Genomic DNA, 70,644 nt, shown 5'->3' with positions numbered 1-70,644 from the left:
GGAATATAGACGTGACCATATGTATGTATGTATGTATGAAAATTCAACTCCGATAGGGCAGTCCCCGTCAGTTCCCGTCCGAATAGTTTTATTAGTAACGGGATCAATGCAATTGTGCAGGTGGTGGCGATCCTGGGCAAGGGCGACGTGTTCGGCGACTCGTTCTGGAAGGACAGCGCCGTGGGGCAGTCGGCCGCCAACGTGCGCGCGCTCACCTACTGCGACCTGCACACCATCAAGCGCGAGCGCCTGCTCGAGGTGCTCGACTTCTACCAGGCCTTCGCCAACAGCTTCGCGCGCAACCTCACGCTCACCTACAACCTGCGGCACCGGCTCATCTTCCGCAAGGTCAGTCCAATTATTGCGGTAGCAGGAATAGTGACGTACCAGTGAATAATATTGTTGCACGTAGTACACGAAGTAAGTACCTACTCAGCGAGGTAACCCCACTTCTCACAATTTACCTTAGAATATAAGCTGTTGATTAATCTTAATATACTAACATTCTCTGTCATATTGTTAACCGCTCTTTGTGGTTTAATTTACCATCATGCCTTAGTCATCACATTCAAGGGCCACATTTAGCTGTAAGAATTTAATAATAGTATAATTAACATTTAGAGCTTGTTTTAAAAACACGGCATTATCTATACTTATATTATAAGGCTGAAGAGTTTGTTTGTTTGAACGCGCTAATCTCAGGAACTACTGGTTCGAAATGAAAAATTATTTTTGCGTCGAAAAGACCATTTATCGAGAAAGACTTTAGGCTACATAACATCACGCTGCAACTACCAGTATAAGGAGCAAAGAAATAATGGAAAATGTGAAAAAACGGGGATTATTAAATTATTTATAATCCTTGAAGGCTTCAATGATGCCCAAAATAACTATTCCGCGCGGACGAAGTTGCGGGCACAGCTAGTGACATTATAAAACACAATCGTATGGTCTTAGGTTGATATTATTTAAAGTTGGTGACACCCTCAGGTGGCGGACGTGCGCCGCGAGCGCGAGCTCATGGAGCGGCGCAAGCGCGAGCCGCAGCTGGAGCAGGCGCAGGACCACCTCGTCAGGAAGATCTTCTCGCGGTTCCGGCGCGAGCGCAGTGTGGCGGCCGCGCCCGGGCCCGCGCCCGCGCGCACGGCGCCCGCCGCCGCGCCCGCGGCCGCGCCGCCCGCCGCCGACCCCGAGCGCGGCGACGCGGCCGGCACTGCGCCCGCGGGCGCGGCGGCGGCGCGCGGCAAGTGGGGGCGGCTGCTGGCCGGCGGCGGCTCGCTGGACGCGGGCGAGGCGCCCCGCGCGCCCTTCGCGCGGAGTCTCAGCGCCCGCGACCGCGCCCCCGCCGCCGCGCCGCCCGCCGCTGACGCCCCCGCTGCGGCTGTCACCACGGCCACCCCTACGCCTCATGTCTCTGCGCTCGCACTTAAGGTGGGATAGTGACTTTACTATTAGGTATATATGTAAACCGTGACATACAACATGAAATTTTACATACAGACCACAAGCAAAACGCTAATAAGATGATAACGATAAGGTATGAACTTACGTTTCACAGGCATCATTCGCTAAGACACGATCAGCCAGTGCTCTCACAGCGAGCGGACGACAGGACACCATCGAGGAGGAGCTCGAGGAACGCCGCGCGGCCGCCCCCGCCTGCTCCTTGCTGGCTCCCGCGCCCGCCTCCGCCTCCCCCGCGCCCGCCCCCGCCTCCGCCTCGCCCGCCTCTACGCACGAGGCGGCACTGGCGGAGTTGAGGCGCGACGTGCGCAATGAGGTGCAACGATTGCAACACAAGGTAGCGATGACTTTTTCTGATACTATTTTACATAGATGAGATAATATGAGATTGATTAGACTATCTTTATCGCGTCGTTCTAGGCTGAGCGCTCGTGTCGCTTATTTAGAGAATCTAATATTTAGCGAATAAGTAAAAATTACAGCTAGGTCGCGTGGAGGAGCTCCTAACGATGTTGGCGACACGACTCGGCGCTGACACCACGGAGGTGGGGGGAGTGGGGGCTGCAGGAGCAGTGGGTACGCCCAGCGAGGCCGAGCCCGAGCGACCGCGGCTCAATGTAGACGCCGCGCTCGCTAGAAAACGACGCTCTAAGGTACCTAAGTGGTGGTGATGTCAGTTGAAGTAAAAGTCATCGATATATGCGATTTCTTTCAGTTGAAAACTTTTCTTAATACCTCAACTTTTTTTTTGTATACCCAAAATCCTCAAGTTAGCATATCTCTTCAACTAATTGGGCCGGTTTGCGGCATCCCCAGTTGGATGTCCAACTGTTCCTATAGCATAAAGCACGTCTCCACTGTAATTCCAGGCGCGCAGTAAAGGCGCGGCGCCCCAGGTGCCGACGCCGACCACCCCGCCGGGGGAGAGCGGGGACGCAGCGGGTGCGGGGGGGAGTGCGGCGGCGGGGAGCGCGGGGGGCGCGGCGCTGCGGCGGCGGGAGTTCGTGTAGCGCACGGCGGCGGCGCCCGCGCCCCCCGATTAGCGCGCGCCGCCGGACACTACGTGAGTATAGATAATCAAGGGACGGAAAGCTTAAATCTTTCGGTCTTTTTAATTTATAAAATTTAATAATACACAAATGAATTAACGAATTGGGAGCATGCCTTTTCCCAATTTGATGAAGATACGTTCTTCTAGGTATACCCCTTCCAATATTCTCATAAGTCTAAATTGTTTGTTTCAGTTGTTCCCGCGTACAAACCTGACGTATCGTAGCACGCGCGTAGACCGCATCGCTTGTGACGCCGGGTAGACACGACTAGCTTTACGACAACGTGGCCTCTCGTGATGATCTCACGGACAGCTGGGACGTAGCGCTATGTAGATAGTACACTTGTTTAGCGACAGATGGCGCGCTGCAGAATTGCAGGTGCGGCGGCGACGCGAAGCACTTTGTACTGCACACTATTACTTGTCACAATGACTAAAAACGTACTTAAATCTCATATTCTAAGTCTACAAAAGTGAACGAAAAATTCCGCTTACTCAGATGTACCATCGGCACGAAACTCATTCATACCGTACACAAAAATGTGCTTTATTAAGATATGTATGGTCCACGTGAGGTTCGGGACATAGATTTATTGCAGATCGCATTATTTTCACGAATTCATTTCGTTCACACTATGTACAAGATACGGCTGAGATAAAGTAATTACATTACACTACACACATAATTTAAGACTAATTTCCTACTTTTGATACTGCGCATTCTATCATTAGCTTAAACCACACGCGCGCCGCCGCTCGCCGCCATGTTATGATATTACTAATGTAAGAGTGACTATTTGATATTTCACGTGCATATATAGAAGCAATAACTATTTTCGAGATTTATTTCACTATTTCGTGCGTTTTTCTCCGGCAGGACTACAGGGGTTGATCGGTAAAAATTACCGGCATATCTACTCAACCTACTTATAATAAGTCAATTAATTGCAATACTTGCGGGTCAACCAAGGATTTCTTTTAAGATTATAGCTATGTGATTAATTGGCAAAGTAAGTAGTCCTGAGTCAATTAATTTGTTTTTCTTCGAGACATGAATTCCAATACAGAACTGTGTCAAATATTTATAATAATACTATTATATTTATTTTGCATCGGATTAACGACATCCCGTATCTGAGAATCCCGTGAACAATTCTGACAAGTAGAATAAAGTTTGCATTAAGAAAGTAGACATGAAAGGAATGTAGGTAAAGTTAAGCAGTAGAGATATTCTGGATAACGCATCGCCTTACGTCGGATTGGCCGCGGGAGTCCCGGAGCCTGCCGGAGGCGCTTCGCCGACACGCAAACGACCAAGTATTTGATACGACGCAACGATTTGTAATACTCTAGTTCGTACGCTCGGAGCCGCCGTACGTACATATCCAGTGCATAGACCGGCGCGCCCGTCCGAAGCCTGTTGTTTACTTGTTTGTTGTTGACGTTTTGAAAGTTTATCCGAGGTTTCTCCGCGCAGCACGACGCTATCTCACTACTCTCGGAGTGCGCTCCCGCTAAGCAACGCTCCTCGAATTATCGATCATTATATTGTATCTTTTTATTGAAAATATATCGATATAAGTATTTGTAAGTTTTATTTCCTCTTCCCTACGTAAACATTCATTGGGCAAATTTAGTCTGATGATGCTAGGAAGCCGATCTCTGCCAACGTCACATCCTCCGAATTTACATGAAGTAATGTTGCCAGGAAGCAGATCTCTGCTGACTTCACATAATCCTATTTAACCTAAAGGACTCGGGTACAACTCAATAAGATTAATGCGATAGAGCGGGTTTATCGATCTATGGTTGGCCAGGTTACGTGTGACTTACGTGCAGAATTCGACACGTAAGTCACCAGCAGCGCCAATAATTGATAAAAAAAACATGTTGATTGTTTAATCCTAACTTTAATATATACAAAAAGGAAATACAGAGCTTCTCGTCCACCGGGGTCGGCTTGACAATAGTTCGTCCGCGGTATAAATACTAATAATGTTCAGCGAGGTTTCCTACAAATGCAACGGGCCGCCCCGGCGCGAGGTGCGGCGCCGCCCTCGCCTGCGCGCCGTGCCTGTGGGTTTGATTGCAACATCGTACGGCTACACAATAAGTTATTTCCATGAATACAACATTATTATGGATATTTTAATTAAGACACGCTTATTTGTTGTGTGTTTAATTTTGACTACGTGCGACTTGATCGCACCGTTAAATCGCACGATGGTAGTCAGTAAGGGCGACGCCTAACCTTGATACCTATCACTTGCTTCAAGTCTTTCTCTCTCGGTGCAACATCATATTTATATTTCATATCGGTGTGACAGGTAGCAAGGAACACAAAGTCCATAAAATATACCATGATCTCCAAGACAGCAGGATAGAACGATATCTATGACGTAGGTGTGAAAAAGACAGACCATAAAAGTATTAATTTGACATCTGTCACAGAAATCATGCTATATTTTACAGATCGTAGTGGCAGCGCGTCGCGGCAACATGTGCGGCGACACGTTGCCGCGACGCGTTGTGCAACTAGTCGTAATCATTCTGCTTCTACGCACGATCGACATCCATACACATTTGGACTGAACCTTCAATGTTTGTCTCGGTCTTTATGGAGGAGTATTTTTATAAATACAGAAAAGGAATATGACGAATGCAGGTGAATAATTGTCTACTCTTATGTTGCGTTGCAAAAAAATTCATTTAAAATAATACATAATCTGAAGCCGTGTGGTTTCCGGTAAATAGAACTACTATCTTTCCTTGGTGGTGTCGTAACAGGCGACTCAAGAAGCTCTAACAACTGGTGCATCATAATTCAAAGTCTTGTCTCTTGTATAAATAGCGAATATTAATAGATTTGCACGCACGCTTGTCGCTTTATTTTATTATAATTGAGTTTATTTATACAATATAAAATAACGTTTTTCCCTAAAATTAGATTTAGCTTAATATACATTTGATAACGATACCTTACTCATTAAATAACGCTCCAGTGATTACAACAGGCAGGCTTCAATTCTGCACAAAATATGTTCATCAACAGTATATCTATAGGGTCTCATTGAAATAGTTTTTAACATATCTAATTCTATTATTATTGGTATTAAATGTCAAAAACTATTTACACTGATACTATCGATACTTATACAATATTTTTTGCAATAGTGATACCCACATGATAACATGTGGACTCAACCGGCCGAGAGCAAACTCTCGATCGTGCATAGAGGCTTCACGCCGCTCATCGTGTACACCCTGACAGATCTAAACTAACATCAAATTCATTTTATTTTCTTTATATATGCATTTCATTAACGAAGACAGATTTACTAATTAACAACGTACGTGCACACTACTCGGTCTTCATTGTACAGTCTTGATGTTCGTACACGCCGCAGTAACGCTTGACCAGAAAGTAACCTCAGTCCAAGAGGGCGCTAGTGCTGCGTTTCGGATAGCAACACCCAGACGTTATGTCACGATCAGAAATGGTGAGGTGGTTTAAACTGTCTTGTTTTACAAAATATATATCACAGTCATAAAAGAAGCCTGAAAAAGACTACTTAGTAGCATTGGGTTATGCTCACCTTTTCGTATATAATTTTTGCCAGCTGAATATTTTAATTTACTTTTAAGGACCAATATGGCGAGGTCAGCTCTATTCCTGGTCAATATTTTGTGTACCGTAGTAATTACAACATTATTTCATTTATGATTTAAGTTTAAGAGTTCAAGATTATCAGTACTGCAGACCCTATGAATTTAATTAGTTTTAGTTTAGGTCTGTCAGGGAAGAAGTCTACGTCATTTCGAATGCGCAAATTCCGACGAGACATCGCCTTGTACAGCGCGAACATCGCCATGCGTACACTATGATGTCAGCATGTCAGTGCTGGCGACTGTACCTTACATAAGCCTTGGTTGGACATCGTTGGAGGCAACCAGTGTGTTAAACATTTTTGTTTGTGGATATTCAACACCTAATCTTATTTTGAAAATAAAGATTAAAGTTTATGTTCTTAAACGATTTTTCAGAATTAACACAATACTTGCCTATATAACAATATTTTGATGAAATTCAGATAAAAGTTTGGATTTCTTTTCACATTTAAAATTAAATGTAAACAAAACGAATGTTATTGCAGAAGCTAATTCTGTCGAGATTAATCTTTGTCACACAAAATGTACATTACAAAATTAAAAATAAAAAACTGATTACATCATACCATCAGTCTTATACGTGTTTTGTACTTGATTACTGTTGATCATTCTCAGATCGTATGCTAGTTTTTACTGCTTTGTAAAGGCGCAAAAAGGATTATGTAAATACCGATACACAGCATTGTAATACAAAATGACCTACATCAGTAATCAAGCACGGAAATACAAAATATCTCTGATTCATTCGCGAACGTTGACAAGGCATGTGTCTTACCTTTCTTTCTGTTTCAATGTTTTTGATTAACTTCAAAGTTAAAGAGAGAGGGAAAATATATACATTAAAAAACTCTTCCATTACTGTTACTGACATACTAACGGACATCACAACACAGCCCTAACCACCGGGTCTAGAGATTTGAAATTTGGCGTGTAGGTTTCTTCTGTGGTCTAAGAGTGCACTAAGAGGATATGCCGAAATTCCCGGGGGAACGAAAATTAACGGGATTCTTCGTTTTACGCGGGCGAATTTGCGGACGTACTGTAGTAAAACATGATTGTCAACGTTTGTGATTTATCCTGATTTTCTGAAGAAAGTAATAAAGAATCTAAAATGTGGGTAGATGTGAATTCAGCTATGTTACCTCTTGTCCAACGTATGTTCAAACGCCGCTAGTGAGCCAGCCGTCGGCGGGACATGTGCGGAGGTACAAACAATTGGAAGCCACACTTTTATATACAAGGATAGAAAGGAAGGATGATTTTAATTAGGAAAATTAAAAATATGATTTTTTTAAATTAAAAATCACCCAACACCCCATAAATGTTAACTTGAAGATTGCACAACATTTGTAGGCATAGTAACCTCTTCTCGGAGAGGACCTTAACTGGGTATAAGAGGATTTTATACGAAACCATGCCCGTCTGATCTACGCAACATTTGCAGGAGAATCTTACCCACGTATTAGTTCCATGCCGACACAATACGGTATTCGTGTTAGTAACGTTACTGAACATCGATCACTATTTTTTAACTATAACAATTGATGAGAGCAAAATGAAACAAACTAAGTCGGTAAATGTTGCACAAGAGCGTGGCTTCCATCAGCGTGTAGCTCCCACTAGCAGCTAGCAGCGGGCGCGTGTCGCGCTGGCGGCGCTAGTGTCGCGGGCGGCGCTAGTGTCGCGGGCGGCGCTAGTGGCGCTAGTGGCGCTAGTGGCGCCTGTCCAGCGCCGAGTGCTGCGACAGGTGCGAGAGCGCCGACTGCGCGGACGAGCAGATGTCCTGCACAGCGGTACCAACGTCAGCGGACACTTCCCCAAGCTTGCTCGAGATTCGAGTTATCAATGGGGAACCAGCAGAAGAAGTATGCAGAGAGCGTGACAAGTGAAAACATTTAATCTCTGTATACCGCTCCGGGAAAGTTTTTGTACATACATACGTATAATCACGTCTATATCCCTTGCGGGGTAAACAGAGCCAACTAATAGGCCACTTTTAGCTGTTTGGCTTTTTGATAGAATTGAGATTCAAATAGTGACAGGTTGCTTGCCCATCGCTTAAAAAAATAATCCCAAGTTTATAAACCAATCCCTTAGTCGCCTTTTTCAATATCCATGGGATAGAGATGGAGTGGTCCTATTATTTTTTGTTGCCGGGAACCCCACGGCAAGAGTATGTGTGTATTGTATAACATAGTATTTTTAATGGTTTGGCTGATGACACACTCTCCCTGAGGTCTCAAAAATCGATCATCGATTTAGATGAGCCGCTCTTTATATTCTTTTTGACAGAGATAAGGTCTCCTTTGAAGTTCAGTGTACAGAACACAATAGTAATGAGCAGTGTGCAATGAGCGAGCTGACCTGGTAGGAGAACTGCGCGAAGGTCTCCTCGCGGATGAGGCCGAGCTCGTTCTCGGGCGGCGTGAGCTCCACCGACTCGCCCGTGAACTCGGAGTCGAAGTAGCGCGTGTCCGTGTCCGAGTCCACCTGCGGCTTGAAGGGCGGCGGGATCTTCTTGGCCACGAGGTCGGCCCAGTCCACGGCGGCGAAGAAGGCGTGGCGCATGATCTCGTCCGCGTCGCCGGGCCCGCCGCCCAGGCGCGCGGCCGGCGGCTTGGTGAGCAGCCCGGCCAGCAGCGAGCGGCACGCGGCCGAGATGGAGCGCGGGAAGCGCACCTCCTCCGACAGGATGAGCGTGAACAGCACGTCGTGGTCGCGGTTGTAGAAGGGCAGGCGGCCGCACGCCATCTCGTACAGCACCACGCCCGTGCCCCACCAGTCCACGGCCGGCCCGTAGTCCGTGTCCTCCAGCACCTCGGGCGCCAGGTACTCGGGCGTGCCGCAGAACGTCTTCGTGGTGCGCCCGTACGTGATGTTCACCTGACAAACATGTCATTGTACTAGGCTCATTCAAAGCAATACCATTTAGTACATTTGTATAAAATATAACCCACCTTACAGAGCCCGAAGTCTGCGATCTTAATGTGTCCATCCTTGTCTAGCAGCAGATTCTCCAGCTTCAGATCCCGGTAGATGATGCCCTCCGAGTGGAGGTAGCCCAGCGCGGAGACGATCTCGGCGCCGTAGAAGCGCGTGCGCTCCTCGCTGAAGCTGCGCTCGCGCGACAGGTGGAAGAACAGCTCTCCGCCGTTGGCGTACTCCATCACGAAGAAGATGCGGTCCGCCGTCTGGAACGAGTAGCGCAGCGCCTGTGGGCAGACACACGCTTTGTATGTGCAACGCACAGTTTCTTTACGAACGCCAACCCTATGGCTGTTGCCTTTAAATCTTCAGCCTCTTACTCTGCTAATAATTATTCGCACACTACACGAAGTTTTTATGCACGCCACTTTCCTTCAAAAACTTAAACCTTTGAGAGCCTTGGTCCTGCAATGAAGTTCGTGCGGTAGTTACCGTGAGGAAGGGATGCTTGGTCTTCTTGAGCACGAGGTTCTCGGTGACGGTGTGCGCCACCTCGTCCTTCTGGATGATGAGGTGCTTCTTGAGGATCTTCATGGCGTACAGCTTGCCCGTGCCCTTCTCGCGCGACAGCACCACCTTGCCGAACGTGCCCTTGCCCAGCACCTTCAGGAACTCGAATTTCTCCAGCGTCTGGGAAATAAACAAGTTATATTTTCATTTTTTTTTCATATACTACAGCACAAGTGACGGTCACGTTCTCGTAAACATATGTTGAATACGAGTATAAAGGGAAGAATCCCAAGTTTACTTAAAAGCCTATGCCTTATTCGCCTTTTACGACATCCAAGAGGAAGAGATGGAGTGATCCTATTCTTTTTGTACCGGGAACCACACGGCGACTAAGGGATGAGCTTATCAACTTAGAATTCTTTATTAAGGCGATGGGCTATCAACTTCTCACTATTTGAATATCAAATCTACCTTGAACCAAACAATTTGCCGGCCCCACACGTGTCACTGAACATACATAACGTATTACTTTGACAAAATAGCGAGGGTATTGCCGTTAATACACATCCAAAAAGAAAAAAAGGAGCGTTATTAAGATGGTAAGTAAGAAAACGAATCGTATGAAACTAACACACTATGATGACCCCATGTAAAGAATGGGATAAGTTGGCGCGGAAGAAAAACGGCCGCACTCTCGACCTGACCTGCATCCATTTAAGTGAAGCACGTGAGCAATCGCCACGTGGCGCCCCGTCTGACTCACTACAGACAACTCCGTACCAAATATAATCTACTTAGGTCACGTGATAAGGCACTCGTTGCAACTAGCGCAGGCTCAACATCATCATAACAATAAATGATATAGTAAACCCCATTCACTGCAAATACAAATAAAAGAAAACTTAAAAAATACTGGAATTGATGATCTTTTAAATGCGCAATTAAAAAAACGATAGCAGTTAAAGTTCTAAGCTTAAGAAGTAATTCAATGTTATACATTCCGAAACAGACGTCAACGTTCAAGACACATCTCTTGTCGGCGGATGAGCAAGGCACGCATAGTTATTGTGCTCTTTACAAGTGACACAATTCGAGTATCGCTGACTGTGCATGGCGAGCCACGGGCGCGTGATTCCGTAGATAGTCATCACAAAACTTGTACAAAATAAAAGAATTGAATTGAGCATTACGTCGTAACTATTCGAAAGCAAATCAAATGGAATACACACTGTACTAGTTTGACTCTAAAAAACCATAGTAGAAATGGCGTACTGCGTCGCTTACTTTATATTTAGTGCACTTGGTGAACACAAGCATTGTCGAGCGTCCAGCAGCCACAAGCACAACCACCTCAGCAGAGACGTAGTATATCGGAAATAACAATTTTTTGCACAAGGATACTCGTGGAACTTGTTTCTAATTGGGATAGTCCGTTTGTTTACGATCTAACAAACAGGTGTTTGAAAAAGGATCCAGTCTTTTGATGCGGTCAACCTCGGCATTCGAAAGTCATCAAACTTTATATGTCTGTGATTTGAAAGTCTAATCAAACTATTCCTCAAATCAATGATAAATTTTTTGTAAATGTTATTAAACAAAATTATTTTTTATTAGAACGCACATTTGTCTACTGCATCTCAAGTTTTTTTTTAATACATTTTTATCAATTTGTTTTTCTGTGCATATATTATTATTTTTTATTTAATGCACCTATCATAGACTAAATTATTGTTACAGAAATTAAGTATGTTTTTAATAAATAAAGTAGGTACATATTTTCAGCACAAATTATAAATATCTAATTGCAATGCAGAATGCAGGTATTACAAAACCAAAATCTTAATTAAGACAATAAATGAAATTTGCCGACGGTATGTCACCGCCGGCCGACACAGCAGGGCTGCCGCGTATCAAATAGCACTGTCAGATTTAATTTTTGGAAATATACTATTGGTTATTTTTATACCAATAACAATTTACTAAATATTTTATTTAAAAACGTCAGTGCCATTACTTACGTATAATTTGCCAAAACTTATTTAAAAATAATATCACTTTTAAAGAGACAGCAAAAAGCATTTTCTGCCCTTTAAATAAAAGGCAGCCTTTAATCAAAAGGTAGAAAGAGTCTTTTTGAATGAAAGACTATCGATGCAGTGCCTTTTGAAGTTCTAGTCTGGTTACCTCTATCATTAATAACGCGAACGCCAGCAGGAGGTGAGAGACTATGACACATCTATTTTTTATTTTTACAGACTTTGATTTGATCAAGTCATTCGACTCAGGAAATTATAAAATCATGTTGTTTTAACACACTGTGTGAATTCGGTATGTAGGTTAATCTAGCCAGTAGGGGATGGAACTGTATTTTGTCATCTTTTTCAAATGCCCGGGGCAGTTGGCAGCCCTGCCGGCGGCTGGTTGGTCGGCCGCTTCGCAGAAACAGCGCCCTGACTCACTGCAACAGTTTTCCTGTTTACGCGGCGGTGCACTGCTGCTGTTTACACTGGACAGGGGTTCCATGGGACATGTGTTTGCCGGGCTCAATGACGTAATGCTTGAAGCGGAAACTAGCAATACAAAGACAAAGATTTTATTTGCTAAACATTAAGTTTGTTATAAATTTCTGCTTTGTGAATAAGAGGGCGCGTGATTGATTCTAAACGGAAACATTAGAAGTTGTATCCACTTTGAATAGAGCGTTGCGAATTCGAATTTTAAATGAAACTAAAAATACAGATTATTCGACACTCGAGGATCACAGATAAATAAATAAATATTTTCGGTATATAGCGTTAACATTTTTGAAAACTGGTAGGTATAGCATTAAATTCGATGATTCCAAATTTTAATAGTTATAAGGTGAAAGAAAGGGACATCACGCATGTACAGCACGTTCAAGTGATAATCATGCGATCCAACCATGACCTGGTCAGCTACTTCATTTACGAGAACTGACGTCAGGCGACAATCGCTCTGCTCGTTTGTTTGATGTTCCGTGGATCGTGTTCGTAGTACCTCGGTTGGTTCTCAAGACGATGGTAAGCAAATAATAATTCAAGACATACAATTCTCCTGGGATCCTTGAAGCTGGTGCCGAGCTGCGCGATGTCGGAGTCGTCGTGGTCGTGCGCGAGCGCCAGCACGCCGCCCGCGCTGCCCGCGCCCAGCTGCGTCGACACGAACCGGATCGCCGCCATCCACTCCTCCCTGCAATATTACAAATAACGTTACAAAGACAAATATCTTCACTAATGTATGCAAACGGGAATTAACGCGAACATCGTCCTGTGACCACGGTCGGGGCAACCTGGACGAAACGGCAGGCCGAAAACTAAAGATCTCATGAGATTTGCGAATAAACTGTATTCTGTTGTAATATTCCCGGGCGAAGCTGCTGGTAAAGTTCCATGTAAATCAGAAAGGTACATGATAACCGTGGTTATATTTGAACCTGTCTCATCCAGCGCATCAAGCTTTTTAATTCAGCTACTTAAATGTTCGACTACCGGAGCTCCATTACAAAGAAAAATATAACATAAAAACAAAATGCAATGGCGGACTTATCCCTTAAAAGAGATATCTTTCAGTGAACCAGAATCTGAAAGGATTATGTGCAGGTAGACTGTTAGTTTGTGGGGAGGCTTTGTGTGGAGATAGGAGGGCCGAAAAGTGCAACAATCGAAGCTAATCTGTAAATTAATTGTGTACCTATTATATTTCTCGCTTAACACAGAATGAAATGTGTACATACATATACATATGTATATATAATCACGTCTATATCCCTGCGGGGTAGACAGGGTCCACAGTCTTGAAAAGACTGAAAGGCCACACTCAGCTGTATGGCTAAATGATGGAATTGAGACTCAACTGACAAGACTGATGGAATTGTGAGTATTATATGTTAGTATGAAATTAGGATCAATAACAAATATTCTGCGGACAGGAAAAACAGGAATGTCCTAACACACCATGTTTCAAAATAAGTGATGACAAATTTATTTAGGTATTCTATAAATAGAATAGGCCTGCATGACTGTTACTAGAATAGGCATGACTGGAATTTCCTGTAAATCTTTAGCTTCAGAGTCCACCTATTACAAATACAACTACACACCGAGCATGTTAAATATACATTAATCACGTCTTTATCCCTTATGGGGTAGACAGAGCAAGTAGTCTCGAAGAGACTGAAAGACCACATTCAATTACATGGTTTGCAAATGATGAAGTACTTAATTAAAAAAATATAAAAAAAATACTTATACAATTGAGATTCAGAGATTTGAGACAGGTTGGTAGCATTGTCTATAAGAAGAATCTAAGTTAATGAACTCTTACAAATTAGGCGAGAAAAAAAGTAGGTGGCACACGCTTTATCACTTCATCACTTTCAAACAATCCTTGGAGCATGATAGCTCTTATTAACATTTAGTAAACATGATGAGGTCAAATGACAAGGGAGGAACACCTGCTGGCTCTCAGCGGGGTGCTATTGTCTACATCAGTTGGTCAGTCTGTACGCAACCACGTGAGGGATGTCTCTCTGATCACAAATGTTTATTTAAAATAACAGTAATGATAATGGCTGTGAACTTAGAAACATTGTTTTCGATACTTTGTATGAGACTTATTTTTAACTAGCTTCGCCCGCAACTTCGTCCGCGTGGAATAATTATTTTGGGTATCATTGAAGCCCACAAGGATAAATAATTTTCCCAGTTTTTTCCACATTTTCCATTATGACTTTGCTCTGTATAGTTGCAGAATGATGTTATATAGTCTAAAGCCTTCCTCGATAAATGGATTCAACGCAAAAATAATTTTTCAATTAGAACCAGTACTTCCTGAGAATAGCTTGTTCAAACAAACAAACTCTTCAGCTTTATATTAGTATTGATTGATTTAAGACATGATATTGATTATGACATTAGTTAATTGCTTGTTGTTAATTTTTTTCTTTATTTCTATTCATTTTTCTAGTTAAGTTGCAATCACATTTTGTTTTAGCTCAACAAAAAATTTAAATTTATTCATCATAAATTGGTGCAAAAAGTTATCATCTTTTGAGTGAACTACTTTTACAGGCAGGTAAAATCTGTCACTAATCTAGTTTTGTTTTGGAGGCACATGATGCCTTTATTCCTGAGAGATCTATATTTGTAAATTGACGTCCAGTGAAAATGCTGCAGTGTAGTTTGTTCTGCCACTTCTTCTACACATGCACTTTGGAAGTGGTAGTAGATATAATTATATTTAAGTTATGTGATGTCAATAAGTGATACCTTATATCCAATTTTGAAAATAAAACTTTTCTATTCTATTCTAACAATTTATTCATACATTTAAATGATTTTTTTTGTTTTCTCTCCTTAGGTAAACTGAAATAGAGAGAAGCAATGATCAAATAATGAAAAAGCATGTCTTCTCTTCTTCTCTGAGATTAACTGCAGACCAAGAAAAGAAGATACTTTAAGTGAAGATAGATTTAAGAAAAGTCATCAATAGCACACTGTGTTGGGTCAAATTAGTCACTTCATTGTTATGACATCACCAGGGGCCGCTACTCCAGTGGGCACAACAAGGGAATGTTGCCCTGTACCTGTACCAGGGAAATAGTATTTGTATGAAGTTGCTGCGGAGGCGTTCAATTTGTAAACAAAGTGTAAATTAATACAGTGGACCCCCAATAATCCGGCACCCCCTGTTATCCGACATGTCTTTGAATATGTATGACATATTTGACAATCTTCGCTAATGTAGATCATCAGGTTTGAACTGGTAACAAATTGTACATGCCATCACTATTGTGCTTGACGTGTAAATATTGTTTTACTTAGTTTAAACATAGAATCTTATCAATGGATGTAATTTGCAGGATTACAAGGTAGTCTTTTGTTATGAAAATCCACACTATAGGGGTTTTAGACAATGCTCTATAATCCAACAAATTGATAGTCCGACTTTTCCCTGCATAATGTTTGTAGGATTACCGGAGGTCCACTATAATGAGAAATTTAATACTTACTGTCCTTCACTTCCATAAAAAATTAACTTACTAAGTAAGTGAAGGACTGTAAGACAAAATTCTCATAAAATAACTTCTGTAATTTTTTGTTATATAGCCCATTTAAACTTTGGAAATAGTATATATTTACTACGAAATAGAACTTATATTAAGCCCAGGTGAGGTTACTGGCCAGTGTACCAACTACTATATCCACACAAAAACCTTTTCTATCCATAACTCTGTATTAATGTGAAGGGTTCACCAAACAAACATCCTTTTACTATGTTTCCAAAATAATATAATAGAAAATACTATTATACATTCAGGATTGTGTCATTGCGTACCACACTGGATGATATTATGTATGGTTCCTATAACTCATAATGTTTTAATGTCAAACACAACACTATTTGTCTAAAAGCTACTAAGGTTGAGGCGAGAGGAACAGCCATAGGTATTAAGAATGTCACCAGGGTGATAATTGGTAGGTACTCACCGCTCCTTCTCAGTGTCAACTGAGAAGATGCGCTCAATGACGGAAGTCCACTGCAGGCCGCGGATGGTGAATGTGAACGGGCGGGGTTTGTCCACGGACATAATCTGGCAGTCGCGCACCGTGAACTTGTTCAGGGGGTCGCGGTAGTTGCTGCGCTCCGGCTTTGTCTTGTAGCCCACCAGGTCGCCATTGTCGAACAGGATGAAGTAACGAGGCCGCCAGTTGCGAATGTGTTCGCCTCGCTTGTGCAACCAGCCCTCCTTCACGATGGGGCGATCCAGGGGCGCCGCCTCCGCCATCACCCTCGCCTCGCGGTCTCGCTGTTTGATAACAAACGACTCCTACCGCGGGCCAGACACCACGTTTTGGCTTGTTTGTCACAAAACGCGTTTCACTTATATAAGTTCGGTCACATTGACTGCAGTAAGGGCAATCATTTTCCCGGTTGAACACTATGCTTGATGCTATATTCCGAAAGTTTAATTCTCTGAAATACACAATTTGCAGACACAAGCGACGTAAGTATCTACCACCCGACGTAGCCTCGCGGTTTTAGTATATCAAATTGGAATGGCATGTCTGGGTGGCCAATGCATCGTATATCTCAATACTCTTACATAAATATCGCTTATGCAGAAATGAGAGATCCGACATTAAAATATGCTGTTCCTGTTCATTTTAATTTTGCAGCATTATAACCTATTTTGACAAATTAGTTCGCTATGTCTGCCACCAGAGTCTAAAATAGCGCTGTTTCTTTGAATAAATACGTTCCATTTTTCATATAGATATTCTCAAGTTCTCAATATATTAAAAAGTGTTGCATAAACAGTTGTCAGATAAAAATAAATTTAAGCAAAAAATATGTATACAATTAGCGTTTTCTATGCATAAATAATTTTTAATGTTTAAAATGATTGTTATTTTTTAGAGATTTCCTTGTTATCACAGTGGTAACACTATGGCGAGCGCCTTAGAGCGACGAGCTTACCTACATGAATTAGAATTTAAGTAATGTGATGTTTTCCTTTTTTTGGCATTTGCAATCTGCGCAGGAAGAGAAGCAGCTAAAAAGGAAGCAGAGATTCCTCAGCTATGTGCTAGCAGTTTTTACCTATCTGAATCACAATTTTATCAACTTGTTTAGATAATTAAGCCGGAATGTAAAATATAATACTGCATGTTGGTAAAAATGAAGAAAACTATAATAATCAATCTTAAAACATAAAAATACTTAATCCTAATTTATTAGGCCTCAAATCATTGTTGTGAAAAATTAATAAAAGAAGATCGTACTTTTTCGAGACGTACAAATATTACTTTTCTGTAAGCGGCCAGTGTAAATTAAACGATACATTTTTAAACACAACTAAGTAGGTATAATTATTTTTAGGTAGCTGAAGGTGGCTCGGGACTTAGCCGCGTTATACATACATACATAAAATCACGCCTTTTTCCCGGAGGAGTAGGCAGAAACTACATCTTTCCACTTGCCCCAATCTTTGCATACTTCCTTCGCTTCATCCCCATCACATAACACTTTTCATGCACGCTCGGCGGTTTCGGGTACTCTTGACCTGACCCTTTGCCAGGACGTCCCTAATTTGATCAAGATACGTTCGTCTAGGCCTTCCCACTCCGACCTTTCCCTCCACACTCTCCTTGTTGTTACCTATATCTGCTTAGTCAACCTGCTTTCGTTCATCCTCTCCACATGACCAAACCATCATAACATACCCTTTTCTATTCCTGTAACTACATCTTGTTTCACATCACAACATTCCCTTATCACGCAGTCCCTTATCCTGTCACTCAATTTCACACCGTTCATACTCCTAAACGCTCTTATTTCCACCGGATGTATTCTGCTTTCACCGCGTTTTGGTAATTGGTTATTTGTGGGCATATCTAAGCTTCATCAATTTCCCTTTGTCCCAGTTTCAGGTGGGTGACTATGTATTTCGTAACCATTTTTTTTTTAATAAAAATTTTATTAAAACCAACTTCAAAAAATACTAAAATGCTAAAAATACATATACTTGGATAACCACCAAAGGAAAGCGATTTATCACTTGCATAAATTACAGTTAAACATTCAGGAATCTTTAGCAAAGCCTTATTGCGTTCACTGACGTCACCCTTGCGTATTGACGTCATAACCTTTCTATACCGTTACTAACGCAGTCTACTAGATATACGTATTTTTAGTTGGTCATTCTTTATGTATTTTTAATACCCACAATAATAGTAGGTACATAGGTAAGTACTTGGTTATAATTGGACAAAATTTTAACATCTGTAAAGATAGGTATTTTACTAATACGAGTAAATTAAAGTTCTACCTATTCTAATGTAGACTACATTAGAGTAGGTAGAACTTTAATTTACTCGTAATCCGTCCATACTAATATTATAAAAAGAAAAGATTAGTATTGTTTCTTTGCAACCTTTTTGTAACGAACAAATTCAATAACTACTTACTGGACCACGTTCGACAAAATTTGTATCGAGAATAAACTTTCAAGAAATCCCGATATCATAAATGCGAAAGAAAGTTTGTTTGTTGCCTGTCGAATTTTTGCGTAGATGTACATAAAAGAGTATGCAGAAGGACATATGTAGGTATAACATTTTTCATCTCGGTAGAAACTATAGTTACTATGGGATTTGCAAAAAAACCTGTATTATTTTGTAGGTGTAATAAATAATAAGATTGTAGGTATTTTTTATTGGCATGTGTTACATGCACGTTTATTTAGATATTTTTTTCTGCCAAAAAACAGCAAAACTATTTGCTGCGAAATGCGGAAATTACAGTACCTACTGTCAATCGAATTAAGTGAATAGTGTGCACGTCAAGTGCTCGCACCAGATAACAAGGTTCCATTGCATTGCCAGGATCGATATGTCATTCGCTGTACCTACATTCTAATTTTGAGAAGATTGTACAAGCTTGACACTTGAACTTTGTTGTTAGTACCGGAGGCGGCTGCGCGGAGGCGGCGCGGATCGATGCGGCGCGGGCGGAGCGCGCAGCGCGGCGCGCGAGGACGGCAGTCCAGTCCGCGGGCGCGCCGACCGAGTCAGCTTGCCGCCGCGACGAGCCCCGTGTTGCGATGAAGGTAGACTGCCCCTTTGCCCTCCTAGGCGTAGCGCGGTAGTGTATGATTAGCAGTAAGTAGCGGCCCGAGCCCCGGCCGTGTCGTAGCTAGCCGCCGCTGTGACCGCGCGACCTCGCCCTCTCGCCTCATCTGATTGCACTCCGACTCGACCACGACTTGGATCATCTCATCACCAGCCATCCTCACCTCACATTTCGTCTCCCGCTGGCGTCGCTCATCGTTTTCCCACTTCTATCTAATGTTTACCGCCCTGTCACCTGACAAATCAATGCTCCGTTTATCAAATCAATACTATTATCTATCTCTTTATGTATGTGATCCTTAAAGATGTTACCTTCCTATCTTGTCTACTTTACAATAACACCAAAATCTTAACTACGGTTGAAATGAAAGATATTAGTGATTTGTTAGGTATATTTGAATGCAATGTTAAGTGATATGACAGAAATCTGTTATGGTAATGGTAAAAGAAACAGCTCCTGCAGCCTACGGTGTAAGTAGTACGTCACACATGTTGAAGTATCTCTGTTGTTGGTTTAGGTGGAAGTGATAGATATGAGTATGTGTCTAATAAACGTTATGGGAAAGGAAGAAACCTCAAATTTTTGAGAATTTTTTAAACGGAAGGAAGATATTACGTAACCGATGAATTCATTGGTACGTTTCCTTTATAATAAGGCCTAATAGTAATTTTATAAAACTTTTGAATATGTTTGTTTTATTGTTTCAGCAACACAATCATTCACTTATAAAGAAATATAATGCTAAAATTACCAAAAGGCCTTAAAAAGAAGAAAAAAGGGAAAAAGTCCAAACGTAAAGGAGAAGACGAGTTATTCACAGAAGAAGAGCTCGAGAAATATAGAAAAGAACATCAGCAACAGGCTGCTGAATCTGGAGAAGGTTCCAAGGAGAATGAGGAGTGGTCCAAATTTAAGGACTTGACGACCGGTGTCGACTCTATCCTAAAGAAAACACAGGGGGACTTAGATCGCATAAAATCAACATCATTTTTTCAACGAGTTGCACCTAAAAAAGAGGTCGAGAAGCCGAAACCACCTCCGCAGAGGCCAGTCGTCGAGGTAACCGAAGCAGACTTCCCGCACTTGGTGCAAGCAGCTGCGGCGGCTGCCGAGGCCGACGACCATAGTGAGTACGGTGTCACTGACGACGAATCTGAAGAGGATGAACAGGACGACATCTTTGATACCTCGTACGTAGAAGTTGTTGAACGTGGAGAAGTAAAACTTGCTTACGTACCAGACTCGCCAGAAGAGTTCCAAGACGATGATATCTTTGATACATCGCACGTTGATGCTTTGATAAAAGGACAGGAAGCGAAGAGCTCTAAAGGAAAAAAAGCATTAGACATTGGCGTTGCTGTAGAAGTTCTCACAGGGAGAATAGATAATGTTGCAGTCAGAACCACCAAAAGAAAAAGAGTGATTCCAGGAGATCTTTTATTAGAAAGCGTTGATAGCGATCTTCCAGCAGTATCAGAACCTACTGTTGCTGAACCTGCTGAAAAAAGTATTTTGGATACTGACGCGGATATTCCAATCACAACTCCTATTGATCTTAGTGTTTCACTTCATACGTCTTTAATACATCAAAAACGTGATAGTCATAATGATTTGCCTACACTTGATACGCAAAGTGATCAAAAAGTAAATGAAGAAGACGAACTTGACGAATTCGCGTTACTAGCTGCCGAGTCATTGGAAGTTAGTACTACTGTTATTAAGGTACAAGAAAACGAAATAAAACTAGAACCAGTATTGCAAGAGTCGTGGTCGGCATTTGAAGCAGATAAAAACGAAGCTGTATTTGCGGAGTGTATTGTAGAAGATCAAATTGATGTAATCGACCCCTATGTAGATGGTGATGATCCATTCGATACAAGTTTTGCGGATGCTGTAGTTCCTTCTTCAAAATTTGATGTTGGAAAAAAAGAAGCTGATATCTTAGAAGACGACGACGATTTTGATCCACGAGCAGAAGAAGTTCGAGCCATATTAAATAACAGGAGAAAATCCTCAGTACGCATACATTTAACAAATCCTTCTGGCTTAAGAGAATCTATAACATCTGACGATACGGTAGACCGCGAAGAGAATACACACTCGCGTGATTTGCTCGGTGGGAGCACTACAGATTTGACACAATTAGGAGATACAGTTTTAGACCCAGTTGATGTTAATAATGATGATATTGATCCTTTCGATACTACTATAGTTGATAAGATTGTTGCACCTGGAAAGGTTGAATTAAAACTTTTGGAACAAGAACTTATTGGATCAGCACCAGTTCCTATATATCGTATCGACAGTGATCCTGATTTCGACCCAAGGGCAGAGGAACCTAAAAAAGAGGAAAGACGGGCATCACGTCCTGAAAATTTAGTAGTGAACAAAAGTGTTGGTTTCAATATTGAGAGCGGGGATACTCTTGATATAGACAATAAAGGAAAAGTTGTTAAGCCCTTAACGCCATACTACACAAGAGAAATATCTATAACAGAAGATATCAACGAAGACACTGAAGTTGTTGATACAGTTCCAGTATCTTTAACTCGCACTCGATCTGACGAAGATTTGGCATTAAAAACACATTATCAAACTAAGAGAAGACATTCCGAATATCCACAATCAAGTCAAAGTAAAGTAAATCAAAAATCCAGTGATCTTCTTTATAGTGGACAGGAAGAAATATCAGCTAAGGTTTTGACTCCATCTGATCCTCAGCCATCAGATGAAATAGACGTAGATCCATTTGATACGACGTTTGCTAGTAATATTGCTCCAAGTAAAACCGAGTTAAAACTATTAGCTAAAGAATTTTCTTGTGAAAATACTGAAGATATTGACGCACAAGATCCTCACGTACTACTAGAAACATCAGACGACATTTTTCAGATAAAAGCTCTTACCCCAGAACCAACAGTATCCGTAAAAGTACCTGAGGATAATTTTGATCCCTTTGATACATCATTTGCTGGTGATCTCAATCCAGGAAGAACTGAAATCAAGTTATTGGAATCCGAATTCCTTAATTAACTTATTTCTTACTAGTACTGTACATAATAAATAGCCATGGCGTACAATCCATTCTTAAGTATGAACGAGCCAGCTGCACCAGTCAGCGCAGATGTTCTCAATCCATTTATGATCACTGACTCGGAACCATCAGCATTTACAGGCGATAATCCATTCGCAACCAGCAATCCATTTTCAGATTTCGGAGGAAGCTATGAGCCTCCGGCAGGGGACACCTTACCTGTTGATATATTTGGGAGTGGAGAACCCTCTTGCGCTAAACAATTCGATGATTTTTCAGTAAACTCGGCAAGCACTTTTGATATATTCGGAGCTCCACCGAATGAAGAGCGTTTAATAAAACCAACGGAATTAGAATTAACAAACACAACTGCCGATCCGACATTTTCAGATGACTTAGGTGGTCCTCAAATGCCACCACGACCTTTGCCTCCCGAAACACAAAATTTGATTCTCACAGTCACAGGTCAGATGGAGTTCACGAGCTCTCATTTGTTGGACCGAATCCCGCCGACACGAACACCGAGTCCCGTTTCGGTGCGAGACATACACTCTCCAAGTCCGACGCCGGAACCAGATATGGATTTAGACCCAGAGCCACCTGTGGATAGTTTCGATATCAACCGTAACAAACCCACACGGCCCCCTCCAGCGAGGCCTCCCCTCGCCGCGCGTCCTCCGCCCCCGCGGCCCGCGCCGCCGCCCGTGCCGCAGCCGCCGCAAGTTCCTCCACCTCCGCAAGTGCCACAGCAACAACCGAACGCGGTTACGGATGATATCAATTTGTTTGACGCACCTGTACCGGTAGTAGTAAAGCCAACAAAGGAGGCAATTTTGAGTTTATATTCGGCACCAAAAAAAGAAGAGAAGCCGATTGATTTCTTAAGTGACGATATCCTTGAATCAGTACCCGCCGAAAAAAATGAAGTTGTTACTGCTTTGCCAGATAGTTATCCACCGCCAATGACCACTGATGTCGTCAGTGAAAAAACTACTCCTTTGGCTCCTGCACCGGATCTAGTAGGAACATTATTTTCAACCTCTGTCAATGTATCTGGAGATAATGTTGCTCCCATGGACTGCTCCGAACCGACATCTGTCGCCACGCCAGCTGCTATGGAATCTTCTCCGCTCTCGGATGCGGTAAATGATGAGTTCCAAAACAGAAGGTTAAGTGGAGTTGAGAAAAATCCATTCGAAGATGCAGGCATAATGAATACGACGTCTTCATTTCCTACGGAGACCACAAATATTTTTGGGGTTGATTCTACGAATGCTTTTGCAACCAATACTAATGTACTCGATTCCACACAAAATAATGAAACAAATTTAGCGCAAGCTAGTGACATGGACTTCACCCAAACTGATGCATTTAGTGCACACCACAACGACGCATTTGCAACCAATGAATACTCCAAAACTGAAGATGCGTTCATGGGGACTCAAGAAACCCAACACGCCGACCCGGGATGGGGCGACACTTCCGAAGCTATGGTTCAGGATGCGTTCCCTGAATCTCAAGATGCTTTCGACGCATTCTCAGCAAAATTCGACTCCACAAGTGCCAATCACTTTAACACAGGTGGGTATTTACAATACTACTCAAGCACCAAAAAAGTTGCTTTTGTTAATTTAATGCACATTAAATTGAATGTACAGGAGCCTGGGGAGACGAAGCGGCGTCGGAGCAAACGCCCGCGGGGTTCGAGGCGGAGGCGTTCGACCCGTTCCTGAGCATGGGCGCGCCGCCGCCGCCCGCCGCCACGCCGCGCCTCGACCACCAGGGCTCGCAGGATTCTGCCGACGACACGTTCTCCGTTTTTATTAGGTACGTTACACAAATCTTGATGGCATTGTAAAGCTGGACATGAAAATGAAACCTTACCGAAGGCGACAAAAGCCAATGCACACGCAGGTAACGATCCTCATGAGTCGGAACGGATTGTTGAAAACGATAAGAACGAAATGGATTGAACTTCTTGACAAGACGATGTTACCGGCTGTACAGTCACACGAATTTTCCGCAAATTAAAATTTTTGACGATCATTACTCTTTATTTTACTGTAATTATTGTCATAATGCATATGATCACTCGTCAAAATGTCAATGTATCTGATGATTGCAGGCCTAAAGAAAACGAGGCGAGCGGAGAAGAGGCCGCAGTGCCGGTGCTGGCGCCGCCGCCGCGCCCGCAGGCGCTGCCCGAGTCTCCGCGCGCCACCTTCGGCGACGGCGGCTTCCAAGCGCCGCCCGCTGAAACCAGGCATCAGGGTAAACTGGATCATTGATCGGATCTTCGTGATGTTACAGATCGTAGGTTTGGTTAGATCCCTGCGAAGGTCAAAATGTAGGTCTAGCGAAGAGTCAGGCAAAGACAGAACGCTATAAAAATCTATAGAAAAAATATAGGGAACGGTATCTCACGTCGCACGCCTTAATATAGTTAGCATTCTTTGATTCACTGAGCCAAGTGGCACTTTTAGAGAATCGAATTTACGCTACGATACAGGCTCAAGAACGTCTGAAGGAGAATTATGATGGTGTTGGTAGAAAGCATCTTGTCAACATGAGGAAGTCTTAAATAGTAGCCGATGTTGAGTTTTCTTCAACAGCCACATCTTTCCCAATAGTGAAATTCGAGAAAGTTTATTATTTATTTATCTTTATTAGGGTAACAAACTTTATTGGTTGTTTATTAATATAATGTTATACTTGAATGCATTATGTTTAATTTTTTTTTAATATATTTATGTAATATTTCTCAAAAACAAAAGCGAATCATTTATATTGCTACAGGCATGGAAGACAGACGTCGCTCGGGTAGCGGCGGCGAGACTCCGCCCACCCCGCTGTTCGACGAGGATGTGTCGGTCCCGCTTGAAGACTTCCCGCGCACTGTGTACAAGGGCCCGGGCTGGGAGATGCAGCTGAGGCAGCCCATCAAGAAGAAGATTACTGGACAAAGGTAGGGACTAAAAAATAAAAAAAATAATATATAATAAGTAGGCTCAGTCACCTTTATTAATTTTGATATTAGGTGTTGTAAGTTGACAACAGAAATTTAAATAATTGACAAACATTTACACAAACATCACAACCTCTCTTTCTATAGGGTAGATGTAGCTTATTGTCTCCTTTACGAGTACAGGGTAGATGTAGGTAGCTAACAGTGATAAAAACGTTTAGCTCAAGGACATGGATTGAGCTTCCAACGCCACATATTTTAAAAAGAGAATTCAAAAGTATATAAGCTTTAATCCTATTCTCTTTGTGGACTTCTTCGATTTCCAAATAGGTAAAGTGGCGGTGGTGGTTTGCTCGACGAAAATGTATGGAGATATACTCGTATCTGAACGCCGGCAGGTTCTGGAAGAAGGTGTTCGTGCGCGTGGGCACGCAGGGCGACACGCCGGTGCTGCAGCTGCTGAACGCGGCCGGCGACAAGGAGCCGTTCCAGGAGCTGCCGCTGCAGGCCTGCTACTCCGTCTCCGACATCGCCGCGCAGCAGTTCGACCAGTTCGGCAAGATCTTCACTGTCAAGCTCCAGTATATTTTCTATAAGGAACGTCCAGGAGTCAGGTGATACGCCATTGTCTGTGTAATTTTTATGTCAGTACTGAGTGTTGGTTAACAATACTTTGTAAACTTTGGGAATACTTCTTTCCTTACTCCGTGATTGTTCTTCAAAGTTTCATATCATACGTTACGGATCATTTTCTCTAAAGTTTTCTTTACTCAATCATGAGTATCGGTGATGATGATAAAGATTCTAATTCCAACGATATTGCATTCCAGGCCGGGGCAGGTTCGCAAAGCGGAGCGCATCACCAACAAGTTATCACAGTTCGCGGCGTACGCCATCCAGGGCGACTACCAGGGCGTTAAGGAGTTCGGCAGCGACCTCAAAAAGCTGGGCTTGCCTGTAGAACATGCTCCGCAGGTACATCGCTACATTCACGGCGACTACCAGGGCGTCAAAGAGATCGGCAGTGACCATATTTACCTAGTGTTGATGCCAGGAATAAGTTGAATTTGACTGATAAGGTCGTCCTCAATCATAATGAATTGTATAATTCGATTGCAGGTGTCGCAGCTGTTCAAGCTGGGCTCGCTGAGCTACGAGGACGTGAAGCAGTTCTCGTGCTGCGTGGAGGAGGCGCTGTTCCGGCTGTCCGCGCACCGCGACCGCGCGCTCTACAAGATGGAGGAGGTAACTGACAAAACGAGAAGAAGAACAATGACAGCCAAAAACAATCAAATATTCTACATGTCTTTATAACAAATCACGCCTCTCTAGCAGGTATGGCGGCGACTACATTTTTCTTGCTTTGACTACTGCATACTTAAAAATAAGTATGAAGCAAAAGCTTCAATCTCATTATTTTTAGCGTGTCAAGTCTCGCGACCGATAAAGCCTTGTCAGAGGCATCATGTAGGTCGTTTAGGTGGTAGGTTGCTATAGAGTTGTGGTGGTGCATTCACATTGGACAATCCTTTTACTTATGACTTGAGCTGACCCATCGTGTGTGTGCCACAGGTGCAGATCACGGCGGTGGACGAGCTGTACGTGGAGCAGGACGCGGAGGGCTCCGTGCTCAAGCAGATCGCGCGCGTCAGGCTCTTCTTCCTGGGATTCCTCTGCGGTAACACAAGCGTTATGCCAATTATTTGACCGATTTATATCAATTATGATATATATAATAGTAATCTATCTGATAATAAAAGCAAGTTGTTAATCAAACGAAACGAAATATTTTGGAATACCGTTCCAAAATATTTCGTTCACTCGAATAAAATAACTATACAATTATTCAGTCATGAACTATCTAATATCTACTTACTCCGTTAAAGTCCTTCCGACTTCCACCCGACCTCCGCAATCTATACGGAAATACGTAGGAGCACCTACACTATATTAGATCATGGTACAAACTGCACTAGATGAATGAGCCTATTTCCTCAGACGAAGAGAGGAAAATTTACGGCACTATATCAAAGATATAAAGAAGGCTATTCAAGACAAACATGTTGTTCTCCGCTTCCAGGAATGCCCGACGTGGAAATAGGCGTGAACGACCTGCGTCGTCAGGGCAAGGAGGTGGTGGGCAGACACGACATCATCCCCGTCGTCACCGAGGAGTGGATCCGCGTCGAGAACCAGGAGTTCCACGACTGTGTGCAGCCCGACGAGTTCAACAACACGCAGATTATCAAGTGAGCTGACAGAGCCAACAGTTTGGAAAATACTAAAAAACACGTTAACCTTATTATGCTGGAATTGAGATTCAAATAGTGACCGTTTGGTTCCTTTTAGCCTTTACCTTGACTGACTTTTACAATTTGTTCACTTTCTTTCCTCGCTACCAAACCAGTATGGAAGCTTATACAAGATATATGTGCTCCTTTACCATTAGTCGCCTTTTATGATATCCGTGGAAATATCGTGTGGCAGTGTTTACTTTATACATTTACACGCGTGTAAAAGTGCTGCGCTAGTGTAATGTATGCAATAAAACAAGTACGATCGGGGAAAGAGGGCTTATTGAATGCAGTTGATATTCAATAACACGCGGTAGACTTAAGTATATATGAATAGTGTAGAAATAAGTTGTATTATTGGTGATGTGTGCAGATTCAAGCCGCCGGACGCGTGCTACATCGAGCTGATGCGGTTCCGCGTGCGCCCGCCCAAGAACCGCGAGCTGCCGCTGCAGCTGAAGGCCAGCTGGTGCGTCACCGGGAACAAGGTCGGCTACTCTCCATTACACCGCTTCACTTCACGTTTCTTCATCTGCTTGCAATTTTATAAATTATCCGGAACAAGGTCAGCTCTTTGCTCCCCGTTTCGTAAAATATCAGAATTTAATTTTGTAGTAATTCATTAATTTTTCCACACGTAACAGAATACAACGTAGTACATATAATAGGATAAAAATAAATAGTAGAATCACAACAAATGCATTGTAATAAATTTAAATAAAATGTCATTTGTACTCAGTTTTGTCATAAATATGTCAAGTGAAAAATTGGCGTCTAACCAACAATCGTTGCATTGAATTGGCGCCCAACGTGGTGCAGCCTATATGTTGGGTACGAACTTCAAAGAACGTGAGCAAGACCGCTGGTTAAACTAGTGGATTAATAAAGTAAATTACTAAGATATTTACCAAAATACAAATTCATTAATACTTGGACCAATATGATGCCAAGGTTTTTGAGCCTCTTCCTATCCATTCATATGGGGTACCAGCCGGAGTCTCCAACCTCAATCGCTAAAGGCGCTGGCCACCGTTTTGCTCAGAGCACCCTTAACCCTAGCATGCCATCGCTACGGATCATCATTTCTGCTGCGACGGCAGTGATGAATATAACTCTATGGTCCATGGTAAGGAGGACCTGCGTGCGGAAAAAGTAACTGGGGTAAAATGTAATAGTATCCCTTATAGAAAAATAAAATTCCCTGTGATTGTGACCGCCTGGTCCCGTGCAGGTGGAGCTGCGCGCGGACGTGCTGGTGCCGGGGTTCGCGTCGCGCAAGCTGGGGCAGGTGCCGTGCGAGGACGTCGCGATCAGGTTCCCCATTCCCGAGTGCTGGATCTATCTGTTCCGCGTCGAGAAGCACTTTCGATACGGCTCTGTTAAGTCTGCTCACAGGTCAGACATACACTTCACATTTTATTCGTAACAAGGTTTTGGAATTTATTATTCAATGGAAACAGAGTCAATTCAATTATCATTATTATGACTATTAAGACCAGAGTAAATCTGAAGCTTATTCCTCTGATAATTTCTGAACAAAAAAATTTTTTTTTTTTTCCGTTAACATATCAACAAAATGTCAGGACAATATCTTATCTGTAAAAAAATCTATTAAATCAACGAGTGGCATTAATGTTCAGAATGTTAGATTATGTCACAAACTCCGCATTTTTACAAACAGACGAACTGGTAAAGTGAAGGGCATCGAGCGCTTCCTGGGCGCCATCGACACGTTGCAGGAGTCGCTGATCGAGGTGACGTCCGGGCAGGCTAAGTACGAGCACCAGCACAGGGCCATCGTCTGGAGAATGCCCAGGTTGCCTAAAGAGGGACAGGGTGAGTTCTTGCTGCCATTATTGTAGAGCTAAAATAAATCAATTGATTTCCCTAGGGTCGATAATATCTGAGATTGTATTTTAAAATTGGAACCTTTTTTTAGATATTTGGTGCCCAACGTGGAATTTTCATCACGTTGGGCGCCAAATATATAATTTAGGTACGTAAATTTTAATAAATTAGGCATTGTATAAGGTATTGCTCCACGTTTGGCAATGTAATTCACAACGTGATTTAGCATTCATAAAAAGTATTACAGAACGGGCTCACATGTTTAAAAATCCATATAAAAAATTCTTTGAATTACGCGCGAAGCCGCGGTCGAATTCTACTGTTCAATAAACCGTAGGAATTAATATATAATGTTTTATGTACCAGGTGCCTACACGACTCACAACCTAGTCTGCCGCATGGCGCTGACGTCGTACGACCAAATCCCGGCGGAGCTGGCGAAGCACGCGTTCGTGGAGTTCACGATGCCGGCCACGGCCGTGTCGCACGTCACGGTGCGCTCCGTGTCGCTGCAGGAGCACGACGGCGACCCGCCCGAGAAGTACGTGCGGTATCTCGCACGCCACGAGTACATGTCAGTATTTTACTTATTATTGTCATTCTTCTATTCTATTCAATCTTCTTGAAATTTAAATTTATGATATTTTGTGGAACTAAATGTTTACTAATGTCTTAATATCAACTGAATCATATCGTGGTGTCCACAGCGTGGGCATCGAGCGGACGAGCGGGCAGTCGGCGCCCGCGTACGCGGTGGCGGCGCGCGCGGACGCTCCCCCCGCCGCCCCCGCCGCGCCCCCCGCGCCCGCGCGCGCCACGCCGCAGCCGCCCTCCTCCGACTCCGACTCAGACTAAACTATATCACATCTTCAACTGATGTTATTACCTCCTATATCAGAAGGGGATCACTTCGATGAATGAACATCATAGAAGATGCGATTAAGATTTTGCAGATAACGGTAAAAAAACATCACTAGTAGAGGATTATTGAGCAACTTATCATAAACTAACATCAAGAGACAATAACTGTAACTAGTTGCTCGATACTCATCTATATATGGGCTGAGATTAAATCAAAGTTAAATAAATTTGCTTTTCTGAAATTCAAGGACTAAGATATCGGGTGGCAACGTAGTATTTGACTAACGTGCGCCCGAATGAAACTGCGTTTGAGCGAAGTTAAAAGTCCAGATTGAAATACTTAGTCCAAAATCGAGAAATATAACGGTAGATGAGTGTAACAACGTAAGATAGTAAAGTTCGTGTAATATAATAAATACAATGTAAACTTATAAACATATAAATAATATTCTTTTACAGTTAAGCTAAATACTGTAAGCTTTCGGACGATGTCCCACCTCTGCTAACGGGTTCAGTTTAGGAGCACTGAGTTACACGCGCACCTTCACTCATTGTACTATGATATATAAATGTATAGAAAAATAATACCTCAATAATTTCTTGGTCCGTAGGTATTTAAAGTGGTAAGCGGTTACATATACTAGGATATATCTATTTTATTAATAAATGTAATATAATTCATGCGAAAAATATATCTTACAATTTAAGGTATTTATATTTATAGGAACATAATGTTGATTGAATCAGCTTGAAGACACAACGTCTACTTTAGTTCGCACAAAAGTATAACATTATTGGACCTGGTAGATATGAAACATAAACCAATATTTTAATATAAAAATTGCTAATGGCTAGCTTAATGTTATGAGCTTTATTACTTAATAACCTTCCAGAGATAATAATATGTGTTGTGTACGAATATAACCGTATATCAAAAATTCAAATTTACACTAGAATAGGATTGCTGTAATGCTATTAAGTTGCCGTTTCTAACTACCTACAGCCTTAAGGTTATGATTATAGCGTGAAAAATAGTAAAATAATTCTAAATAAATTAAATAAAACACATTATTGTTTCTGAATTAACAATAAAGAGCGCTCTCTTTATTGTTAATTCAGAAACAATAATGTTTGTCCGGGAGTAATGTGGCGGAAATTAAGCAAACTACTTACTTATACGTAATGAGTTGTGTACTTATGTCGATCGTCCGCTAGAGGGCGACAGTGCGCCGAGGTGGTGTGGGGGTCCACTCCATATTGCCAGAGATTGTGATAAAAGAATATCATGCGTATAGTCATCATATTATCGAATATAATCATTATTATCAAAGCAATAACGCGAACGAATGTAACCTGTGCGTAGAATAAGAAAGCTGTTTGTTTGATTCATTACATATTATTTATATCAAACAAACTCTATTTGGGTTTGGTGGGCCATTGTAGAAGTCGTCGAGTGATGTTAGCATGCAAGTGAATGACATTTCATAAATATTATCATTAGATTAAGTCACCGAGTTGTCCGAATCGTTTCTGAACAAAAGCGCGAGTAGGACCTAGTTCATCTAAGTAGTCATTGATATTGTTAATTTCTAGTCATTCCAAATGATGTATAATTAAATTGATGTATATCTACATAATCTGTTAAACTTAGGACACCTGTCCCTATTGTTAGAACGTGATGTATAAGATACTTTATATTATACTAACAATAAAAAATATGTATTTGACGTAGGTTTGATGAGTATACACGCAAACGTTATATTGATAAAACCAGAATAAATTATATTTATAGCTAGTGTTACAGTTTGTTTGTATACTAAGTAATGTTTAGCTCGTTCAGATGTGCGGCGCGCGGCGAGTGCGCCGCGTGCTGCGAGCGGACCCCATGTTTTGTTGTCAATAAATTACTACGACCGTCTGATATGGCATGTTTTATTTATCAATACCTACTCCCGTGCTGCTTGATTCAGAGACTGAATTACAACGCCATACCTCCACCTGTGGAAGACTAGACCGAAACCGCACTATCTAAATTAAAACTTCACTAATTAGGTATTTATAGACCTGAAATCATAACATCAGCTGTTGTGTAGTAAATAGGGACTTGGAAATATAAATAAATATATACGGATTAGATAATTTTATAAATAAACCTTAAATGGGATTTGAAACCAAACATCCAGGCCCCAGGTACTTACGACCAACTTCAGAAGTGTTGAAATAGGTAACTAAGTATATTGGATTTCCTTGAAATGTGTCCGAATAATTTTTGAAACCGATCATTATAGGTCTGTACTCAATTGATCATAGTAACTTGTAAAAAAACTCTAAAAATAACTGAATCGTAGACCAAATTACTCAGCTACTTAATGCAATAAATATTTTTTGTAAGTTACGATATCATTCATGTCAGGACGCAAAACAGAATGGTAGTAGCGCACGCACCCCCTGCATTCCGAGTCGGGCCGAGGAAGTACCTACATACATGTTCTATCCGATTTGTGGCAAAAGCGCAGTCGGGGCGTGCGCGAGTTCTGTCGTCGTCCACGCGCATGCGCCGAGGAGCAGCGCGCATGCGCCGTGCCGCGCATCGATGGGCTGACATCACGCGCGCGACGAGCCCGTCACCACCAGGTACGTGCGAACCCTCCTCAGCGTTTGAGCTGCCTCCACGGAGCTTCGCAGCCATGCTTAGCGTTACAACGTGACATATTTGCCACCAAATGTGCGGTCACCGTGGACAGCACTCGGCGGCCCCGCGCGCCGCTGTGCTCAGTGAACCTGGTGCCACCCGACGACAATGTCTCGTGCGCTCGTCTAGATATTGATACTGCCAACAGGTCGTGCCTCTCATCATAAGCACTTCTCAGTTTACCATTCTCATTATTTGTGTAGTTTCGAAAAGCTTCAAATTTGACAACAGTGCAATACAATTAAGTAATTTTTAATTAATTCATTAAAAATGTGACATATGAAGAACTGAAGTGTCCATAGAAAGTTTAATGATTATTTTGTCCTTTTGGAATTAACTTAATCTTCAAGTTAAATTAATCAGAATTGTATTGCAATGATTCCATTTGTATTGCTATTTAGAAAGCTGTCCTTTATTTTTTTTAAAGCGCTAGTAGAAAAGCTAAAAATATTCTACTTAACAAAAGATAGATTGTAACTCATGAGGTAAAATAGTCGGGTCATATGTCATCATAGTGCATTACAATATAGTCGCAGGTCGGAAATCCCGAAATCATCGATCGTGTGCCCTCTTGTGACAGTGACACGAATCGAGAGCGGGTGCAATTCCAGTGATTGGCGCGAACTCGCACGATTGTAATGACCGTGGCTGTGCACGCCTGGGAGCTGTGGGCAGTGCTCCTACTGCATTTTTGCTTATAACGTTTATCTATCATACAAACATGCGTTAATAAAAGAGACAATTTCAGTCTGAAGTTAATTCAAAGATTTATAAAATCGGTTAAAAAAAACTTATTTATGTTAATCCAAATTATATATGACGCTGAACCAAGCTGTTGAATGAATTTTATCAATGTAAACCATACCTACTCTCTCATACAAAATTCAAAAAGAAAAAAAATTACTTTGCCTTTTTTCTTTTATCTTTACTTAATTATATACATAGAGAGGAAGAAATTTTTATTGAAGAGTTTGTCTTTAAATTTGTTCTTACTTCCGTGTCAACAGTTCTTTTGCAACTTTGCGTAATTGTAAAAAAACAGTTTGTGGTGGGGGTTGCGGAGGCGGCGGCTGCGATGCGCCGGCACTAGCGGCGGATGGCGGCCAGCGGCGCGCCCGCGCGGACGCCGCGCCGCGGGCCCGCGCCCATCGCCTCCTTCGACCACGACAACTCTGACGAGGTGAGGCCGCCCGTATGTATCCACATCACTTCCTTCGCTTACTAGATGCTCTCCTTTTTTCTTCTATTTAATATTTTCTAAATCTTGCTTGTAAGTTGTTAGAAATAGAGGAAGAGCAGAGTTCCTACTGTATATTACTAGGCTAATTCTTTACCTTTGTTGGAGTAAGGGTTTGGGTCTCTTTAGTTGTAGAGAAACATTTGAGCCATAATCGAAAATTTCACTGCTAATGACATCAACTGCTGTCACGCGAAGCTTGAGAGCTCTTAATTTTTCATAATTTTACCTCAAGACGAATTGTTACCAATTTAATTTTATGCCCACAGTCAAGTCCAGAATCAAAGCAAGCAATTCGGCTGCCCGAAATTAGGGAGGACCCGTCGTGCTCGTCTGCCTCCATCGCCGCTGGGGATTCCCTGGCGCCTCCCGAACAGCGAGCACGGTCACACTCCACGCCGGCGGCGAGCGGCCTGCAGACGCCAGCCGCACCACGTATCGAGTTCTCCCGCGCCTCCAGCTCGAGCCATCAAGACTCGCGTGATAGTTCACCTGAGCTCGCGCTATTCGCTGGTACTACAAGTACGGGCGAAGACGCCCGCTCGCGATTGGAACTCGGATTTAGAGAAGACGGGGCTCTCGACCTTCGATCGTCAACGGAAGAGCTAGCTTTTCTGGAACCTGCACCAGGAGAACCTCGATCCGCGCCCCCACCTCCATCTGCCGAGCGCCGCCACTCACGCAAGGATAGCCAGGGCTCGGAGGCGGCTCTTCTGGCCGTCTCCGGCCGCACTAGTCGGCTTTCTAGTATCGGCTCACAGTGTTCTGCTCACTCAGCATTATCAGGGTTCAGTCACGCCAGCCACGTGTCTCGTCTATCCGTCGTGTCAGGAGTCTCTCGATCTCCATCGCCTCATAGGATGCTACTCGAGACCTCGTTTTGTGGACCAAAACCAATCGAAACCGATCCAGAAATATGTGCCGCAGCAGTCGAGGAGAGTTTGTTGGAAATGGCCAAGTTGAGTTCTGCAACAGTGACGACGCCAGTTATTCCTGTGACGGCGCCTGTCGACGCGCGCGACAGGCGAGAAGTTCGTACGGAAGTTACTGTGGAAAGAGCGAGTTCACGGACGCCCAGCATCAACGTACGTCAGCCCAGCCAGCCAGTAGTGCCCAGCGTCCCCACAGCACCAACAGTCACTGTAACCATTACTACTTCATCGTCACCGATTGCACAATCGATAACCACCGTAGCCAGTCCACCATTAGAAGTCATAGATGGAGATAAGCGTGAAAAGGAATCAAAAAATCGAGCGAAAGTGGAACGTCGCGCCAGATCGCGAGACAGACGCGAGTCTCGGGATCCCGAAGTTAAACGTAGCGCCAACCGCTCAAAAGACATAATTCGTATTAGATTAAAACCAGATTCAGAGTATGAGGACGATGACGATGAAGACGAGAGCGAACGAACACTCGTAGGAGGTGACCAACTTCGGAAACCCGCGTCACTAGCTCTGGGTAGCGCCGCGAGACCATCGGATGCGGCTAGAACCTCAATCACTAGTGCGAAAAGTGCTCCAAATGCGACGAGTCCAACACCTTCACGACATCGCGGGACACGTGACAGTCGCACACCGTCGCCAGCTGGCCCAGTCGTCTCCAGAAAATCCTCATTTTGCTCATTGTTTAAATCACGTGAAACTATCGCTTCACCAGATTCTCCTTCTGATGCTCTTCGCCGAAAGAAGAGTATAACTGATGGGCGGTCTCGTAGCAGAAGCCGCGATCGCTCAGCCACTCCTACTTCAGCTGCCAAGATTAGAGGGTCAGTCTTATCTCTATTCAAGACTCCACGAAAAAGTGCCACGTCACCGTCTCCGAGCTCTCGCGATGGTTCGCCGGTAGTGCAACCACAACGGCAGATCGTGCAGCCGGTTGTTGACAAACGACGAACTGATAGACTAAAATATTACGAGGATGCGAAAGATGGCATTATACATATTCCATTGCGCACGCCTCCTGACGAATTAGATGGAGCGGGCACGAGCGGCGTCGGCACGAGTGAAGTCAGCAACCACGCGGAGGTTGCAGGCGAAGTGACGCACCGAGAGGCGAGCCGGCCTTCGTCCGCGCCGGTCACATCCACGCGTCCTGCCGCCCCGGCGACCACCGCACGACCCTCCACTACGGCCAGCACTGCATGCCCGTCTTCGACAGCGGCCACTGCGCGCGTACCCTCAAAACCCGTTCAACGCACCGTTCTGCCCGATGGGAGTATCATCATTCCATTACACTCTCCCACTGAGAAAAAAACTGAACAATTTCCAGAAGTGGCAGTGGTAGAAAAGACGCTAGAGGACAAACACGAAACTAGTTGCGACAGTGTTCAATCAACATCGAAGAGTATTGTCAGTCCTAGCACTAGTTGGCAGGAATCGAAGCTTATGACGAGCGAAGTGAATACGGTCGCGCCAGTGGACACTGTTCCGGCGACGAAGGCTCAGTCCGAGCGGGCAAAGAGGAAGGAACGTATAATGTTTTCGACACACGTGGGCAGCCGAGACCAGGTGTTTAGCACGCAGTTCAGCATTACTAAAACCCCGAGCGTCACCAGCGAAATTTCAGAGTCGTTTCCAAGGTAAGAGTCTTCAATGGTGTATTGACACGCTCATGTATAAATTTTTTAATTCGATATTTAGTTTTCTTTACAATCTTTCAGGTGAAATAAGACTGTGTACGCAATCAAAAAAAAAATACATTATACCTGCCATCATCTTATCATTAATTTATTTATTTAATTTTGAAATATTTACCAGGCTATATGTATAAAACGAGTATTTTAATTTCGTTTAATGTTAACGGTTGTTTAGCTTTACCGAGCCGCAGGCCGATGAAGTCCGGACGCCGACTCTCCGCGATACCCACATAACATCGACGGAGCTCCCCACTCCGACTCCAGGGGAAGACATCAATGCAGGAAGCGTCGTCAGAGGGTCCAGTATACCCAGTTTGCTGGACGCGGCGAGGGACTCCTCAGAGTCCGAGCCCAGTTCCGAGACCGCTCCTCCGAGAAGCGGCAACGATGTTGAACAACGCGGACTTGTTGTGCAGGTGGACATATCATTTATTATATCTCAAGTTTCATGTTAGTATACATTTACCGTTCATAAGATTGGACAGTTTACAACTACGCAGATAGTTACGTGCTGCGTGCTCATACAGTATAACGTTTCATTTACCATTGTTCTGGCGTTAAGCTTGGTTGCTTGCTTGTCTCTCTGGAGAGGGTCTCTCACTGTCACAATAAACCAATGATGCCACAGGAGTCGTTCGAGGAGGAGCTGCCGTACGTGCCGACGACGCTGCCGCTGGAGCGCTCGCTGGCGCTGCCCATGGTGCCGGTGCGCGAGCGCGGCGGCGTGCTGGTGGCGCCGCTGCGCCGCCCGCGCGCCGCCGCGCCGCGCCACTCGCTCGCTGGACCCGGTAACTGTCACCTTTAACCAATTATTACTCTTAAACTCTTATCAGATATTTTGCCCTAACCATAGTTGAAGATAGAAATGTTCATGCCGACACGACCGACCGACATTCATCTCTGAAGTTCATGTCGTTGACAAAAATGGACTCTTATTTTCCTGTCGCCTCATATCCTAAATACGAAAGATCATGTCATCAAATTGTTCATAGGTCAAACGACTATATTTCTAATACCTATTTACCTCAATAAAGATTCTGATTACATTTGTTTGTTAATGCTTACTACCAGGCGTGCCCGGGCCGCCGCCGCTGCCGCAGCCGGGCGGGGCGGCGGGCGGCGCGGCGGGCGGGGCGGAGGGCGCGGGGAGCGCGGCCCGCAAGCTGCGCATCAAGCTGCCGCGCGCGCGCACCGCCTCCGCGCCCGCGCGCGCGCGCGCCGCCAGCGACGGTGAGCGTCACACAGTGCACTGCACGGCCCTTCACGTAAAAAGTGCTAACAGCCCCGAAAAGACCGAAAAGCACTCGAATAGATGGCTTATTGATAGACTTGAGGTTCAAATAACTCTTGACTTGACTGAAATATCTGAATGAAAATAACTCTTCCTAAAGCCCACATTTTCTCTTATCTTAAAAAGATTATCGAACATATTGTTCGATAATCTTAAATTCTTCAGAAATACATACCTAGGTAGTTTCATATTATTACGATGATTTCTCATGGATATAGGTAAGCATATATTTCCACTTTTTACAATATCTAATACCCTCTTCTCCCCTTACACTTCATGCGCACTCGACGATTATGAATAACCATAAAATGCCCTCTTCTAGAATGTAATACAATACATTCTAGAAGAAGGTGAAATGAACATTTAACTTCCAGGATACGAGGGTCGAGCGAAGTCGGAGTGGATCGACTTCGAAGAGGTCCCGGAGCGCCGCAAGCAGCCCACGCGGATCCAGACGCTGCCCGCGCCCGCCGTTGGTCAGTCCGTCTGCCGGGGCTCCGGACTGGGCGAATCAGGTTTTGCACGAAACGACGGCAACCTTTGCAGGGGAACCGAACCCATTTTGGATCATGATAAATAACCAAAATTTGCAGATTGTCTTACAATTTTTTCACTGCAGAAGCATCGGTTAGCAATCAAATTAATAAATACATACATACATATAGTCACGTCTATATCCCTTGCGGGGTAGACAGAGCCAATAGTCCCAAAAAGACTGAATGGCTACATTCAGCTGCTCTGCTTAATGATGGAATTGAGATCCAAATAGTGACAGGTTGCAAGCCCATCGCCTAAAAAAAAAGGATCGCAATTATATAAGCCTATCCCTTAGTCGCCTTTTACGACATCCATGGGAAAGAGATGGAGTGGTCCTATTCTTTTTCGTATTGGTGCCGGGAACCACACGGCAACGGCAATCAAATTAATATACATATAATGTTCGCGTTGCAGAGCCCGCGCCGGAGCCGCGCGCCGCCGTGAGCTACGTGGAGCCGGCGCAGTGCCGCTGCGAGTGCCACCACTCCGACCCGCCGCGCACGCTCAGGTACTCTACGCTCATTCTGACGTTTAAATTTAAGCATTAGAATAGAATACAATTATTTTCAAAATTGGATACAAGGTATCACTTATTGACGTCACATAACTTAAATCTAATTATAACTACTACCGCTTCCAAAGCGCATGTGTAGAAGAAGCGGCGGAACAAACTACACTGCAGCATTTTCATCGAACGTCAATATACTAGTGATAATGGACGAATGCACATTGTCTACATTAAAAAACATGAATGAATGTAGAACTAGTTATTTCAATACGAATATTTCGTCAAATAAATAAAGATAAAGGTAAAATAAAATAAGTATGTACACTTAATTACATTTGCTTCCTAAAAACACGTCAAGATCACGTATTCTTTATCTGACTTTAAGGAATAGACAGAAGATAGTAGTAACAGGACTAGAAAATCATAATCATATTAGCTGAATGATCAAATGATATGAAATAGTTGGAATAGAGTTTCTGAGTTCCAATGCCAAGTTAATTATTCTGTGGCGAAATTTATACGCCACAAGTCACAAAAATAAAAAATAAATTCACGCGACGCTATCATAAACAGCAAAAAACCTAAATCGCGCAAGCAAAGATTTCACGGTTTGGAGCTATATATACAACCTCCGACACAACATCGTCTGTCGCGCGGTTCCCCAGGCGTAACACCTAGCCTGGCGGAAGATCTTCCCTTTAGTGGTGGTCGAGCCTAATCGTCGCTCCCGCTATAATACTTCCACTGGCAAAAAAATACTTCCATACCTATAGGTTTCACCAATATAAAATATATCAGGATGAATATGTTTGCATTCAAAAAAATCTCAGCCCGCACCCAAGACTCACATGAAACCTAGTTACATGCCAAATTTCAAGTTTCAAGACGTAACGGTAAAGGATTAAGGGGGACACCGAACACTAACTGTTTGACGTACCTACTTAACAACAGACAGTTGTTATTGTTAAGTAGGTACCGTACGTCAAACAGTTAGCGTTCGATCCCCCACTGAATGCTTTACATCCCCTCCACAAAGCGCGTTGTTGCAGCTCGTCGTCGCCGGAGTGCGAGCCCTTCACGGCCGACCTCGGGCTGCGCGGCGACGGCGCGCGGCAGGTCAGTCACACCCACTAGCTTTGTTGCTCGCTACTCTACATTCCTTACATACATACATATGGTCACGTCTATATCACTTACGGGTTAGACAGAGCCAACAGACTTGAAAAGACTGAATGGCCACGTTCAGCTATTTTCAGATAGCTAGATTCAAATAGTGATAGGTTGCTAGCCCATCGCCTAAAAAAGTATCCCAAGTTTGTAAGCCTATTCCTTAGTCGCCTTCTACACATCCATGGGAAAAGCGATGGAGTGATCCTATTTTTTTTTGTATTGGTGCCGGGAACCACACGGCACAATTCCTTACATAATTTACATAAATTTCTATTAGGTACTCTAGACCAGTCATACCTAATTTTTATAGTTGAGGTCACTAGATAGAATTGTTCCACTCTGTAGGTCAAATTTTCTACTGCTGAAGGGGAAAGTCAATCTTGGACACTGCTGTGCCACTAACAGTTGCCATAGGTGTGCCATGATGCCGAGCTGCGGTTGTAACTGGCGTTTTGTTGCAGCTCCCGCGGCCGCACTGACCGCCGCCGCGGCGCCCGCGCCTCCTCTCTCTGAACAAATCTTACCTTTTATAAATCATATTCTCTACTATTGACTACGAGATGTTATCATTTTTGAGATGTAAATTTACCTGGTTCATTAGGATATATTTATAGCTCTCCTATTAGCCTCGTTGACCTTGCATTTTTGATGTTTATTGAATTGTTCGAGGTGTATATTGCGGTTTTTATGCGATTGTCGCGAATCGAGAGGAATTTCGAGTAATAGTGAGGTGTTTTGAGCGAGAACGCCGGCGGAGCCTTTACTCGCGCGATAACTACAGTGCAACATTTGCCTGGAGTTGCTGGAGCCTTATTGCACAATATCCAGCAATGGTGCTTATTCCGAACATAATTAATGGTAAGTAGCTACGACCAATGAGATTACAACGACATTATATCTCGATATTTAAAAACACGTTTTGTGCGTGGGATAGTTGATAGACGCAACGAATTATTCTTAAATGTTGGACGCCAAATGTTGCCAAGAGAATACTACCCACATTAAAAAAATATATATATATCACACACACTATGTTTATCGGAAACAGAAAATAAAGTCTTCTCATTTGCTGATAAAAAAATAATAATTCGGTTGTAAGTATAACGTGTTATAACCCTCTCGGGTGTGTCAGCTTCGCTCGCTCAAGTAAAATGTAGTTGTTTTATTATTTTCATCGAATATCATAACGAAGGTCCAAAAATGGCGGTAGTCTGACACCCCCAGGGGGCCGCCCCGTGGTGGTAGTCTCGTCACAGTGAATCTATGAAATGTAACAAAAAATAAAAGAAAGGAAGGCGAAGTCTATACACACAGAAGGCCGGGTCCGAGTAAAGGCTCGCCGCCGGCAAAAATTGTGCACTTACGTTTTATACCGCCGTCATCACGCTTCCCGGCACCGTTACTTTGTGTAAGTCCTGACGTGTAGAGTTCACCTTCTGTTGCTTATCATAATTATACTTATTGTAAAAACTTTTAACGTTTCTTGTTATCGTCTACAAATGATTTCGACGCGATGATTTTGTGATATGTGAATAAACATAAAGGCGTGTAAAGATATATTTATTGTTGTTGAAGCGGAATCCTTCGTAGTGTATAGTAACTAGGTAGACGCCTAGCGCCGTGTTCAAAATGTACCTTAAGCCACGTATGCGCAACAAAAGATGCATTTAAGACTTTTTGTGACTTTCAATCTCGATGTTTTCACTATATTTTATGTCTAATGTACTGTGTCGCAAGGGGATACTATGTGGTATTAATAATTTCCAAAAAACTAATAATGTCTCGATAATTTCATAAGTTTAGCATAAATTAACAAAATAATATTGGAATTCTTCAGAGTTGTGCAAAAGAATGTAAATATCCGAAATTAATAAATATAATCAGATACATATGTATGTACATTAAATTTCGTGTTAAATTTATGCGTAACGTTTTCTCTTTGGACCGAAGATACTCTTATTCCAGTGGCCTTCACTTGACACCGACTGATTCGTCCAAGGTTCCTACCCCAGTACCACGCAGTATCCCGCGGGAGACGAATGCCGCAGACCAGCGCGCGCTCGCTTAGCGAACTCTTAGTTAACTCGATCATGCAATAATATGTAAGGATGTATGTATAATGTTAATTCCATCAGTTTAGGCAAAAGTCTGAAAATTAAATATATATAATTTTTGCTTTCCAATGACTTGTTTGATTTCTTTCCTTAAATTCAATTCAGTAGAATCACAGCTATCTCGTTGGGATTTAGTGCTTAGTTTTTTAAAAACTAATATTTTTTTTGTTTTAAAGGCACTGAATTAAAAATAAAAGATAATAAATAAAAAACAATTTATTTATTACAAAGCTGGCATCGTACAAGATTGTTCACTGTGGGATGAAAATAAATGCGATTGAGAGTCAGACACTGTTTGCTTGCACTGCGACCCCGAGATCACTTGAAGATCTTGCCCTGGAAATAAACAAATTATTCATTCAAGTTGGCTACAGAGGAGAATGTATGACTCAATCTTTATTGTGTGGACTTTTTTCAATTAAAATTAAAAAAAGGTCTTACATATTGGTAATGCTGTAAAAATAGGTGCTCACTAAGCTAATAGTAAAAAAATTAAGCAGCATTTCATAACCTTCTATATGCCAAATTTCAGCAACTTTTCTGCCACCATTGCCATTTGCACATGATGAAGCAATCATATCATATGTAAAATATACGCAATGAAAATGAACGATGAATTGTACCACTTAAATCTATACTATATACATATATATGTATATAAGAAGTTTCGCAAAACGGATTCCTATTTAAATATGCTATAATGATTTCTATCAAATTGCTATAATCATTAATGGAAATATGGCCAACCTGACAAACAGACTCGAAACAAAATATTATGCAATTAAAATTGTACCATTTTCTTTTTATCACTTTCCATCCCAGACAGTTTGTTTTAATAAGAAAATCACCGAATAATGATAAAGTAATTTTTCCGTCTAAAGACAACAGAGTTGTCTAAACTATCGACAGTTTTTAACGAAAAAAGTCCATTATTGATGCAATAATTTATTTATCCCTAATTCATCAAAATGTTATTCAAAGATGATCATCATGTTCCCATGACATCAGTTATCTCAGAGGACGTCATCACCTGATTGAATTTGCGTCCTTTGCTGTCGGTGCCGGACCACGAGAAGTATTGCTGCACCAGTTTCTTGGTCTCCTCGTCAGCCGGGTCCAGCTTCTTCCACGAGTACGACTCGTAGTCGATCTGCAATATAATGTTGGCTAAATGTTAGCGATAGTGCAATAATGATGGTAATCTTGTTAGGATTATCGATGGTGTTAATAGTACAGGATATCTAACCTACCTACAATCGTCCTGGCGAAAGTTCAGGTCCAGAGTACCGTAGTATCATGCGAAAGAGATGGGTGAGAGGAAGAGAGATGGGAGCTGACCTGCCAGTCGGCGCTCAGCGGGAAGGCCAGCTGCTGGCCGCGCCCCCCGCCGGAGAGAGAGCACTGACCTGCCAGTCGGCGCTCAGCGGGAAGGCCAGCTGCTGGCCGCGCCCCCCGCCGGAGAGAGAGCACTGACCTGCCAGTCGGCGCTCAGCGGGAAGGCCAGCTGCTGGCCGCGCCCCCCGCCGGAGAGAGAGCACTGACCTGCCAGTCGGCGCTCAGCGGGAAGGCCAGCTGCTGGCCGCGCCAGGCCCACACGCCGGAGATGCTGGAGTCGCCGTCGTCCCCGAACAGGCACACGGACGCGAACGCCTGCTTGCGCATCTTGTCGAGGCGCTGGAACATGCCTGGAATTCATGCAACGACACCATTAACATACACCCATCTACATGTTCCCCCATATGAATCCACCCGCGCAATGTTATCAGCATTATAGACTGAAAAGATTGAGAATAGAATACTCGGGAATAAATAAGACTAAATCCTTTTTGGTGTATGAAAAGTAATATTATACTAAACACTGGAAATTTGAAAAATAAAAACAAACTGTGTGATTGTCATTTCATTTGATAGGTATGTCAAACGCGAAAACATTTTCGGTACGAAAATTTTTCAAAACTTGTCGAGATTTATTGGTGGGATGACAAAACAAAAAAGTAGCCAAATTAATTAGTAACAGTACCTGTGATGAGGTTACAGCTCATGAACACTTTAGACAGTTCCTCGGGGTACTTGTACTCCGCGAACCAGATGGAGTAGTGCTCCGGGTCGAACTTCTCCCAGAAGTACGGGATGGACTTGGCCTCGTCCTCGTTGGAGTAGCAGCGCTTGAAATCGTCCATGTTGAATGTGCTGCAAGTACAGTTTCCATGAGAACATGACTGGCAGTAGGAAATAAAGTTTATGTTTGACAGTCTCTTGTATGGAACAACTTAATTCATAATCATACACCATATAAAAGTAATTAAAAGTAGTTGATCATGCAATATAACTTATATATGTTTACTGAATGGATATTAGGAATTTACCAATTTTTTAATTGTTTATATCAATATATAAATTTTTTTTATAGCAAATGATCCTAAAGTTGTACAAATTGCAATATTAATCAATGCGACACCTCAGGACAGATTGGTCAGACAAACATAAAAATATGCACATTGATTGAGACATAAATCTCAATTTAAAAAGGTAAAACAAATATTTAAATGTGATCAGAAGCTTAAGCCATGGCACAAATAACTTACCCCTTGGGCATGGCGTCGAAGGGGTCCTTGGACTCCTTAGGTTTCTCCTCCTCCAGCAAGTCGTCCTGCGGCTCTACCTCCTTCTCTTTCTTGGGCTTGGGCTGTTGTTCCTTCTTCTCTGGCTTCTTATCCTTTTTGCCACCATCCTGAAATCACATTGTTCATTTTTAACATCGCGCGCCTTGGTACAAAAAGATGAAGTTTAATTGTGATTTAAAAGTATTAATGTACAGTGAAACCTGGTTAATTGGGATCTCAAGGGACCAAGACATATGTACCAATTATTGAGAGTTTCCAATAATCCAGTTTTCCAATTAAACAGGTTTAAAATTATAGTTGTCTCATTTACAGAGGCCCCTTTACAGAGGTAGAAATGTGCCTTTATTCTTTTATTAGACGTGGAAATGTTAATAAAAATGCGTATTTTTGGTGTTAAGAATTTAATGTAGTAGATATGATTGTACTACATATAAAAAAAAACAATATTGTAACGATTATGACTTAAAGTAATCGGTAATGGTTGTTTGTACTTGATTGCTAGTTGCTGAAACCTGTTTCTCGATATAATAAATTCGATCAAAAATATTAGAATCATCAACATTTGACATTTCGAAATACTTGTGTAAAGTTTCTAAAGCTTCCATTGCCTCACACTTTGAAATTTTCACTGGAGTCTCTTCACAGTCTTCTTCCTCTTCTTCTTCTTCTGTGTCCAAAGAAGAATACATAGCAACTATGTCATCATCATTGAGCTCCTCTGAAATGAGTACATTATTATCCATAGAAACGAAATCCTGAAAAGTCGCCTGTTGCTCATTCCTACATTCAGTAAATAATTTATCCCATTCTGGAAAAGTTTCACAGATCTCTGGCTCCTCTTGTAGGCTCTCAGGTTCAGATACATTCGTGACTTTGAATCCAGCTTTTTTGAAGCAATTACTAATTGTAGTTTTGCTAACAGAAAACCAAGCTTTTCTCGCAAATCTCATGGCCTGGAGGATGTTAATTTCTGGGCTTTTATCATCTTCTATAGATTTAAGAACATACTGAACAACTTCCTTCCTGTAGTAAACCTTAAAGTTGTTGATAATACCCTGATCCATGGGCTGTAATTTACTTGTGGTATTGCCGGGTAAGTACAATAATGTAACATAGTCTAATTTGGGCATATTGTTGTGAGCTGTGCAGTTGTCAACAAACATAATGATCTTTCGTTTTTGGGCCCTCATATCGGCGTTCACTTTTTTTAACCAATCTGCAAATAATTCAGAAGTCATCCAGGCCTTTTTATTGTTTTTATAATTAACAGGCAACATTTTAATACCCTTGAAGCATCTTGGGCTCTTAGATTTTCCAATTAAAAGAAGTGGCAGTTTTTCAGTCCCAGACATATTTGCACTTACAAGTACTGTGACCCGATCTTTACTCAATTTACCACCATGGCAAGGCTGACCTTTGAACGTAAATGTTTTATCCGGAAGACACTTGTAGAATAAGCCCGCTTCATCGGCGTTGAATACGTCATCGGGGGAATAATCGTGTAATAAAGCTGGAAGGTTTTTAATCCACTCATTACATTCGTTATTGTCCACAGAATTGCTCTCGCCACAAACATTTTTGAATGTGATATCGTTTCTTTTCTTAAATCCTTCCAACCACCCATTACTGCCAGAAAAATTATCAAAATGGAGCTTTTTTGCAAATTCTTCAGCTTTCTCTTTAATCATTGGTCCGCTTATTGGAATGTTATTATTCCGTACCTGCTTTATCCATGTACAGAGACACTTTTCAAGTTCAGGATACTCTGCGGCTCGTATTCGTTTGAGTTTTCCTTTTCCATCAATACACTGAGACCGAATTTTCTCGTTATTTTGAATAATTCTACACAGGGTTGACTTTGGTATGTTATTCTCCCTACACAGTTCATCACGCGACTTTCCACAATCATAATCTGATAGAAGTTTTAATTTTTCAGATACTGATAACGTTTTATATTTACGTTTAGACATTTTGTACACTTTTATTTCCTTGTTTTAAGATCAAAACCTGAGATAGTACTGATAAACAAAGCATGCGCGGAAGACGATGCGAAATGTTTGTAAACAAACATGTCAAAACGTGTTCAGACCTGATTAATTTGTCTCACTTATACAGATAATTGAGCTACACAATCTCAATTATAGAGGTAAACATCGAAAAAGTCTTAGAATCCAAATCTCATTTAACCAGTTTCAAAAAGTCCCATTAACAGAGGTAATTTAATGAAAAAGAACCGGGACCTCATTGCAACTCTTAATAATAGAGGTTTCTCACTTATCCAGGTCCCACTTAACCAGGTTTCACTGTATTTATTTCGTCTCTTACATGTTAGCATAAAGATGTTACAATATTTGTAGTTTGAACATGTACCCAGCTGGGCAGTGACAACAGTCTAATATAATGGAAATTTTAACAATGAGTATGATTAATTTTGATAGCAACAACCAAAGATGAGAAATTCAAGTTCACTTGAGCACATGATATTCTTCTTATATTTATTTATGACACGACAATATCGATTTATTGAAGTGGCAGAAACTGTTTTATTACAATAAACCTAGTGCTAATGTACAAAACACAGACAGATTGCAGGGAAAAAGGGTAAAAATAAATTCCTGTGAAGGCAAGAAGGTTCCTAAATGAAAAGCGTACACACCTTCTTCTGCAAGTCCTGGAACTTCTTGGGGTCGTAGGTGGGCGGGCCGGCCGCCAGCGCCAGCGCGCCCAGCACGGCGCGCGCCTGCGGCTGCCCCGCCAGCGTGCCGAACCAGCGCGACACGTTGCCCAGCGCCGCGCGCGCGCCCGGCTCCAGCACGTGCTGCGGGCTCACAATGTATTGTCTCGCCACACTACTCTTCACTAACCACTACTTTAAGATAACTTATTTTTGTTGTAATTAATGTACAATAGAGGGTATTCGATCTATGAATCTATTCTTTTGACTATAATTTTGAAGACAGAGTTCAATCGGTAGACTTCAGGAGCTATCACGATTAAAGAACTTTTGTTACAATCCAAAGATCACAGACAGATATTGATCATTATTATACTTTGTTGAGCTTATATTTCATCATATAAATATGACAATCAACTGGAAATCATCAATCAATTTAAATATTTATGTACCACTAAGAGACTAAATGACAATATCTACCTGGAAAGCGTGTATGAGCGTGGAGAAGACGATGATGTCGGCCAGCGTGACGCGCTCCGTGACCAGGAACGTGCGCGTGAGCAGGTGCGCGTCTAGCACGCGCAGCGCGGCGAGCAAGTCGTTCTTCGCCCGCTCTACGTTCTGAAATAAAAACGGATGTTTGTTAAGTTGTTGCATAAGAAGAAAGGAATGCACCATCCAAACTAATATTGCTATTGCAACAGTATGTTTCTAAGCTTTTGGCAGGTAAAACCACAGTTAAATCAGGTTTTGATTAAATTTTGCGTACTTATTTTTCATGATATTTTTAAGGGAATATTTAACAACTTTGTTCATAATTGTAAATAAAGTAAATTAAAATATCATAAGAACATTTTCGCATAGTTCTGTCAGTCAGTATATTGCTTTACTACTCAATCATGCAGCAGTGTATTTGATCTACAGTACAGTATTTGGTCTGGGTTATTTCGTTTTTAAAGTTCTGATATTGATAATATGATTCAATTAAAGACATTGGGTGGAAATTTGGTCAATATTATTTTAAATCAATCTTCTCATGTGGGTAACAGTCCAACTGAGTACAGTTCACTCGAACTGTTGAGAGGATAAGTATTATTATACAAATGAAAGGATAGCAGACCTGTTTGTTAAACTGCATGATGCCGAGGTAGGGGAACACCCAGGCGCACGAGGCGGGCAGCAGCTCGCTGTCGGCCCAGGACGCCCATTGCCAGATCTGAGCCTGTGTCTTCAGGTCATTGCCTCGCAGCGCCGCATTAGCAACTTCAAACATATCATTTGTTAATATATTTCAATTTATCATTTAATTACTATTAATGGTGTAATGATTCTTAAATACTTTGTACCTGATTGATCTTACAGTGAGAGAAAACCTACACATTTAGAATTCTAAATGTGTAGGTATACCCTAGGTAGGTCCCGGGTTCGAATCCCGGCCAGGGCATGAGAAAAGAACTTTTTCTGATTGGCCTGGGTCTTGGATGTTTATCTATATAAGTATAAGTATTTATTATAAAATATAGTATCGTTGAGTTAGTATCTCGTAACACAAGTTTCGAACTTACTTCGAGGCTAAATCAATCAGTGTAATTTTTCTCGTATATATTTATATTTATTAATCGTTAAATTTCAAGATAAATCGTTGTATATTTGCCGAATCAACTTTCTTTCATTAATTATCTCTATATGACCAAACCATGTATATAAATCGTATAAGATCAATCTTGAACCACCAGGTATGAGAAAGAATTTTGATTCCTACTTCCAACCTCAAAAAGCCGGTGTCGGTATCAAAGGCTTATCAGTTTGGGGAAACTACAAAAGCCACACTCACCATAGTAAGCGATGGCATTGCTTTCGGTCAGCAATACCTTTCCATCGGCACTCTCAAATGCTGGCACCTAAAAACGGCAAATATTCACACGTCACTTAACATATGATAGACACTATTGCACTTTTAATCTTATTGGATCACTTTATAGACACTCACTTTTCCAGCAGGGAACTTCTTCAGAAAATCTTCTGATTTATTAGTTTCCCCGAACACAAAATTTGGAGATACTTTGACATCGGCCCCAGAATACTGTGCGGCGATCAGCGCCTTGTAGGCACGGAAATTCTCCGGATATGTATATAGAACCTACGAAAAATAAACACGAATTTAAGGAGTACATCATTAACTTAGTTCTCTTTTAAAATGCTTTCATTAAATGCACTGTGATTGCTATGATATTTTAAACTTTTTATGACCTACCCCGGCAGCCATGGTTCACAAATTTTTCGGAAGAAAGAAAAGAGGTTAGGGGGACGGGGGACGGGGGGATGTAAATGTCAAAACGGCCAAATATATATTTTCTGTCAAACTTTGACATAACATTTCAAGCAAAAGAACACAGTTGAAAAGCCGACCAACGACTCCCAAACTTTGAACCAAAAAAACTAGATTTTTAATAGAATTAATATACTTTGAGCAATATAAAAGCAATAAGTTTTCTATGAAATTGACATGAAAATCCATATCATTATTAAAACAACTTTGAGAAATATGGCACAACTATGAATATAGAATAAATTCCTTGATGTAGTATAATGTATAGCGCGCTTAAAAATGGCAATTTTTTTAGTCTGTGGATGGATCTTGCTTGTTGTCTTGTCTGATTGTGCCTTTATTTAGATCGATGGTAGAAATGGTGACTGCTGTGTGATTTCATTGCGATTGATTTCTAAAAGTATTCTCAGCGATTTCTTCGGATTTTTATTTATAAACCGTAAATAAATTAATAGACAAAATGGTAAGCGTCTTGTTCTTTTTACCACCAAGCTAGCGTAAGCTGTTGTTTTACTCTGCAACGATCTAGCTCGCAACTATAACTATTTCCCGGGCGAAAATAAATACTACTCGATGACATTACATTTCTTTATTATACGCTTAGCTTTGGTACACTTTGATGTTATCTTTTTACAGCAAAGATGAATATTATGTCTTGTTTTACTTTCAGGGTAACGAAAACTCAATCCCTATGGAACTGTGTTCAAATTGTGAGTATGAACAAATTGACTTTATTTATCGCAATACAATTCTATTCTTTCTTCTTTACTAATCCTAATCATAAAGAAATCTAATTGCTTAGTATCTACTTGCCTTGAAGTATCATTACTTATATAAGCATTATTTAGCTTGTTTGGGATCAGGCAAAATAAGAGCAAAGTGTATATTTAATGTCCTAAGTTAACGTACCGAGGCCGACAGTCGCTTCCCATTCTCTGTGTACTGTGTTTACCTTGCGTATGCCTATCTGCCTCTTCAGTTCCCTTTGTCATGAGCGTGAAGCGGAAGCTGCAGTGAGCGTATAGGTATACCGTAGAGAAACATGTGTAGGGGTGCTAACCAAGCGTAACCAAAGGTTTGTTTTCAGCGCGTGTTAACTGCATTGATTTTAAGGTGGAGAACTGTGAGTGTCGTAGTGCCACGCGCTCGGGTGTTCATCTCCATGTTAGCCATAGCACGTACACTGTCCACTCCAGAACAATTTTTAAAACTCCTCTCTGTTACTATGCTTCTTGGGAAAGAAGAAAAAAATTCATATCTTCACCCAGATATATGATTGCACACAGTTTGGTTAACTTACCCAGATATTTTATATCAATGGCCTACCATACCTTCTTACTATATATGTACACTATATATTAGCTTCTTACACTAATCTTCTATTTGTGTATGTCACATATTTCTTTGGTCCAATAAGAATGTAGCATCAATCTACATAATTCCTCCATCACAAATGGTGCATTCACAAAAATTGTTCTGGATGAACATATGCAATTATGCATAACAGAATCCATATTTTGTTTGGTTAGTGCATCCCGTGTCACATTTCTGCCTTAGTGAATATGATGTCATTAGAGATGCTATGAATGTTCAATAAATAGAATGCTGTAATACTGCCGCCACTGGGGTGTGAAGAGTGTTTGCAAAGTGGAAAGGTCAGCGCTAATTTTGGATCACTCCAGTACTCAAAGCTGGAGATAATCGATGAGGCACTGATATAGTACAAAGTAGATTAAATGCAGAGGATGAACTCCAAAATATAATTCAAATTCAGTTTAATTTTCTATTAATGCCACCATTTACACTTTGTTGGTTCCATGCAAATGGAATTTGAATAGGAATAACCATTATTTATAAATTGAGTGCTTTTGGCAGGCTGTGTTCGAAGGTCAATTTCAATGCCTTTTTTACATGACATTGGTTCAAGTTTGTTCTCTGCATTATGTTATTGGGCGCCACCTCCGCGTTTTTATCAGCGGTGATAGCGCGCAGTTATTTTTGGAACAATGGTTTGTGATGCTGACCTTTCTCGTTGCTTGGTGCGCGGGCGCGGGCCTGCGCGAGATGACGACGCGGTGTTACGTTTGTAGAGGACATTTCCAGATTAATTAGGACATAGTTTAATATGGTATGGTCACTGGGTAAGGCGCACGTTTATTCGGCAATAGAGTACGCAATTCAAATATTTGACTATATGCAAATGCAACTTCTAAGCATCGCAACCTTGTAAATGTTTACAAGAAAATGTTTTTGTAATTTTTAGTGAACCATACATCTTTTGGAATGTTAAAATTAAGGTTGCACAAGTTACAAATTACTCATTCCAACCTTTTAAACCTGTGATAGGCAACTATGTATTGTACTGTACCACTTTTTTATATGAGTAGCCTGCGACTTCGTAAAACTTGTATGACCAAAACTTATGGAATTAACAAGTTTGTTTTTATTTGTTCAACACAAACGTAACATCAAATAAATTCCAGCTAGAATATGTCTCTAGGACTTGTGGAAAAACGAACAACGACCCGAAATCCAGCTGTTGTTTTACATATGATTTTAAATTTTTATGGGCACAGCACAAGGAAGTGTCTTCATCAGGTCATTGTCCGTCAATTCTTCCTAGGCCAAAAGCAGAATACTAGATATTGCACATTGGAGGAAGTTAATTCCGGGGCTGTCTCGTAACCGACCGCCCATTTACAAAGTGCCCTGGACGTGGCTTTGTGCACTAATACTGTATACTTGCTTTTTGTGTTATTCTAGACTAGAACGTTAGGGAAAACGTTATAGTTTTTCGAGTAATTGGTGTTGTACATTAAATTTCTAGACGTTAGTAAATGTTTCGGGACTGTCCTATAAATGGTATCAACTCTATGTAGGTATTTAGATGACATGATGGGCTTTATATATAATGATATGGCTTTCTCTTTAACATACATGTTCCATTTTCGTTAACATAATTTATGTCTTTGATAGATATTTCACTCGAAATTCTTGATAAATGTTGTAGCCTGTCCTTTTTTACTATTAGGTGTTCTACATTTACTTTGTACCGGGGAGTTTAAATTTGATTATTGGAATAGTGTTATAATGTTCAATGAATAATATCGATCTCCGTTTTGGGATTTTAATATCAATATCAAGATTAGAATACATTGTCGTGCGTCTCACAAGCTTCTAGTGTTCGCAGTCGCTCACACAGACAACCTTATATTTTACAAAGTGTATTCTAAATTTAATTATTTTTGCTTGTTTCATTAAAAAGTATTCGACGTGCATGTTGTGTTATTATCTTTGTACAAGTATTTTCTGTTGGGCCGTGTGTGTGCGCAGCTGCGTGTTAGGCGATATTTCAATGAAACGAGAATGCCTCACTTAGTGGAGTGGGCGATGGATTGCAACCACGAGAGAACCGCTAGCGACCACGACTACTATATGGACTATAATTATGTTAAACACTTATGCTAATATATATAGTAGACCCTTGCAACTATAAGCAAGCTTTATTACATTATAAGGTTTAACGATTTAACAGATTATGCTCTAAATATTTAATCAACCCATGTTTTTTTTTTAATTTCCGGCATCGAGTGTTTATATAACAATAGTCCATGGAGTGCATAGTCGGTCGTCGTAACGTAACGTAGTCACAGGTTCAAAGAGGCTTTACCGGAGAATTGTGGTCAAAGTTAGTCTTATGATTCAAGGTGTCTGATAAATAATTATTGAATTCCGTAAAGACATTGACATCCCGTAATCAAATATGTAATCAAATTTATGATAAAAATATCTAGACATTCGGTCTCGTTTATGATGTGGATGATAATGATAAAATCATCAAAATATCAACAAATATCGGTTGATATTGAGAAGAATAGAAGATCTTTATTTCATCTAAAATATCAGCGTGCCAGTGCACCTTGGATGCAACTTCCTTACACGCAGACATTACCCCGGAATTTCCGGCTTAGCTCTTCTGCTGCACTTTCGCAATACTGACTAACTTCACAAGCGGGACCTAGAAGGATTTTTACTACCTAATCTTATTCCGAACTTACCGGTGAAGCCTCTAAGCCTATAGCAGTAGTGGCTGAGTAGTGGTAGCTAGGACCTAGTCTGACGAGACTTATGTGCAGTCGACGCGGACGAGATCCGCCGACTGGGCAAACGGTTCCGCAAGCTCGACCTGGACAACTCTGGCGCCCTCTCCATCGACGAGTTCATGTCGCTCCCGGAGCTACAGCAGAATCCGCTGGTGCAGCGCGTCATCGATATATTTGACGCAGATGGTAATGGAGAGGTCAGTTATTTTACAATATTTAAAGTTATGTAAGTAAAAATAGATCAAGTTAATATCAGCTCAAAGTCTCAGAAGCGAGCAAATTGACGTTAATATTGGGCCATTTCCTGATAATTTTGTTTCTGTTTATTACAACATATTTTATACATTCAGTCAGAAAAGTATCGGGAATGGATTATTTATTTATGGTTCCAAATTCAAATTTTTGTTTTTTTTGTTGTTTGTTAGATTGGCACAACTGTTTTCCATTTTGGCGCGGAGTTTGAGTTGCATCTGTTGTTTACATTAAATACAGTGCTATTTTTAGTTATATCATATCTAGTGTGTATTGCTAATTTCATAATGGATAAAAACATCGAACAAAGAGTTTGTCTTAAATTTTGCATTGCCAATGGAATATCGTGTTCGGAGTCACTGAAAATGTTACAGAAGGCTTACGGTGAATCGACTTTATCAAAAACTCGTGCTTATGAGTGGTACAAAGCGTTCAAAAGCGGTCGAGATGTGATGGAAGATTTGCCTCGCTCTGGTAGGCCATCAAAGTCTGCAACTGAAGTTAACATCGCAAAAGTGAAGGAAATAGTGACTGAAAATCCTCATTCAACTTTGAGAGAGATAGCCACCGAACTTTCTGTATCTCACGAGTCGATCCGTACCATTTTAACTAATAATTTGGGTATGAAACATGTTGCCGCTCGGCTAGTCCCAAAAGACCTGAATTTTTTTCAAAAACTCAATCGCATGAGAGTCGCTGAGGACATGCTAGAACGATTCAATTCCGACCCAACATTCATGAAACGCATTGTTACTGGTGACGAGACGTGGGTTTACGAGTTTGACATGCAAACTAGTCAACAAGCTTCGGAGTGGCGCCTTCCAACTGAACCGAAACCGAAAAAACCACGCCAAAGTCGTTCAAAAGTCAAAGTCATGTTAACTGTTTTCTTTGACTATCGCGGTGTTGTGCACTCGGAATTCTTGCCGGAAGGTCAAACGGTAAATAAGGAATATTATTTGAGTGTTATGCGGCGTTTAAGAGAGCAAATCCGACGAAAAAGGCCAGATTTGTGGAAAGAAAATTCTTGGATTTTGCACCATGATAATGCACCTTCGCACAAGGCCATCATTGTGAACGAATTTTTAACCAAACACTCAACAAATACCATCGAGCAACCACCATATTCACCAGATATGGCTCCAGCCGACTTTTTTCTTTTTCCTAAACTCAAATTACCACTTCGTGGCACCCGTTTTCAATCGGTAGAAGACATAAAAGAGAATTCGCGGCGAGAACTGACCTCAATTCCGGAAACAGCGTTTAAAAAATGTTTTGATGATTGGATTATTCGTTGGCGTAAGTGTATCGTTTCTAAAGGAGCATATTTTGAAGGTGATAAAATAAATTTGGATGAATAACAAACAGTTTGTGTATTATTGATCTTTTCCCGCTACTTTCTTGACAGAGTAGTAGACCGAGATAGCTTCAAGCCTTCTCTTAGATGCAAACATGCAGTGGTACAGAGTCTGCATTTTCATTTCATTCTTCTATGAGTCGTAAAACAGACATAATTTATTCCCAATTTCTCGATGCAATTTTTTACGTGCGTTATTGTTAGCATTTTCCCTAAAGATAGGCCAATCGGTTACGCAAACGAAGGCCAAAACTTGATAACGCGAGCGGGCTTTTTGTGATTAGTCATTCGCTTGTTAGTTTATCCAACAGGAAATGCAATTAACTCAATTTCTATAGAATTCTGGATATAAAAAAAAATAGTTCAAATAAAGATATTCATTTGTTATTCATTAGATATCATAAGTGTTCTTTATTTGAAAAGAGTATACGTCTCAAAGCGATAGCAGGTATCTTCAAGTGCTTGTTTTTTTGTCAGTGGTCCGGTTCCGTTTAGTTTTACTAACGAGTATTCCAATTTACAGAAGACAATTGTTTGAAAACAAATTATAAATGCATTAAGGCAATGCTCACAGCAGTAACTGTATGTAGCTTGGTCGTCCTTATACAAAATATAACAAAAAAGCTGTAAAAGTTGTATTAACTCGCCGAGAATATGATGCCGAAATCGCAAAACTACGTAGCTCCCTGTCTCAGAGTTTCAGTTTATTGTGTGAACGGTCAATGTTTCTAATGGGCAGACCGCTGCATGACCGCAGAGCAGATCCCACCGTTTGTTTATAACCATCAACTATATTACTCCGTTATCTGGCACAGGTATCAGTTGATTGTGTGTAAATAACATTAAACCGTTATTGTCACTTGTCCAATTCAACACCGAACTATTAATCTGAACTGGCTTATAGTCAGATTTGTATCTCGATCTATAATTTATTTACACAGAAACAGATTTATTTTTAGATGTTATGTTGTTATTATGGTAAATCCAGTTAAGCACAAAACCAATACAAATATTGTACCCGAAACCGCTGAGTTTGAATGAAGAGAGTTATGAATGTGGATGAAGCGAAAGAACTATGCAGAGATCGTGGCAAGTGTAGAGATGTCTCCGCTTACTTTACGGAAAATGGCGTGATTTTATGTATGTACCTATGTAATTTCACTTTCGACATCTTGCTTGCCATCACGCAGATTGAGGTGACACGCATTCAAATTTAACCTTTATCGGTCGATCCAACCGGGACGCCCCATCAGAATTCTAGAAAATTGTTTGGGTTTATTTATTTGTAATTTTAGTGCCTCTTACAGTAAGTAAGACATCCCATTGAGCATCCCTGTTGCGTGGTTCCAGGTGGACTTCAAAGAGTTCATTCAGGGCGTGTCGCAGTTCAGCGTGAAGGGAGACAAGCTGTCCAAGCTGCGGTTCGCGTTCCGCATCTACGACATGGACAATGACGGCTACATTTCCAACGGCGAGCTCTTCCAGGTCAGGCTTTTTTTAACTTTCCTGTTATTTTTTTACCAATAATAATAATTGTTATGAATGCGAAAGTTTTTGAGAGTGAAGATGTAACCGGGATAATGCCTGGACAGAAAAACCTAAAGTACTTTGGTAAAATTTTGTGAAAATCTAATGTATCATTTGGAAATGTAAGCGAAAGAATCGCCGGTAGTCCGATAATCTTATTGGACGAGGCGCACAGGCAGGCATTTGTCTAACAATGGCTTCTTAGCGATGATTATAGCTACTTCATATATTAATTTTATTATACGTTTCACTTTCAGGTTCTTAAAATGATGGTGGGTAACAATCTAAAAGACACACAGCTTCAGCAGATCGTGGACAAAACGATCTTGTTCGCGGACAAAGACGAGGACGGCAAGATCTCGTTCGAGGAGTTTTGCAATGTGGTTGGCAACACTGACATCCACAAGAAGATGGTGGTGGACGTGTAGAGCGCCGTCTCTGTCCCCCGCCGTCTCCTGTCTCGCTCTAGCTAGAACACTATTCAAATTGCGCGTCGGTCGTCCGTTGGTCGCTCGGTTTTTGAGATTGGTTTTTGGTTGGACGCGGGTGGCGTGTAGGGAAATTAACAGTCTGTTAATAGAGCATCTTCAATATTATAACGACCTTCATTTCCAAGAAACGTTATATTATATTATCTTAAATTTACATAAATTAACTCAAAAGTTAGTGTTTTATAACTACGTAAATGATAATTTTTGGAGGTCAACGTAAAAAAAGACAATGTATAGCTTTGTAAAGGCGCGATGTATGCGCGTAAGTACTTAGTTAACACGTTTCTTACAAAATAGTTATTTGTTCCATAATATTGAACATGCTCGTTACAGAACTGTTAACATTGTTACACCTCAAACAATTTTACGAAATTTACAATGTTCTCGTAAAATATAACCGCGTGTACGTTTGTTTCGCGTCGTGCCTTGTAAAGTGCCAACAACACAGACAGACAAACAGTTTTGCATTGCGCATTGTTGACTCGAGTCACGAGCTATTCGAGTCACGTATAATTTTATCTGCTTGCATTAACATGAGCTCATTTATTTTAAGGTTAATACGTCTCGACAGAACGCCGGTCGGAAAGTCTGTTCGACGTAATCTCAGTAATTTAGTGCCATAACGTGTGATGTCGAAACGAGACGCGAACTGTAAAGTCGCGCATTACTACCAGACTTCGAAGAGGAGGAATAGTCTCAAACTGGTTTTTGTTAAACAAACTTCTGCAATGAATGATGTGCATCATCTGCAATCAATCAATTTTGTCTCGGCCCAGTGCTTAATTAATAAAACAATTTACCGCAATGAAACACACAAGGTATTCATAATATTTTTTGTGAATGGTCATATTCGCTAAATTGTAAGCTTGCGGACTTGACCCGAGCGGCCGACGGCCCCGAGCGCTGTCTATCGTAACTCGTTAATATATTATATAAACTCTTCTTAAAGTATACATTTACATATATCGTAGTTATACAACATTAGAGAACTTTTATCGTAGCCAAATCAAGTGTAGATTTTTTATTTTATTATTTTTGTTGCGGTAATTTTTAGAACATATTGTTATTTAGTATTTTATTTATACACGGTTAGTTTAGTCCGTCAGTGGGCTAGTGTGGGCGCGTGAAGCCGCCTCACTAATTCAGAGTTTATTGTTTAATTAAAGGGTGTGAGCTTTGTAGCCAATAGCGCTGGTACGCTGTATTACAAAGCCATTCAACTAATCTTCATGTGTTTCAGTTTCTTTTTTAATCATTTCAACACAAAGTTTTGAGTAAAAGTGGTCATGAAATATATATATAAATCATGTAAGTAAATAAATTTTGTTGTTAGCAATTTTTTTCAATCGTCAAGTTTTTTTTATATGTTTATTCATTTTATTTACACAATTCTCTGAATAGTTTGAGGTGGTGACGCCGCCCACTGCCGCCTGCCCAGTTGAAACTGCCTGTGTTTGGTGACGTCATACACCATCAGTCATCGATACACCGGTCCCATCGCGCTTATGTTGTTCTATAAACTAACGATTGTAATTAATCCGGAAATCATTACTTTTGAGACGAGGACAAGTCTAGCGGAAGTTTCGCGTCTATGGCTTTAGATTAAAGGAAAATATGGATAAGTGCAGATCTTCCAACCAATACTATTAGTGAGATTAATCCTGGTTGGTAGTTTATTCAACGTTTGTTCAAATACAAAGTTCGACTCACAACACTTTAAAACCGAGAAACATTTATGAACAGGACTTAAAACTCAATCGCTTATACTCTTAGTTTGAATCTGCTGGAAGTATACGCAGTTACGTCGGACTTTTCGTTTAGATTTGTGCCTTGTCCAAGTCCACATTTTTTCAAAAAGAGCGCCATTTGCTGCTGCGAGTATATAAACTGTACGGTCACACTTCCTTTCGGTTGATGGGTCATGCATGTCTAGATGAGATATGTTTAACACCAGCTCCATCGACCGAACCTCCTGTCCCCGCCCACCCATCCTAACCCGTTCCTCTCTCGCAGGTGCTGACCGCGCTCAAGTGACCCGACCCACTCCACGTTAGATAGTTCTGACTTTTGTACAAATATACGTTAACCTAAGTCACTCGGTGTTGTTTTGTGTAAAATACTTCTCGTTTTAATTATATCAAATGTTTTAACTATTGGAAGAAAGCGGGCGTGCCGTCAAATTGGCAGGGTTATATCAACACGAATCTTCCGATTAGTTGAAGTAGTTTTCTTATAGAGTTTTATTATTTATAAATAATATATTTTCATCGTCTGTGTCGTGTTTTAGATAGAGGCAGGCCCTCCCTGTGTTCGCCGCCGGTGTGTTTTCGACACGCGGATAGATTTTGATGTTTCAGTTTTTGTCTTTGATCTTCACAATTCACTCACGTCATATAGTTCCAATTGTGATGAATGAATATATTGACTTTAAATTTTAAATGTTGAGGCGTTTAATTATAAAGGCAGAGCCGGCGTCGGCTTGTAGGGAGGGCCGAGAGTCGACCGATCGTTCATGAAGTTACGGCGCACCTCACGATACTTCGGTAGAAGCACGAGAATTGATAGGATCTAGTCACAGCTGTTGTGAATGCAACGCGCGATGTGCGCCTGCACTCAGGCGGTATGTCGCTTCAGAATGGCTTCGTTTGTTAGTTGATAACGAAAACTTAATCTGACAATTGTATGGACGTTGAGTTTGTATGGGAATTGCTCTTTAGTAAAATTGTGTTGTTGTTCTCATGGTATATTTTTCAATTTCATGTTACTTTAATAAGGGTGTTTGAAATGTGTGAAATTAAGTAAAAGTCAAACTATCATGCCAAATTCAAAAAGTTAAATGATTTTTTAAACTGTACGTTTTCCCTCTTCTTCATATAGGAGTTTGGCTTCTATGCACTTCCATGGGGCCGATAGACTGTAATTGCATCCATAGTTATCAGGATTTTCTGTTCCGTCAAATAATAAAAATGCAGAAAAAACCATTAGCATGCTTTTCGGCACATATTTCTGAAAACCTTTATTCAGAAGAGAAACTGGATTGGAACAGCGGGGGCGTTCTGAAGCGAGATAGCGGCCCCGGCTTCCGCCGCGACACGCTACGCTGGGTATCGTACACAGCTTTAACTAAATGAATGTTAATTATAGCAATATGCAATTTTAAAGCCTTACTTCGGGGGACCCCGTCTTCCCGCGTACTCTAAGATGACACTATTTTATCGGATTTTTATATACTTCTTCATTTGTTGAGTGCAATGTATGTGTGTGTTAGATTAAGATACGATTCACTTTTTTTTCTAAGCATACTCTTTATATCTTTATACCTAATCCCAGAGCTGTTTGCATTGTTTTACCGATTTTACACAAAATCTTGTCACTAATATTAAGATGGAATGATTGGCATATCTGAAGCTGTATATATATATATGTATGTATTTTTCCTATTTGGTATATAATTATGTAAGTGTATTCAAAATTGAGACACATGGCTAAAGAAATACACGTATTTATCAATTAACAAAAATTGTAGATCAGTGTCTCAGATCAATGTCTCATTCAACTTATGAGTAAGATAGTTTTACAATGAGTTTGATATAACGCTAGGCTAGAATTGTATTCCAAACATTTAGGGAATGTTTATAGGCTTGCTTTTCTCGAAATGTGATCAAGATTTTGTTTCTGGGCATTAATACATAAGTAAAAATTTATATAGTATTTAAATTACTACAATTTGTGAAGCTAGTCCAGCTTCAATAAAAGATATAAGTTTTGTCAGGCTTCCTGTAGATGTCAGTAGTGTTTTGGAAGCCTCAGCATCACGGCTCTGGGAGCTATCTTTCGTCCAGTCATAGTGTCATATAATATGTTGTGGCGACCCGCATTATACTACCGAGGGTCTCCGCAGCTGGTCACCCATTTGTTTCCATCAGTAGGTAGCGTGTCCTAATTAAGTCTACTCTAAAGTGATTCATAAGTTTTATTAAATTTTAAATTTCAGTGAATTAAATTGTTTTATTGTTCTTTTCTTCTTCTTCGTTCTTTGTTTTATCCTTCTTATTCCTTCACTGTACTCATTAAATTCTGAACTAAAATTCCCGATAAAAGATTATTAACCCATGGCATGTCCCAAGCTTTTCTGAATCAGGAACTAGTGCCTATTATATTAAGTTAGTTCCTGAGTCAGTAATAGAGACACACCAGGGTTTAACGAATTAACTTTGATATTTTATATTGAGAAGTTCCTAAATTCTAGCTGAAAGTGGCATTTGAGTCTTCTCTAGTCTGTTGGGTCTGTTAACCCGGTAAGATGTGATATACATACATATAATCACGTATATATCTTTTGTAGGGTAGACAGAGACAATAAGTCTTGGAAAGACTGATAGGCCACATTTAGCAGTTTGACTTAACTTCTCAGCTGCCTAAGCACTGATCAATGCACTTGCTTCAACTGCTAAGCTCTGATCAGTGTTCGCCCTACTGACCAGAGTATTAATGCATAACTATAAATTTGGAATTACTTCTTTTTCACTCAAAACAGTTATTTCCCGCTGCAGATACGGGTGTAAATCCGATTGCGGGTCTGGCAGCTCAGAGGTGAATGATAGAACTGAGATTCAAATAGTGACTAGTTGCTAGCCCATTAACTAAAAAAAGAATCCCAAGTTTATAAGCCTTTCCCTTAGTGGCCTTTACAAAATCCATGGGAAAGAGATGGATGCTGTGTGGTTCCCAGCACCAATAGACAATAGAATAGGATGTGGTATGTGTTAAATTTTTAAATCTATTTTCAGTCTTGCCCCTGTACTACTATATTTTGTAATCTTCCCTGTCAATGTTTTCTCATACAGTAAACTTGTCCCACCACGGGAGAACTCAACGGGTTTGATATTTATTATATAGTAACTATAGATATTAGGAAGTTGTTTCTATTGAAAAGAAAGGGACAGAAAACTACATAAATTCAATGTTATAAAATGTTCCATTTACAAGTTGAACTGGATTAAAATACAATGTAACAATATAACTTTATTAAAACTACTTACTACAACTATCTACATCTAAACAAACCTTGTGGCTATTGCTAACAGTTTAGTATAGTCTGCACCTTTAGCATGAGTGCGTTCCTTGAGGATCGTGCGGAGAATAGTGGGAATTGGCACGTGTATCCGGGTTCCCAGAGGGGTACCATTGTCGTCAATCAGAACTACGTTGTTGCTGTCGAATTTGGGAACTCTAACCTTTTGTGTCTGTTTTAAACCAACAAGAATGCCTTTCTTTTTTTGTCCTTTTATGGCTACCATGACTCGGTCACCAATAAAGCCAACACCTGCAATTATATCAAATAAATTATGGGTATAATAGGGTTAGTAAAACTGTGCGGGGTAAGGCTTATAAACAATTACCACAACTAGTAAGGGTATTAGTAGGTAAAAAGCAAGGAAAAACTAATTTATGCAAAAGTAGATGGAATAATCACGTTTTTTGTTGTAAACACAAATAACTTTGGGTGGTTTGCCCTCTGCCATCGCTCTCTTTCCAATTTCAGAGTTGTCTACCACTCGCAACCGTGTTAGTAGTCTCACTTCGCTTAGGGCAGCTGTAGTATGGAACCCACATGATAATTTGGTAGGACTTAATTTACTTAGAAGCGATTTAAACATTTTAAAATTAAATAAATATAATTTAAGGTTAGATGATCTATCAGTAGATTTTGTCAACTGATGACAGTCAAAGTTACGATCTGACTTTGACGTTTAGACTTTAAATTACTGTCATTAAATTCTATATTTTACGCAAAGATGTCAAAATAGTATTATCACCTTTGATTTGCACGAAAAAGATAATCATTGTGTCGATATGTATGCCACAAACATAATAAGAGCGCATAGACGCGGCGGGGCGGCCGTTTCCACGGCGGTCTCGGCTCTGCTAGTAGGGTGAACCATCAAATCTAGAGGAATCACGCCTCCAAACCAGGGCGGTTTCGCCAGGCAGCTTGCACTGCTTTAATTTTCCCCTATTTCACTAAGTCGCCTATTCGGTCATCTTTGGGAAAGAGATGAAGCGGGCCTACCTTCATATCAATTGCTGGGAACCACACGGCACGCATAGATACTAGTTAGTAATACATAATATAATTATATACTTACATAAGTACATAGGTATTACCATGTCTTTCTTTTCGGGGTAGGGAGAGCCAACAGCCTTGGAAATACCAAAAAGACACGTTCAGCTATAAGGTTTTATAATGGAATAGAGATTCAAATATTACTGGTTGCTAGCCCATCGCCTACAAGAATAATCCCAATTTTATTAGCCTATCCCTTAGTCGCCTTTTACGACCTATTTATTCTACATTTTAATGTTCGCGGACAAAACTTGTCGGGGAATATAGACGCAGGTAAGTAGTTCATATTCCACACCTGAGCGACTCGAACCAAAAATGAGCTATTTAAGCGTTTTGTTCAACTATTTGGTACATATTTCAACGAAAAAAGGGGGTTTCCGATTCCGATGGAGGAATTAGTTAGTAATTATGTAGTTAGTCTTAGTTACCTAAGTCTCAATGAGTTGGTTATAAATTTAAACACCTATGCTTTTACAAAATACTTAGGTGTTATATTTTAAGTGGAAATAGGTACCAGAGGATAATATTTGCGGATGAAAAATTACAATAAGAAAAAGTAGGTGAGTATTCACTTAATATCGCTGTCACAAAGAGTCAAACAGGGTCTTTGGTGATGAGATTAGATTACCTCCTTCTTTCAAATCAAAGGCCTATTGATTACACAGTCGAGGTGCGATTGAGGGGTCGTTAGCTGCGTCATTAAAGGCGGTAATCCAATAAGGCGGTTATCGGAAACAAAACAAAAGAGTGCGTCTCCATTACGTCATTAAGGTGCGGTGACACCGCTGACACAAACCTCAGAGGCGTTCGGAACTCATAATGGAACGTTTTGGATTCGCATCCGGCGGTATTGTGCTGTTGTCCAAACACCCCCCTCTTCCCCCGCCTCGTATCCATTACGTTTTGAAATCTGTTTGTCTATGGCTCGTCCTGTCAATTCTTTACACAATACGCCTTTTTGAGAATCATCAAAAAAATATCAATAGAACTAGTAAAGGTTTTCGCGATATTAGCGTCGGCCTTTGGGGCACCGTGGTAAAGCGCTCTGAAAGTCGGGGTTCGAATCCCGTATAGATTTAGGATGAAATGATGTTTTATTTACCTGGGTCTTAGATATTCATCAAAAAACGTGGTTCCCGGTACCAATACAAAAAAGAATAGGACCACTACATCTCATCCATGGATGTCGTAAAAGGTGACTTAGGGATAAGCTTACAAACTTGGGATTCCTTTTTAGGCGATGGGCTAGCAACCTGTCACTAGGTATTTAAAACTCAATTGTATCATTAAGCCAAATAGCTGAACGTGGTTATTCAGTCTTTCAAGACTGTTGGCTCCGCTACCCCGCAAGGAATATAGACGTGACCATATATATGTATGTAAACGTATTTATTAGAGGATACTGACTGATCGACTGACAAAACAACGCATAATCCACACCGTTATATCTATAAACTTGAAATTAGGCATGCAGTTTTCATAGGCGGTCAAGGGGAGCCCTAAGTACCTACTAGCGATTTGACCGAAGTCCGATAAGTGGTGACGGAAGTGATCTGAATTTTTTGTTGTAAGCAGGAGGAGTCACGGGTGTACTATAGTGTTAATTTATACCGGAGGACGGTTAAAATACGGGTGCTCTTTTATTACATTGACTTCTGTACTGGTCTGGTAGACAATAACAATGATTGTGTGTGCCAGTTACTTCTCTTCCCGTGATTATGTCAAACAAGGGCTTTCAATATACCTAACTACCTGCAATTCTGCTTTTAGGCAATGGGCTAGCTACCTGTCATTATTTGAATCTCATACAACCATAAAGCTGAAGGGATATGCCTACAAACTGGGATTCTTTTTTAGGCGATGGGCTAGCAACCTGTCACTATTTGAATCTCAATTTTATCATTAAGCTAAATAGCTGCACGTGGCCATTCGGTCTTTTCAGGACTGTTGGCTCTGTCTACCCCGCAAGGGATATAGACGTGACAAGGGATATATATGAATGTATGTATAAAGCTGAATGTGGTCTTTCAGTCATTGCAAGTCTGTGTTTTTAATAATCTTAAATATATGGGAACGTTCTAACTGTGTCTAAATAAAATTAACAGGTTTTTACGCGCCAAAATAACTACTATCTCTAGGTACTAATATTATAAATATGAAATGCATATTACGCTTTCACGCCTAAACCACTGAACCGATTTTTACGAAATTTATAGTACAGTAATATAGTGGAGCCTGAGGAAGAACCATCTTTTTATTACGAAAAGGGGGAGAAAGTGTTAAAAGATGAAACGATACATTATCAGTGAACTTTTACGGCAAACTAATCGTTTGCAACAGCTAGTAACAAATAAATACACAAGCTAAATAAGTAGGTACATATCAAAGTTACAACGGATTAGGTACAGCGTTTCACCGTCGGGCGTCGCAATTTCTCCAGGGATCAAGTTTTGGTAAAGTTATTTGACAAATCTAGGTACTGCTCATAGTCTAAATAGATACCTATAGACGACAAATATATAATGTCAATCTCTGTTAACAACAGAGGTCCAAGATGGCGATTAAAAGGGAGTTAGGAACAATAACTTTGGGAACTTTCGGGCCGTAAAGACGCGGGATCTCTTTTACTAAATATTTTGACGAAACATACTTAATACGAAACATTAACATATACGAACGAAACCAAACAATACAGATTATTTTTTAAAGCAATAGTTGGTTTGTTGTTGTTCATAAAAAATCCAGCTCCTTTTATCATGTGAACTATTAGATAAGTATACCTACATGCTGAATTTTAATCTACCTAGGTAACAGTGAAAAGGAAAAATGAGATAGTAGGTACTTTAAGAAGGAACAAAAAAAATACTACTGTTTAATGAATTGTATTGTTTTCTCTTATATGTGAACTAAATGTAATTTTCATTAACATAGAAATTGATCAAATCGACGACGTTCTATCAAAAGGTCAGGAGTATCCGAAATCGACAAGCTTGTGACGAGAAAGATGTATGCAGAGATCATAGCTGGTAAAAAGATGTAGTGTCTTGACTTAACTACCCCTCTGGGATAGAGACGTGATTTTATTATGTTTGTTTGTGTATGTGTTTGTGCCATTTTTGTACATTAGTTTGAATACTAACCGATACACTTACGGTGACGAAATCTGCATATTCAAGCAATTGGAAGTGTAACCACCTGCAAAGGCTGCGGAGGTCAGATGGCAATCGCTTCGGGTAAAAACTTGACTCGTCCAATCCAACATCCATGGTCAACGTACCCCGGGTTCCTCTCCAGAGTGATGAGGATGCAACCGGGACTAAAGCCAGGAGGAAACAGAAGAAGAAATAGAAATTATACATCAATCTAGGCTTCTATACCCAATCGGTTTCAACTTCTAAGTATTTTTTTACGATTGAAAAAACTAATCTTCTTAAAAAAAAAAAATTGGTGCTCTCAACTCAATACGTTGTACCTACGTAGTACGTCATATTGAATGACGTTATTATCTTGTAACATGCAGATCTAGGCTTGACCAACTAGGTACCTTCCAGGGAAGCTCTTATTGTCGGGGCTTGAATAAATAATGTAATTTATTTATAAGATAAACTTTAGGTACATTATGGTGCAATTTCTTACAACTATGATGTGCATGCAGCCCTTGCCTGCATTGTGAGTACACTTATTAAGGTAAATGTCTACCTAGCTATGCAGCAACAAACGCACCGGGTCGCGACTCGACGCAATTTTTTGCGGCCATTTTGAAAGAGGTGGCGAATCAAATAATGGAGAAATAATTTAATCAAATGCAGTTCGCGCCCTTTTCGCTCCTAACCCCGCGCGTTTAGGTGCAAAGTGGCGCGCTCTCGCGGAGGGGTGGCGAAAAAACCGTGTGGTTGTGTCGTGTGTGCAACCGCCTTTAGGACGGGCCCCATCTCCCCCCGCGGAGACTTCGCACCCACAAATTGAAATGAAATTGCATAATTCGCGCACGCAACCGACGGCGCCGTTTTTTGCGCCTAATGAAGTCCATTTAAGTCCCATTCGGGCGCCCGAGGCGTTCCATTTTGCATGAATTTCCCGGGATTGAAGAAAATAACGCAAACGACGTAATTGTGCACAATATTTGCAGGGAAAATGGGAAAATACGGCGCGGACGGCGTTCCGCCATTTTCATGGTAAACTCGACTTAGCGCCAGAAATTAAGCCGTATTGTTTAGGTTTTCTTTTTGGGGAAGTTTCTTCTTATTACCACAGAGAGACTTTGTTGGTTCAATAAAATTTTAAAAATCTTATAGGTATTATTCGTTTATTTGGAGATGAAAAGGGTCATAAGTGGCTATTTTTTTTTATTAATTTCGTGACGTGAGTATTAGTTAATAAGAAACTATTTGTAAGTATTCCAATTTGTATAAAAACGATTCTGTACATGTGAATAGATTTTTGCGACTTCTTTATATGTTTGACATGAGCAAAATAAAGTTAAAAACTACATGTTGCCACGACTTCTTTTTCTTCGCCTTAAATTTTTACTGATTATATTTTTCTAATGTCTAAGCTATGTTACTATGTACAACGTTTCGGAAAGAGTACCTAACAGACACACATACTTTTTTAACAGAAATATTTCTTTAAAAGAAATATTTAGTCTTCACACATGTTGAAATGTGCCCTAATGTTGAATTGTCTTCTGCTAAACTGCTGTTGTGAACTGTCTTCACTAGTTTTTAACATATTTATGTTTCTCCTCTTAGATTTCACGGGTCTATACACCCCGGATTTTTGAGAGGCTTGCGTGGGGATATAAATCCAACACGTAGAGGCCCTTTGGAGAAGTTGATGTTATGTTGTTCTCCTGCCAAAACCCGCTCCCGGGCATATCAATAGACGATATGTCCATGAACAGGTCTCGGCAGGAGGTGGAGCTATTGCAAAATAAGGGAAAGGAATATGGGTTATGGAGTTGACGTTTGGATGGATTTAGACTGGGCTATTGCTGGAGAAGTTCGGACACCTGCCATAATCATGAATACGTGACTATTATGTGGCAGGTGGTGACTCGCCACTCACTAAATGGGCCCCTCAAATCAGTCACCATGATAAGCAACAAAGTGGCAACATCGGCGTGGGTGGCTAAGGATGTCGAGAGGTGAGACTGCGGGGCGTGAAATCGTGGTGATCCAGTCAGGCACCCCCGGCGTTATGACATTTTACACTTCCATCCTTCGAGCGTATAGCTCTCGCGACTCCACTCTGACCGGCCGGTTAAGGCAAGCCAGAGGTAGGGGTTCTGTCCCTCATCGGTTTCCACTCCGACCTTGGCGAAGGACGATCGGAGGCGAGGAACAGGGGCCTCCCCTGGGAGCACTCAGGTCCGTGGGGTCGCTACTCCCCAACAGCTCGCCACAAGCTGCCCTGCGGAGACTGATTGCAATGGGAAGGTGACCCAGGGGGCGATGGGGTCGTCACGTCCCAACGCCTCATATTTATTATTATTATATGGCAGTAAAAATATATATATAATATTATTAAATTAAAAAAAAAAACAGGCGATTAAAGAAGAGAAACACGAACAAAAAAATCAATTTTTGGAATTTCGTCTGTCTGTCTGGTACGTTATAACTACTCAACGGATTTGAACGCGGTTTTTACAAGTGGACTGAGTACATATGTATGCATAATTAGGAGCGGTGTCAAAATTTTGTTTCGTCAAAAATTCGCCGGTTAAGGAAAAAGAAGTTAGTACTAACGGTCAATTGAAAATATACTTCAAGCAATGCTTCAAAACCTTTAGAGTTGAATGCGGTTTTCATAAACGTATTTACCTACATCTACTCTTTTTAGAGACAAAGATGTGAACTGACGGATGTAACCTTATGGATTTATTTGTTAGGACCTTGCAGTTTGGTATCATCTAGAAGAAAGTAAATAAATAGATAAATAAATTAAATAGTTAAAAAGGGGGATTCATTACATGTAAGTATGTCATTATTTCCACTTTGATTTCGTAGCAATGTAATGGCTGTAGGTAAAAAGAATAAAAATAGCACGGCAATAAGATGTTATAGAATTAACTCTAAGTCTATTATGGATTTGGATAATTGAAGATTCCACAGGTTACAAGAAAAGCGAGCAGAGCCGCGGACAACAGCTTGTTAAGTAATTGAAATAAATATGTTTTAGGTTTAATAATATCAGTAAGTTTATGTATGTTTATATCTAAGTTATTAGGTACCTATGTACACAATCCGCATTGGATTTTCTTTACACTTTCCTGTCCTGGGCCTGCTGGAAGAAATTTATCAAGAAATAAGTACCTAGTGCCCTTTTACTGAATTTCTCTTTAAGTTTTCCTTGATGTAATAAATATATAAATAAAATGAAGGTGTCTGATGTGAATAAAATGTACGTTTGTTGCGCGATTATTCAGTTAATGGTAACCAATTTGTTTCATAAGATTTTAGATAGGTAGTAGGTACCTACTCCTGTAGTCTTCTAGACATAATGTTATGATGACGGAGAATCTAAAAATCGTGAAGGTATCGTAAAGAAAACTGCAGAACAAGCTATGTTAATTGCACAGTCTTGTCGTAACACATAATAGGTAGTATATTTTTTCATTATACAATATGCACTGATGAATTAACTATTCAAATTCAAAAAGGACTTTTAATAATTATAATCAAAAAGTTGGACAAAACATG

At 41.1% G+C, this 70,644-nt stretch overlaps 7 protein-coding genes and 1 long non-coding RNA gene across 8 annotated transcripts in view; 5 read left to right on the top strand and 3 right to left on the bottom strand.

Moving 5' to 3' along the window:
* LOC106137936 (potassium voltage-gated channel protein eag) overlaps nt 1-4,099 on the top strand; it is an 11,686-nt gene extending 7,587 nt beyond the window's left edge. Inside the window, exons 9-14 of the mRNA XM_060948072.1 lie at nt 121-348; nt 991-1,431; nt 1,559-1,801; nt 1,947-2,117; nt 2,334-2,527; nt 2,709-4,099. Coding sequence (XP_060804055.1) covers nt 121-348; nt 991-1,431; nt 1,559-1,801; nt 1,947-2,117; nt 2,334-2,474 — 1,224 coding nt within the window. The 3' untranslated portion in view covers nt 2,475-2,527; nt 2,709-4,099. The remainder of the gene's footprint in view (nt 1-120; nt 349-990; nt 1,432-1,558; nt 1,802-1,946; nt 2,118-2,333; nt 2,528-2,708) is intronic.
* Nucleotides 4,100-7,503: 3,404 nt separating this feature from the next.
* Nucleotides 7,504-16,696, bottom strand: LOC106137954 (RAC serine/threonine-protein kinase). Its single transcript, XM_013338913.2, has 6 exons — nt 16,129-16,696; nt 12,688-12,829; nt 9,602-9,799; nt 9,142-9,396; nt 8,549-9,067; nt 7,504-7,967 (listed from the first exon to the last, which is right to left on the bottom strand). The coding sequence occupies exons 1-6, from the start codon at nt 16,425-16,427 to the stop codon at nt 7,896-7,898; spliced, it is 1,485 nt and encodes a 494-aa protein (XP_013194367.2). The 5' UTR covers nt 16,428-16,696; the 3' UTR covers nt 7,504-7,895.
* A 2,486-nt stretch (nt 16,697-19,182) lies between these two features.
* Nucleotides 19,183-32,168, top strand: LOC106137935 (protein stoned-B). Its single transcript, XM_060948374.1, has 16 exons — nt 19,183-19,250; nt 19,981-22,278; nt 22,366-23,888; nt 23,966-24,134; nt 24,433-24,578; nt 25,104-25,272; nt 25,671-25,886; nt 26,103-26,247; nt 26,392-26,517; nt 26,845-26,950; nt 27,353-27,521; nt 27,940-28,054; nt 28,798-28,961; nt 29,248-29,402; nt 29,781-29,988; nt 30,122-32,168. Exons 2-16 carry the CDS (start codon nt 20,012-20,014, stop codon nt 30,267-30,269), a joined length of 5,826 nt encoding a protein of 1,941 aa, XP_060804357.1. The 5' UTR covers nt 19,183-19,250; nt 19,981-20,011; the 3' UTR covers nt 30,270-32,168.
* A 690-nt stretch (nt 32,169-32,858) lies between these two features.
* On the top strand, nt 32,859-38,710 carry LOC106137934 (serine/arginine repetitive matrix protein 1). The gene is made up of 7 exons (XM_060948373.1): nt 32,859-32,909; nt 34,010-34,147; nt 34,474-36,782; nt 37,015-37,255; nt 37,468-37,627; nt 37,911-38,069; nt 38,505-38,710. Exons 2-7 carry the CDS (start codon nt 34,064-34,066, stop codon nt 38,708-38,710), a joined length of 3,159 nt encoding a protein of 1,052 aa, XP_060804356.1. The 5' UTR covers nt 32,859-32,909; nt 34,010-34,063.
* Nucleotides 38,711-39,085: 375 nt separating this feature from the next.
* LOC132902543 (uncharacterized) lies at nt 39,086-42,481 on the top strand. The gene is made up of 3 exons (XR_009657170.1): nt 39,086-39,175; nt 40,225-40,291; nt 40,807-42,481. It is a non-coding gene; the product is annotated as an uncharacterized LOC132902543 (long non-coding RNA).
* A 176-nt stretch (nt 42,482-42,657) lies between these two features.
* LOC106137956 (elongation factor 1-gamma) lies at nt 42,658-50,092 on the bottom strand. Its single transcript, XM_060948154.1, has 11 exons — nt 50,012-50,092; nt 49,748-49,897; nt 49,592-49,658; nt 48,878-49,020; nt 48,238-48,378; nt 47,740-47,901; nt 45,045-45,190; nt 44,480-44,649; nt 44,002-44,144; nt 43,490-43,609; nt 42,658-42,795 (listed from the first exon to the last, which is right to left on the bottom strand). The coding sequence occupies exons 1-11, from the start codon at nt 50,021-50,023 to the stop codon at nt 42,778-42,780; spliced, it is 1,272 nt and encodes a 423-aa protein (XP_060804137.1). The 5' UTR covers nt 50,024-50,092; the 3' UTR covers nt 42,658-42,777.
* A 300-nt stretch (nt 50,093-50,392) lies between these two features.
* Nucleotides 50,393-61,843, top strand: LOC106137953 (calcineurin subunit B type 2). Its single transcript, XM_013338912.2, has 5 exons — nt 50,393-50,549; nt 50,757-50,796; nt 54,223-54,386; nt 57,149-57,283; nt 57,583-61,843. The coding sequence occupies exons 1-5, from the start codon at nt 50,547-50,549 to the stop codon at nt 57,751-57,753; spliced, it is 513 nt and encodes a 170-aa protein (XP_013194366.1). The 5' UTR covers nt 50,393-50,546; the 3' UTR covers nt 57,754-61,843.
* Nucleotides 61,844-62,820: 977 nt separating this feature from the next.
* On the bottom strand, nt 62,821-63,543 carry LOC106137944 (large ribosomal subunit protein uL14m). The gene is made up of 2 exons (XM_013338898.2): nt 63,293-63,543; nt 62,821-63,142 (listed from the first exon to the last, which is right to left on the bottom strand). The coding sequence occupies exons 1-2, from the start codon at nt 63,474-63,476 to the stop codon at nt 62,874-62,876; spliced, it is 453 nt and encodes a 150-aa protein (XP_013194352.1). The 5' UTR covers nt 63,477-63,543; the 3' UTR covers nt 62,821-62,873.
* Nucleotides 63,544-70,644: the final 7,101 nt, after the last annotated feature.

This window comes from Amyelois transitella, chromosome 15, assembly GCF_032362555.1.
Source record: "Amyelois transitella isolate CPQ chromosome 15, ilAmyTran1.1, whole genome shotgun sequence".
Lineage (NCBI taxonomy): Eukaryota > Metazoa > Arthropoda > Insecta > Lepidoptera > Pyralidae > Amyelois > Amyelois transitella.
Note: the sequence above shows the minus strand (reverse complement) of the source record. Positions and strands in the feature narration are given on the sequence as shown.

Bases quoted from the DNA above. Each gene is read 5' to 3' on its own strand.
- LOC106137954 (XM_013338913.2), bottom strand. From the start codon at position 16,427: ATGGCGGAGGCGGCGCCCCTGGATCGCCCCATCGTGAAGGAGGGCTGG. The intron at 9,800-12,687 runs GTATGTCTTGAA...TTTATTTCCCAG, and splicing joins TCAAGGATCCCAGGAGAATT to ACGCTGGAGAAATTCGAGTT. The intron at 9,068-9,141 runs GTGGGTTATATT...CATGTTTGTCAG, and splicing joins CAGACTTCGGGCTCTGTAAG to GTGAACATCACGTACGGGCG.
- LOC106137935 (XM_060948374.1), top strand. From the start codon at position 20,012: ATGCTAAAATTACCAAAAGGCCTTAAAAAGAAGAAAAAAGGGAAAAAG. The intron at 22,279-22,365 runs GTTATTGGAATC...TCCATTCTTAAG, and splicing joins CCAGGAAGAACTGAAATCAA to TATGAACGAGCCAGCTGCAC. The intron at 25,887-26,102 runs GTGATACGCCAT...ATTGCATTCCAG, and splicing joins AAGGAACGTCCAGGAGTCAG to GCCGGGGCAGGTTCGCAAAG.
- LOC106137934 (XM_060948373.1), top strand. From the start codon at position 34,064: ATGGCGGCCAGCGGCGCGCCCGCGCGGACGCCGCGCCGCGGGCCCGCG. The intron at 36,783-37,014 runs GTAAGAGTCTTC...ACGGTTGTTTAG, and splicing joins ATTTCAGAGTCGTTTCCAAG to CTTTACCGAGCCGCAGGCCG. The intron at 38,070-38,504 runs GTGAGCGTCACA...TTTAACTTCCAG, and splicing joins CGCGCGCGCCGCCAGCGACG to GATACGAGGGTCGAGCGAAG.
- LOC106137956 (XM_060948154.1), bottom strand. The intron at 49,021-49,591 runs GTGAGTGTGGCT...ATATGTTTGAAG, and splicing joins CAATGCCATCGCTTACTATG to TTGCTAATGCGGCGCTGCGA. The intron at 44,650-45,044 runs GTAAGTTATTTG...CTGTACTTGCAG, and splicing joins TTCGACGCCATGCCCAAGGG to CACATTCAACATGGACGATT.
- LOC106137953 (XM_013338912.2), top strand. The intron at 54,387-57,148 runs GTCAGTTATTTT...GCGTGGTTCCAG, and splicing joins ACGCAGATGGTAATGGAGAG to GTGGACTTCAAAGAGTTCAT. The intron at 57,284-57,582 runs GTCAGGCTTTTT...TTTCACTTTCAG, and splicing joins CCAACGGCGAGCTCTTCCAG to GTTCTTAAAATGATGGTGGG.
- LOC106137944 (XM_013338898.2), bottom strand. From the start codon at position 63,476: ATGTTTAAATCGCTTCTAAGTAAATTAAGTCCTACCAAATTATCATGT. The intron at 63,143-63,292 runs GTGATTATTCCA...ATATAATTGCAG, and splicing joins TTGTGTTTACAACAAAAAAC to GTGTTGGCTTTATTGGTGAC.